Below are 72,089 nucleotides of genomic sequence, written 5' to 3' on the forward strand. Positions count from 1 at the left end.
CACCGGCTCGCTCACGGTCCATCAGCTCTAGCCTTGCCTTTACCTACACATAAACATAGCACTGTGAGTCGACAGACTTAGTAAGAAAAGCATAATAATACTCATACATAAATCCCGGTCATGATCAGACGCCCATACCCCTGATCATAACCCTAACTGCCGTGTCCAACACGATACTGAGTCCCCCTAACTGCCGTGTCCAACACGGTACTGAGTTCTGAACGTTCATAGGGACGGTACTATTGACAAGTAGCAGCCTGATCGGTCGAACCGGTCATACTGCGGCTGCTGGTCATACTCCAGCCTGTACCGACGTGATACGTCAAATAGTACGGAACCACCAACCTAAGTATCGGCCTAATCGGTCGAACCGGTCATACTCCTGCTTCTTGGTCATACTCCGGCTGTACCGACGTGATACAGTGTCAGCCTAATCGGTCGAACCGGTCATACTCATTTCTTGGTCATACTCCAGCCTGTACCGACGTGACACAGTTGGATGGTTCGAAGCCAACATACATATCTAATGTAATCTAACAGGCTTCCTACATGCACGCTAAACACGTAATCTACATATGCATACTGTTATACTAATCTTACCTGGATTCCGAATTCAGGTGTGCCGGTCAACCTGACTGGAACTATCTGCGCGGCGGATTACAGGCTCCTAAACCATAAAAATCACAACACTATAAGTGATACGCTAAATCACTTCCCGGGGACTTAAACTAGGAACTAAAAGTTTCCCTATCGATAAAAAGCATGGCAATACCCCTAATAACATAAAATCGAGGAAAACTAGGGTTCTTGAATTTTCCCCAACCGGTAGACCGGTTGCCCAACCGGAATTCCGGTTCTGGGAAATTTCAGAACCCCATTCGGAATTCCGGATGCACAACCGGAATTCTGGTTCCTCGCCGCGTAACTTCAAAAATTCACACAATGCTCAATTCTAATCCAAACAACCTCAAACCTTCCAGACCTGTTCTAAACACCCTATAGAACAATTCTAAAGCATCAAACTCACCCAGATCTCACAGAATCAAAAATCACCATTAAAGCCCAAGCTTTGAGTTTCAAAACTCAAACTTGGTTAAAATTAACTAACATGCATTCAAATCAGATTAAACCTACTTAATCATGCATAATTAAACCTCTCAAAATGAAAGCAACCAACTACAGCAAGCAATTAACAGATTCATCACATTTCTTTAAAAATTCATGTTCTTGAGCTAAAAACTTCAAAGCTTGAATCCAAGCAACCATCATGCATACACTAACTCTAAGCTACTTAAAATAACAAGATTAAACCTTTGAAAATAACAATAAAACACAGCAGCAAGTATCACAACAATTCACATGCAACAATCATCTTTTAAACATTTTCTTCATAAAATACAAGAGGAAGAGGTTAGGGACCTTACCAAAGCTTGAAGAATACTTAGATTGGAAGGGAAAGGGCTTGAAAATCAAAGGAAAATTCCAGCTTCTTGCACACACACAACCAGCCGAGAGAGAGAGAGAGAGAGAAAAAGAGAGAGTGTTTTCCAAATTTTTTTCTAACTTTGAAATATTGAAATTTTGTAAAATAAAATAAGGATTTTCACTTAATCATTTCAGCCACATATAATACCAAGAAAACATATATTTCCACTATTAAAATCACTAGAAGACAAAATAATAATGGGGCAAAAAGACCATTTTGCCCCTCCACACTAAAACCACATAAATAACACTAAAGGGGTATTTTTGGGAAATTCTAAATTCCCGGCCATTCCCGACATTCCCAATGTCTAATAAACCGTCCCAAACTACTAACATACTAAGTTGTGATTTTACTGAGCCAAACATCGAGTTCCAAAATACCGGGCACCGGAATGCAAAATTATGAAAACTACTACATGACATAAAAATGCATCTCTGAATTCAATAATAACAGTACAATAATTATTTAAATAGCTATAAATAATTTTCCTAAATAAACGTGATTAACTGCTAATTTCCAAATTAAACTAAGCGGTCTTTACAACTATTCTCCCCTTAAAAGGATTTCGTCCCCGAAATCTAACCTGAATAACTCCAGATATTGAGCTCTCATATCTGACTCTAGCTCCCAGGTGGCTTCCTCCACCTTGCTGTTTCTCCAGAGAACCTTGACCAATGCTATGGTCTTATTCCGAAGGACTTTATCCTTTCTATCCAGGATCTGCATTGGCTGTTCTTCGTAAGTCATATCTGGCTGCAGTTCTAGGCTCTCATAACTGAGTATATGAGAGGGATCTGAAACGTATTTTCTCAACATCGAGACATGGAATACGTTGTGAACTGCTGATAAAGCTGGAGGCAACGCTAACCGGTATGCCACTTGACCTATCTTCTCGAGAATCTCGAAAGGTCCTGTAATTCTAGGGCATAACTTGCCTCTTTTCCCGAAACGTTTGATCCCCTTCATCGGAGATACCCGTAAAAACACATGGTCCCCTACTTGGAACTCAACATCTCTGCGTTTCGGATCTGCGTAACTCTTATGTCTACTCTGTGAGGCAAGCATTCTAGCTTTTATCTTCTCTATTGCCTCATTGGTCCGCTGCACTGACTCTGGACCTAGGTATTTCCTCTCCCCTGTCTCATCCCAGTGGATGGGAGACCTACACTTCCTACCGTATAACAGTTCATAGGGAGCCATCCCTATCGTACTCTGATAACTGTTGTTGTAAGAAAATTCTATCAACGGTAGATATTTATTCCAAGAGCCTTCAAAATCCATAACACAGGCTCGCAACATGTCCTCCAATATCTGAATTGTCCTTTCGGACTGACCATCTGTCTGAGGATGGAATGTTGTACTGAATTTCAACTTTGTACCCATTGCTCGTTGCAAACTCTGCCAAAATTTGGAGGTGAACTTCGGATCCCTATCCGAAACTATAGACTTCGGTACCCCGTGAAGTCTTACAATCTCTCTGACATACAATTCTGCCAACTGATCCACTGTAAATGTTGTTCTAACCGGCAGAAAATGAGCAGATTTCGTGAATCGATCCACCACTACCCAGATGGAATCAAACAAACCCGTGGTCCTAGGTAACCCGACCACAAAATCCATCGTGATATCTTCCCACTTCCATTCTGGTAGGGTTAGAGGCTGCAACAACCCTGCTGGTCTCTGATGTTCAGCCTTAATCTGCTGACAAGTGAGGCACCTCGATACGAATTCTACCAAATTCTTCTTCATACCGCTCCACCAGAAGTACGGTTTAAGATCTTGGTACATCTTAGTGGTGCCGGGATGCAGAGAATATGGGGTAGAATGAGCCTCCTCAAATATCTCATTCCTGAGTTCCACACTATTCGGAACACAAACCCTAGCTTTATACAGAAGCATCCCGTTGTCTGACACTGAGAAGTCCCTGGCTTGACCAGCCAAAACCTCATCTCTGATCTTCACTAACTCTGGATCCGTCATCTGAGCGACTTTTATTCTTTCCAACAAATCAGATTGCAGCGTTAAGTTGTGAAGCTGACCTACCACAAACTCAATGCTGGATCTAACCATATCCTCAGCTAGCTGAGGTGAGATCTGAACCATGCTAGTTACTTACCCGGGACCCTTTCTGCTCAGGGCATCGGCCACTACATTTGCCTTCCCAGGGTGATAAAGGATCTCACAGTCGTAATCTTTCACTAATTCCAACCAACATCTCTGTCTCATGTTCAAATCTTTCTGAGTAAAGAAATACTTGAGACTTTTATGGTCGGTATAGATTTCACACCTTTCTCCGTAAAGGTAATACCGTCAAATCTTCAATGCGAAAACCACCGCGGCCAATTCTAGATCATGAGTCGGGTATCGCTGTTCATAATCCTTTAACTGACGGGAAGCATAAGCGATAACCCGATCGGCTTGCATCAACACACACCCCAGACCCTGTCTGGATGCATCACAATAAACAACAAATTTCTCGTTGTCTGAAGGCAAAGCTAGCACTGGAGCGGTAATCAACCTCTGCTTCAGCTCCTGAAAACTAGCTTCGCACTTGTCTGACCAGACAAACCGCTGATTTTTCTTTGTAAGTTCGGTTAGGGGCATTGAAATTTTAGAGAACCCTTCCACGAACCTACGGTAGTACCCAGCTAAACCCAAGAAGCTTCTGATCTCTGTCACTGTCTTCGGTCTCGGCCAATCCCTGACAGATTCGATCTTCCCGGGATCTACCTTGATCCCATCTTTGCTCACAATATGCCCTAAGAAAGATACCTGAGATAGCCAAAATTCGCATTTCTTGAACTTGGCATAAAGCTTGTGTTCCCGAAGCCGTTGTAGTACCATCTGAAGATGTAATTCATGCTCCTCTTCCGATTGAGAGTACACGAGGATGTCATCGATAAACACAATCACACAGATATCGAGGAAATCCTTGAATACTCTATTCATCAAGTCCATGAATGTCGCAGGAGCATTGGTTAGTCCGAACGACATAACCAGGAATTCATAATGTCCATACCTAGTGCAGAAAGCCGTCTTCGGAATGTCCTCCTCTCGGATTCTCAACTGATGATAACCCGAACGGAGATCAATCTTAGAAAAGACCGTCTTCCCCTGAAGCTGATCGAACAAGTCATCGATCCTAGGTAATGGATATTTATTCTTCACTGTCAGCTTGTTCAATTCTCTGTAGTCGATGCACATCCTCATAGTCCCATCTTTCTTCTTGACGAATAAAACCTAGGCTCCCCAAGGTGACACACTGGGCCGAATAAACCCTATGTCAAGCAACCCTTGGAGCTGAATCTTTAACTCCTTAAGTTCAGCTGGAGCCATTCTATATGGGGCTTTAGAAACCGGTTCCACCGCTGGTGCCAAATCTATCACGAAGTCAATCTCCCGCTGAGGTGGTAACCCTGGAAGTTCTTCAGGAAAAACGTCTAAAAATTCCCGAACCGCCTTGATGTCCTCTGGCCGAATGGTATCTGGTCGAGTGGTGTCCACCACCACGGCCAGAAACCCTAAGCATCCACCATGCAATAATTCTCTAGCTGACATGGCCGAAATCACCGGGATCCGAGATCCCTGAACTGAACCAACAAACATGAATGGTTCTTCACTTTCCGGTTGAAAGATCACCATCTTCCTTTTGCAATCAATACTCGCCGAATATTTAGATAGGAAATCCATTCCTAAAATAATATCGAACTCTACTAAACTCATCTCTATCAAGTCAGCACTTAACTCTCTACCATCTATCCTGATCGGCATAGACCTAATCCACCTGTTGGAGATAACCAACTCTCCGCCAGGTAATAGGGTTCCAAACCCTGATTCATAACTATCGTACGGTCTATCCAATTTACTAAAGACTCTGGCTGCCACATAAGAATGTGTAGCCCCAGAATCAAACAGTACTGAGTAAAGCGAGTTATTAACAGAAAGCTGACCTGTTACAACTGATGGGCTGGCATCTGTATCAGCCTGAGTGATGGCGAACACCCTGGCTGGAGTGGGTATCGCCGGAGCTCTCGGGCCTCTGAGCGGAGCTAGGGACAGTCCCTCTTGAAGTGTTCGGGCATGCCACAGTGAAAGCATCCCTGACCCTTGCATTCACCCCGATGGTGCCTTTTGCAGCTAGGGCACTCGGGATAGGAGAATCGGGTCTCATTACCACTGGAACGACTACCTCTATTCTGGTTCCCCCGGAACCTCTTGTTCTGACTCGAGCCACCGGATGCAGTGGGTGCTCTCTTCCTCTAATCCATGGCCGAACCACTACTCCCTCTGCTAAAACGTGATGCAGGAGGGGTAGGAGCCCCGCCACTCGCCGGAGTACTAGCTGACTCCGACATACACCCAACTGCGCCCTCAGCTCGCAGTGCCTTCTCCACCATCTCAGCATAGGTGGTCTTGTCGTTAGTGGTGATCATCAAATCATGTTTAATCTTCGCATTTAACCCGTCTAGATATTTCTCTTTCTTGCTGAAGTCGGTTGGCACAATTCCCGAGGCTAACCTCGCCAACCGGTCGAACTGAGTAGTATACTCGGTCACGCTCATATTCTCACGCTGGGTCAGGTGAGCGAACTCTTTCCTCTTGGCGCTTCTAACTGCCTCATTATAATACTTGGCGTTGAAGAGTTCCTGAAACCTTTCCCAGGTCAAGGTAGTGACGTCGTGAATCTGAGACACCATGTCCCACGAGACCAGAGCGTCCTCCTGGAACTGGAAAGTGGCACACACCACTCTATCATTACCGGTGACACCCATGAAGTTCAGGATTTTGGTGATCACCGTCAGCCACTGCTCGACCTTCATCACGTCTGGACCTCCCAAGAAAACCGGAGGTGCTTGCTTCCGGAACCGTTCAAACAAAGGTTCCAATCTGTTGGCCGCCACAACTAATTCGGCCTGAGCAGCAGGGGCAGGTTCCACTGGAACTACTGGCACAGGAACTGCAGGAGCACCCTGCTGTCTCAACCTCTGAATCTCGAGATCTTGCTCTTCTATTCGGGCTTGCATTTCCGCAAACCTAACCTCCCAATTCTGGGCTCCCTGATCGGCTGGGGGAGCCTGGGCAGCCTGTGGCGGGTTCTCATCACCCCGACCACGAGCCCTGCCCCGGGGACCTCTACCTCGGCCCCTAACTGGCGGGGGAAACTGAGCTCCCTGTCCTTGATTCGACCCCACTGAATTGCCCTGGCTCTTGGTAGTCCGCCTGGCGTCCATCTAGTCAGAACCGCTTACGAAACCAGGAGTTGGCATATCAGGTCGTATTCAAGGAGAGCTTACTAATGCCGCTTAATTTGGAAATTAAAAACGAAACATGCGCCTATTCTACTATCAGGCTACTAACATGCTTCCTATAAGGCTTTTCTTATTCATAAATAAATAAATAAACTACTAAAGCAATAAAGGCTTACTGAACCGTGGAACGAGCTAACTGCTGATGATGATTGTACATGTCGTGACGATCTTCGGAAGACAACCTGGCGGCTCTGATACCAAATTGTAACACCCTAACTAACATAGGCGTATTACGTGATTTTTAAACTTGCTGTGCAGCTCGTTGCTAATCAACGAGGTTTATGGAAAACGTGATTAATTAAAATTTTTGCTTTTTAATTAAACTTGTAAAATATTTATACAAAAGACTTGGGATCCCGATTACAAAACCATTTACAAAAGTTAACTGTTCATACAAAATAATTGTCGCCTAGCGACTAGTTACAAAAATAGTCTCGCTGTCCCGATGATCGTACGCACCAGGCCTAACCGCCCCGACATGTACAATCTTCACCGGCTCGCTCACGGTCCATCAGCTCTAGCCTTGCCTTTACCTACACATAAACATAGCACTGTGAGTCGACAGACTCAGTAAGAAAAGCATAATAATACTCATACATAAATCCCGGTCATGATTAGACGCCCATACCCCTGATCATAACCCTAACTGCCGTGTCCAACACGATACTGAGTCCCCCTAACTGCCGTGTCCAACACGGTACTGAGTTCTGAACGTTCATAGGGACGGTACTATTGACAAGTAACAGCCTGATCGGTCGAACCGGTCATACTCCGGCTGCTGGTCATACTCCAGCCTATACCGACGTGATACGTCAAATAGTACGGAACCACCAACCTAAGTATCAGCCTAATCGGTCGAACCGGTCATACTCCGGCTGCTGGTCATACTCCAGCCTGTACCGACGTGATACAGTGTCAGCCTAATCGGTCGAACCGGTCATACTCATTCTTGGTCATACTCTAGCCTGTACCGACGTGACACAGTTGGATGGTTCGAAGCCAACATACATATCTAATGTAATCTAACAGGCTTCCTACATGCACGCTAAACATGTAATCTACATATGCATACTGTTATACTAATCTTACCTGGATTCCGAATTTAGGTGTGCCGGTCAACCTGACTGGAACTATCTGCGCGGCGGATTACAGGCTCCTAAACCATAAAAATCACAACACTATAAGTGATACGCTAAATCACTTCCCGGGGACTTAAACTAGGAACTAAAAGTTTCCCTATCGATAAAAAGCATGGCAATACCCCTAAAAACATAAAATCGAGGAAAACTAGGGTTCCTCAATTTTCCCCAACCGGTAGACCGGTTGCCCAACCGGAATTCCGGTTCTGGGAAATTTCAGAACCCCATTCGGAATTCCGGATGCACAACCGGAATTCTGGTTCCTCGCTGGCAGAACTTCAAAAATTCACACAATGCTCAATTCTAATCCAAACAACCTCAAACCTTCCAGACCTGTTCTAAACACCCTATAGAACAATTCTAAAGCATCAAACTCACCTAGATCTCACAGAATCAAAAATCACCATTAAAGCCCAAGCTTTGAGTTTCAAAACTCAAACTTGGTTAAAATCAACTAACATGCATTCAAATCAGATTAAACCTACTTAATCATGCATAATTAAACCTCTGAAAATGAAAGCAACCAACTACAGCAAGCAATTAACAGATTCATCACATTTCTTTAAAAATTCATGTTCTTGAGCTAAAAACTTCAAAGCTTGAATCCAAGCAAACATCATGCATACACTAACTCTAAGCTACTTAAAATAACAAGATTAAACCTTTGAAAACAACAATGAAACACAGCAGCAAGTATCACAACAATTCACATGCAACAATCATCTTTTAAACATTTTCTTCATAAAATACAAGAGGAAGAGGTTAGGGACCTTACCAAAGCTTGAAGAATACTTAGATTGGAAGGGAAAGGGCTTGAAAATCAAAGGGAAATTCCAGCTTCTTGCACACACACAACCAGCCGAGAGAGAGAGAGAGAGAAAAAGAGAGAGTGTTTTCCAAATTTTTTTCTAACTTTGAAATATTGAAATTTTGTAAAATAAAATAAGGGTTTTCACTTAATCATTTCAGCCACATATAATACCAAGAAAACATATATTTCCACTATTAAAATCACTAGAAGACAAAATAATAATGGGGCAAAAAGATCATTTTGCCCCTCCACACTAAAACCACATAAATAACACTAAAGGGGTATTTTTGGGAAATTCTAAATTCCTGGCCATTCCCGACATTCCCAATGTCTAATAAACCGTCCCAAACTACTAACATACTAAGTTGTGATTTTACTGAGCCAAACACCGAGTTCCAAAATACCGGGCACCGAAATGCAAAATTATGAAAACTACTACATAACATAAAAATGCATCTTTGAATTCAATAATAACAGTACAATAATTATTTAAATAGCTATAAATAATTTTCATAAATAAACGTGATTAACTGCTAATTTCCAAATTAAACTAAGCGGTCTTTACAATGGTACATTTGAAGGAACAGTATCTGTGAGCATTTCCTCTAATACAATTTCACTTTTCGGTTTGTTGTCTTTCATATAGTTATCTTCAAGGAAAGTAGCATTTGTAGAAACAAATACTTTGTTATCCTTGTGACTATAAAATAGTCCACCCCTAGTCTCTTTAGAATTTTCGACAAACATGCAAACTTTAGTTCGCGATTCCAGTTTGCCTTCTTTCTTTCTCAAGACGTGAGCAGGGCACCCCCAAATCCTATAATGGCGTAAACTAGGTGTACGACCATTCCATAGTTCGACGAGTGTCTTAGGGACTGCTTTAGATGGTACAACATTTAAAATGTTGTTTGCCATTTGAATAGCATATCCCCAGAAGGACGTAGACAGAGTTGAATAACTCAGCATAGACCTAACCATTTCCAAGAGAGTGCGATTTCTTCTTTCTGCAACTCCATTCTGCTGTGGAGTGCTTGGGGCAGTATATTGGGATTCAATTCCAAGTTCAGTTAAATGATCTTTGAACTGCATATCCATATATTCTCCACCACTATCAGTTCGCAAGATCTTTAATGTTTTACCTAATTGGTTTTGAGCCAAAGCATGAAATTCCTGAAACTTTTCAAACGTTTCAGATTTCTTTTGCATTAGGTAAAGAAAACTGTATCTAGAGAAATCGTCAATGAAAGTGACGAAATACTCATAACCTCCTCTAGCTTTTACATTCAGCGGTCCGCAAACATCTGAATGCACTAACCCTAAGGGTTGTTTGGCACGCTCTCCCTTCGCAGAGAAAGAATGTTTGGTCATTTTTCCTTGATCCTATATTATCTAAGAATTATACATTTAGAGATATTGTTGTAAGAGCTATAAGAAAAGGAATCTTTCTCCTTGATCTTAAGTTAATACAAATAACGAGGATTAGGCTATTACCGAACAGCTCGGGGCTGAACCTCTATAAAATTCTTGTGTCTTTACATTGCTTTATCATATATTTATTGCTATAAATCACTTATCGCTTATAAAAATAGACTTGTTGTCGTTGGCTAAAAGCGAGGTCAACAATATTGTATTAGTATTATTTAATACAATATTATGTTTGGTATTGACTTGTATTAATAGATTGTGTAAAGTTAATATATTTTCAATGCACTCGACCCCAACTCCAACTACGGGTGCGGGTCCTAGGTCCTTGGTCTCGGGTCTAGGGTCCAGGTCGCGGGTTTGGGTCCAGGTCTGGATCCGGATCTGGGATCGGGTTCGAGTCCCGAGTCTGAGTTCAGGTCTGGGTCCCGGGTCCCAGGTCTCGCGTTCCAGGTCTCGGGTCCCGGGTGCCGGGTCCGGGTCTGGGTCTGCGCCTGAGTCTGGGTCCAGGTCCGAGTCCCAGGTTCGGGTTCGGGTCAGTGTCCCGAGTTGGGGTTCGGGTCGGAGATTGGTGTTGACGCCGAATCCTTTATAAATATTATAATACAAGCTAATACGGACTATTTGTTATGTATTAAATAATACAATATACATTGTTTTATCCAAACATAGTGTTATTTATTATTTAATATAATACAACCCTTATACAGCGTACGAAACGAACCCTAAATTATTAATTTTAACCAATAGTAACTAACCATGAAAAATCAAATTTCCCTACTTAATCATATGACACATTGACGTTGAGCATCACTTTTTAATCTAACCACTACATGAAGAGTTTTTTATCACTTTAACATTTAGCTATATTCTAAACAGCTCTTTGGAAAGGTTCTCTCACTCGGACACGTAAAGTATTTTAATTAATCACTCTTAAATATTTATATATATATTAATTAATGTAACTTAACTACAATGCATGCACATGTACTCGAAATATTCTCCAAAGTTAGAATATTTCTGCTGCAGTACAATGTTGCAATAATATCAGCAAAATATTAAATATATATCATTTTTTTTTTCTTAATCTCTGATCAATCAAATATATATATAATTATATATATATATTAGGATTTAGGACAGAGTTTTGCTAGATTTTGAATATTTGTCGATTAAACAGGTTTGCAAATTTATAACTGTTTGTTGATCTATCTATCGAATAAACAAACGAAAACTAAAAGTGACAATAATATATTTATCAACAATTCGACAGAGAAAAACCTTAGGCATATTATTATTACATCATGAGATCGATGAGTTGAGAATGAATCAACAGGCTGGATCGAAAAAATCAAGATGAGTGGGTTTTGAAAACAAAATTCTAACTATATATCATATTATTGTTGAATATTTTTGTATTTTTGCCTTTGTAATCTATTGAAAAAAAACAAATGTTTTATTTGAATGTGATCATGTTGAGTCACCAACCATACATATAAATTATAGTAAAATCACTATTTTTATCTTATCATTAGGAGCGTCTCTATTTTCTCCTCTTAAAAATTTTGAAAAATTTACAACATTGAAAATATAGTTAAAAAATTCAGTATTACACGAGTATTTTTTTTTTTTAATATGCATTGTTTTTTGTGTCTTAAATTATTTAATTTTTTAGAAAAAATTAGTGACTATAACTACATTGTTGACCGTTATATTAAGAAATCACATTATATATTTTTCGAATGCAAGAAATTGAAATGCCCCGACCAATAGAGGCTGAAAAAAGTGAAACCTCTCCTATTGTATTTTCTTCCTATAGGGGACGAACTTTTTTTCCCCATAGTTAGGATTGCCTTAGTTGTTTTTTGGGTGTGCATAGATTATAATTCAATTTTTGTTTTACTATTTTTTTTAAAAAATTAAATAAGTTAAAGTACCTTAAGTTTTAAAATAATATATTTCACACAAGTACATAAAATAAATTTTAAAACAACTCATTATATGTTCATATTTTCAAAGCATAGATTATACTGAGGGATACTTTGAGGAAAAAAATTAAAGAGGGAGATTTCACTTGGAAAAGTATGTTTCAATGGATTTTACAATTCTATTTTTGTTTTCACTTGGAAAAGTATGTTTTGAAGATTTGATAAAATTTTGAATAATTTACCCAAAAAAAAAATCATATGATACAAATTATTTGGAAAATTTATTTTATGGAACCTGAAATAAGTTATTTTTAATATCTTAGATTAAATGGATGAAAATTATAAATAATTGCAATATATGTACCATTTATAATGAAAGTGGATTAGAATTCATTCACTGATTCACGTGCTAAAAAATAGGGGTGTTCATAAAAATCGAAAAACCGAAACCGACCATCAAACCGACCAGACCGTAACCGAATTTTCGGTTCCACGTCATCACCGAATTTGGCAGTCGGTTTCGGTTTCGGTTTTTTTGACACGGCGGTCGGTTTCGGTTCTTGAAATAAAAAAATAGTTTAACCAAAAAACCGTCAAAACCGCCAAAAACCGCCAAAAACTGCCCAAAACCGCCAAAAACTGCCTAAAACCGCCAAACCGAAAACCGCCAAAAACCGTACGGTCGGTTTTATACGGTTATAATTTCTAAACGGTCGGTTACGGTTTTCGTAAAATAAAAACCGTAACCGACCGGTCGGTTATAAAATTTTAAAAACCGACCATAACCGACCGATTTTCACCCCTACTAAAAAATAGACATGCCCACTAGTAATGACCAAAGGCATTTCCCGGTAGTGTAAACTCCATGTCGTATAGTGCTAGGAAAACTCTCTTTTGCACTCTTTTTTACACTCTCTTCCTAACTAAGTGGCATGTGTAACTTTCTAAATTATGTTTAAAAATAGTTACAATTATGCTCTCATTTAGTTTTTATTAATGATAATTAAAATGAGTCATCTCATTTACTTTTTTTTACTATTATTTTTTAAAACTAATAATTAATTTATTTATTTTTACTGATAATTAAAATGTCTGATTCTATTTACTTGTTTGTTTATTTTTTAATAATAAAATAACTTAATTAAATTATATTTTTTTTAATTAAAATTTCGTTTTTTTAATAGATAATATGTAATTCTATTAATTTCTTTTATAATAAATATTGGCTATTTACTTTATAAAAAATAGAAAAATATATTTTTTCATAAATTTTGCACCAATTTTTTTTTTTATTATTTTTCTTTCTTTCTTTCTTTTTTTACTTCGTATCATTCTTTTAAAAAAAAATGTGTTTTTATTTTTTTACATTCCTTTAAATTGTTCTCAAATTTTTCTCTAATCAAATATGTATATATATAATATATATTAAATCAATTAGTTTTTTTGCTTATTCATGAAAAGAATTTTTTTTTACTTAAAAAAATAAAACAAAAAGAAATCGATCTAACATATACTATTAAGTATTGACTAGGCATAATTATATTAGTTTATTTTTTTTTTCTTTTATTGTTTCTTTATGTATATAACAAATATGAAATACAATAATTTAAAGAATGATACATTATGAAAAAGAAAAACTGATGTAAATTTTGTTGAAAAAAAAAAAGAGTTAGTGTTTTTTTATTTTTATATAATAACATAAAATATTACATATTTATTTAAAAAGAAATTAAAAGAAAGATGCATAGTAGTACATAGTATTTAGTAAAAAAAATATGAAAAAGTAATAAAATAGTCCAAAAAAAAAAAAATAAACAAGTAAATAAGATAACACATTTTCATTATGAATAAAAAGTAAAAAATGTATAATTGTAACTATTTTTCAACATACTTTAGAAAGTTACATATGTCACTCAATAAGAAAGAGAGTTTAAAAGAGAGTGCAGAAGAGAATTTGCCTAACACTCTTCTTCTTTTAATACAGTATAAATTAATTCAATATAGAGATTAATTAATTAAATATAAAAATATGTATATTTATATTGCTACCGACAGTTCATAGACCCTAGAACTTAATCACTAGATATAATTGAAAATTGGAGACAAAATACACACCTAGCTAAAAATATATATATTTATATAATTATAAGTAGGAGAAATGAAACATCATTAAGACCATTTCTAATAGACCATTTGCTATGGAATATTAAAGTGCTTAACACTTTAACATTATGTTTTATAATTAATAAAATTAAAATAATTATGTTTTATAATTTATAATATTATAAATTAAAATAAATAAAATTAAATATTAAATTACACCATGATAATATTACAACTTATAAAAATACTAAAAAAATATGTACCGGAGAGGAAGACGGGTTATTCACATTTCATTTGATAGTCAAAGGCGAATTGAAAGCTAAGCAGTGGTAATTCTAAGGATTCTCCGGAAGAAAAATAGTATAAATGTCCATTAACAATTTCTCTTTCCAATATGTTGTAGAAAGTAAGTGGGCATCTGAAAATATCATCTTTTGTTTATTGTATATGGCAAAGACTTTAGCCAATGGCCTCTAATTTTTAACTATAGTTGATTATAGTTTATATTCGCTCATATTAAACAAAGATACTAACTTAAATCGATGTATAAAATCGCGTACCAAAATTAATTACTTATAAAATTTAATGATGTATTCAAACCAACTTGGAATTGAACGTTAAAACATTTTTGACCAACTTGGAATTGAACGTTAATTACTTATCTACATATTATATATTAAATAACACATTTTATAGTCTTGTTTTTTTTTTTTTTCCAAGATTATAGTTTTGTAATTATATATATATTGAAGGAAATGAATATATCATTAAGGCAACTGCCCTTAAAACAGAGACAATCAACTTACAAACCCATTAGAATGTCCAGGCCACCACACTTTAGCACTACTAAAGATAAGCCAATTTTTTATTTTCTTTTATTTTTGAAAAAGATAAAGCCAATTTGAGCAAGATCACTTACTTAATAATTTCTTAATGTCTTTCTCTATATATGTCTTACTAACTTGTATCAAGTGTCGGCAATTAAGTTTGTAATAATTAATGACAATCTCTAGAGAAAATTATGTACCAACTAATTTAAATTTTTTATTCATAAAAACAAACTAAAGAAAATAAGAGTGGGTTGGACGTTGAATGCAGATTCTTTTGGTATGGCTCCTATGTAGCCTTTTTTTTTTTTTATTTTATTTTAATATATTTATATAATATAATTGGGTGGTCCCCATTTCTTTTTTTTTTTTTTTTTTTTTTTTGGGGAAAAATTTAATGGAGCATATATATTCATATATGTTGTTACGGTTGTTGCACGTTAGGAATAACGAAACAAAACGTGAATTAAATTTGCAAAATATCTATAAACATGACATTTTATAGCTTAATTTTTTTTTGAAAGGAACATTTTATAGCTTAACTTATACTATTGACTATCTTGTTCATTACTTGTGAGATATTTCTTTCTTTTTGTTCATATTATCTGTAAATGTGGTAACTAATAAAGCCGCTGACACTTTTATTAAAAAAAAAAAAAAAAAAAGAGATGAACTGTTGTCACTTCATGTGCATAAATTGGGAACTGCTTTACTTGTTGCAAGGTTACATTAAATTCAGCCTAATAGTTTTTTTAAAATTAGTAAATTACTGATTTCTTATTTCTGTTTTTGTAATTAAATGGCCTTTAATTAACTTCTCTTAAGATAAGTAGAGTAAAAAGAGAATCTAATCCCCATAAATTTAATATTATCCATCTGCATGTTTAGTGATATAATTTTTTAGCGAAAGAATTAATTCGTATTATAAAATACCATATATAAAATAAATAGATTAGTTTTTTCATTGTAAATTAGTATTGAGATGGAACTCCGTGCAACTTTATCCCAAATTCTAACAGTGTGTTGTGCTAACCCATCATATATTTATTCGTGTTTTTCAAAATACAGATATCTTGCCATGCCACAAAAAAATACAAGTTGTGTCGTGTTAATACTTTTAAAGGCTACGCCTAGCACAACACATGCCCAGTATTTTCGTACCGTGTTCGGATTCGTGTCGTGATTTACTTGTGTCAGCTCGTATTTCTTAAACACGTAAGTCCATTTTCAAATCTGGGTTCGAATTAGTGCTTTACTTTTTCAAATTTTTTTTACATTACTAAACTATATATATATATATATATATATATATTTTATAGCTTTAGTTATAGTTATATATAACTTCTCAACAATATTTTACAAATAATCATATGCAAAAAATATTAGTGTTTACTGAGATTTTCAGAAACAAGATTAAGTAAGAGCTTAAAAAATTTAAGCAATTGATTAAATGATTGAGATTGAGATTTTTGCGTGGTTCGGACGTTAAAGAACCCTACTCCACAAGTCGATATATTGACATTTAGAGCTTGAAGAACCCTAGTTTTTGCTATAGTATTTTCCCTTCTAAGTTTTTCTTAGTGAAGCAGAAAGCTTAAAGAATATTTCTCATAAGTGTTTTTTCTTGTTCTCTTTACATGAAGGGTTAAAGGGGTATAAATAGGCTTATACTTGGGTCCAAGTATACCTGTGACCTGCTAGGGTTTTTGTGCAAAAATGAGCTCACTATTGGGATAAATACATTAAATACATGACATTAAGGCCCACGGAAAGATGCTATATCTTTTGGGCAGAGGCGTCCATACAGTTGGGGACCCATATGATTTGGACAAGTGTCACGCACGGGTGCTACAGTAGACAAGAATATCAGAGAGTCACCGTTGGACAAAAAGAAGTGTACATCCCCTTGCGGTACATGCATTACCATGTTCTGGTAGAGCAGACAACATCTAACGGGGTGGGCCTAGGCATTAGAAAATAGCCACGTCACCGTATGGCGGCCTTTGGATGCACCTTAGGCTTCCCCGTCCGGATGCACCTCCTTAACTCTTCGGAGGGCTCTGTTCGCTCCATCTCCTAGAAAGGTTGAAAGGGTTTCTGAGAGCGGGAAGATCTTATCTCAAAGGGCGAGGCTCCTGGAAGTGTGAAGGGCTGGGGTCTGCCTCTGGTTTGGACTGGGCCTTCGCATGCTGGAAGGCTCGGGCCACTGATCACGCAGATCGATTACATCTGTAACATGTCACGTGTCACTCAACCGGAAACATGGATAACAATTAGCATTATTAGAATTTTTTAATATTTACTTATAAATACTAAATTTTTTATATCACACTCTATAAATAAATTAATATATAATTTTAATTTTACATGTTTTAATAGTTTAAATTATGGAATCATAATATATTCAATATTATATTTAAGTTTTTTTTTATTATTTGAACATTGATAAATATATATTTATTATTATTATTAATAATAAATTTTAGGGTTTTTTAATATGTCGTGTCATGGCTTGTCGCATGTAGTGTCTTTCGAGCTAGTCTATTCATGCTTATGTGGCGTGCTTTTTATGCTTCTTGTGTTGTGTCGTGCTTAAGCATATATTTTTTGTGTTATATCGTATGCCAATTTGTAGCATCATGTCGTGTACCCAAACTCATTTTTTTTTTGTGCCTAGTCATACTCGTGATTTTCAAATTCTTACAATTTTATGTGGTGTCAAAAAACTCAAACCCTATTTACTAGCATTGGTGAAATGTAAAGACAGAAACAAATAAATTAACAAACTAATTAAAACAAAACAAAACTAATGTAGCATACTGATCATTTTATTTGTTTTATGTACTTATTCTTATTTTGGGTCAGATTAATGCTAATTACTACTAATATATACACATAAAATTACTCAGTTTTATTACAAATAGATTATTAATACCCAATAATGTAATAGAAAAGGGACCCTCAAAGACATGCCCACATCATCTCCACCCAAATCCAAGCTGTCATAAACCAAAAGCAATTCCCATTATTAGGACTACAAATAAGACCACGACCCGCTCTTATGATCTTCACCATTAACATTTATATACCCACTAAAAACTACTAAGCACCCAGTACTGTTCGTCAAAATGCCTCATCATCACCAAAAATTTCTCCTCCTCTTCTTCTTCTTCCTCGTGGCAACCACATCCCACGCCCACAACATCACGAAAATCCTAGCCAAGCACCCCGAATTGTCGACCTTCAACCAGTACCTGAGCCGAACTCGGCTGGCGGCCGACATCAACCGCCGGCTGACCATCACAGTCCTGGCGGTGGACAATGCAGGAATGTCATCTCTCATCTCAAAGGGCTATTCTCTATACACCATTCGCAACATCCTCTCACTCCACGTCCTTGTTGACTATTTTGGTGCGAAGAAGCTCCACCAGATCAGCAAGGGCTCCACCTTGACTTCCAGTGTCTTCCAAGCTAGTGGTGCCGCCCCAGGCACCTCCGGCTTCGTCAACATCACTGACCTCAAGGGCGGTAAGGTCGGATTTGGTGTTGAGGACAATGATGGTCATCTCACTTCTCACTTTGTCAAGTCCATTAAGGAGATTCCATACAATATCTCCGTCATTGAAATCAGTCAGGTAAATATTATATATTTGCATATATTTTGTTAATGTGATATGCATACATACATAAATTATATACATGAGATTCTGTCATTTCAATTTGCTAAAGTAACAATACAAACTACAAAACTAAGGATAATAGTCAAAGTCTTTAGAGTTTGGAGGACAGACTGTAAAGGCTTGTAATAATTGAGAAATAATTAAGGTATAATATTATATAGAACAAAATTGATTTAGTTTGTCTTTTTTCAACAACTACAAAAAGAGATAAAAAAAAAAAATTAATTTGTATTATATTATAATATTTTCTGACCATAATTATAATTAAAATTCCTCAAATATAGCTGTTCTGATCATCTGATGCCGTGACCATGTGCTTTTTAAGATTTTACTTTTGCTATTATTAATTACTGTCCAACATGTTATTACTATGGTAAGTATAAATATGATGAGATTTAAGAGCTAAATGCATCGATCCTTTTAGCAAGTTCATAACATATAATTAATATCATAATAATTAAACATTTACCATTTGATTGATCAAATTAATTAATTAAATTCAGGTGTTGAGTTCGGCCGAAGCCGAAGCGCCGACTTCAGGACCAAGCGAGTTGAACGTAACGACTATATTGTCAAAGCAAGGCTGCAAATCTTTCGCCGACTTGTTAATAGCCACTGGAGCCGACGCCACTTACCAGTCCAACACTGAGTCTGGCTTAACGGTGTTTTGTCCAACAGACGGTGTTGTCAAAGGTTTCATGCCAAAGTACAAAAACTTAACGACTGCCAAAAAAGTATCGTTACTGTTATATCACGGCATCCCCGTTTACCAATCCATCCAGATGCTTAAGCAAAATAACGGAGTCGTTAACACGCTGGCTACCGACCGTGCCAATAAATATGATTTCACGGTGCAAACTGACGGCGAAGACTTGACGTTAGAGACTACGGTGGTAACGTCGAAGGTTACTGGGACGTTGATTGACAAGGAGCCGTTAGCTATTTATAAGCTGAATAAGGTTTTGTTGCCTAAGGAGCTGTATAAGCCGACTGAAGCCACTTCGCCCAAATCCAGTAGCGATGACTCCGACGACGAAGAAGCCGATGCCCCAGAGGGTGATTCTGATGATCAGACGGCTGACGATAATGGTGCCGTTGGGATAAACGGTGGGAGAATGGCTGTGGTCTTTTTGAGCTTGTGCGTGGGATTTTTGCTTATGTGATTAATGTCTGTACGTTAGTTTTTAACGACAACAATGTTCATAAACACACGAGCTCTTCTTGGGTGGGGCTTTGAATTCTTTTTTTTTTTTTTTTTTTTCTAATATCTTTTTGTGGAGAATAAATATTGGTGGCTCGTTCCATGTATTGAGAGAATCTTTTGCTTATATATAAATTAAAAATGTATAGACCACATTTTCTTTGGATAATAATGATATTGTTTTCTTTTTTAAAATTTTAATGAGGTGTAGGTAATAATTTTGTTTTCAACTTTCATTTACTAAAATATCACTTATATATACTCCACGCGTCTCACTTCAAATTGCATTACCTTTTCTCTCCTTTTTTTTTTTTCTTATTATTTTTAGTTTCTAATTTAATATTTTTTTCTTCTTATCATCTTCAATTTTTCATTCAAAAACTCTATTTTTTTAACACCATCAAAACCCACTTCGACCAATATATTGGGATTTTATGCTCTATATAAAATCTATTTTAATATAATCTTATTTGCTATCAATAGTAGATTAGAAACTATCTAAGTTTTACATGTTATTTTTATGATTATGATTTTAATATACAATTTTTGTTAAATCCAAAACATATTGTTATTCACAATTACAGTTATAGTATTGATTAACAATAATATTATTTGGTCAGTGATACTTTCGAGTATAGATTGATGCTAACAAAACCAAAAACAAACTACAACGCAATTGTTATGAAACTAGGAGTTTAACGAATTCTTACATTTTTTGTCAATGAGTCCACAAAGTTATCGACTAACTTCTTCTCAGTAGTAGGTGTCAAAATTATTGTGATTTTTTTGCACTTTTTTCCTGTTTGTGTATTCTATTGTTGTATCAAAGCTCTCAATGACTCCATTAATTAGTGTAGTTATTGGTAGTTCTCTAGCTGCTACTTTTACTCTTGTATTGGGAATCACTATAAGTGTACTGGTAATTGTATGGTTAGAAAAATATCGGCAGAGATACAACAACGTATTGTTGTTATCAGTCCGTATTTAAACTCTATTCTGAGTTCAATGAGGGTAAGTCTGCTTCGTGGGACTTGAAGAAGTTTTTCCAGAGGTATGTCGAGTTCAAGAAGGATGAGGATCTTGTAGACACTTCTTCTGACTCGGACGGGGCGAGTGATGATAACGACGGTGTCGGTGACGCCTAAGGATTGCTTTTTATCTCCCCCTCCTATTTTTTTTTTTTATTTTCTTATATTTTTTTTTTATTTCAGTAAAGGGTGTACTATTTAAGACAATTATTTTTATGTGGTTTGTAATGATTCTCACTTAGGCTGATGCCTTGGTTATTACTATATTTATATGTTAATGTTACTATTATTATCATTTTTTCTTACTCAATTAACTCTCAAGGTGACTCAACACTTGTTCTCTCGTGGGAGTGGGGTTTATTAACGACATTTAAAGCCTCGGTGACTGGTGGCTTCACCTTCCCACCTTCCCTTCTTTTTTGAACTTACTTAAGTGCATTTTCTCATAACTTGTATTAAAAAATTTCTCCTTCCAAATTCCTTGCTTAATATTTCTATCCTTTTTATATGAGATGTTAAACTGTCAAGGCTCCCCTCTTCCCCAATCCTCGAGTGGAGATGAATTTCATTCTGATGTTGGGAATCGCTCCCCTACTTGTCCTGAAACCTTCTCATACAGCAACTGGCCTAGTGGTGAGGCCATTGTTGGGAGGATGATGCGGGCCTATCAAGCTAGGCCTAATGACACGTCCTCATCCTCTGATGAAGAATGGCTCCAGAACTTCTTTGAGAACGAAGGGCAAAATGTTCCTTCTACTGCCAATGTTCTGGCTGAATTCCATGCTCTTCGTCTGCGTGCCGAACGTCGATGCGATCTCTGTCAATTGCGAGCTAGGAATCATCATGAATGGCACAAAGATTTGGAACGCAAGCATCTAGCAAATAAAAGATGGATGGAGCAATGCTTAAGGGATGGGGTCCCCTTCTATCCTCCTAGTATTCATATTGGTTGTTGTCAGTGTAAGAAAAGGCTGGTGAGGGGTTCCATCGTGATCCCAAGCTCTCTATGCATTTTGTGCTGGCATCACCCTTACCGTGAGCATTTTTAGTTCTTGATGTACCAGCTTTAGTTTTTCCTTAGTTCATTTTTTTTTTTTACTTTTTTTCACCCTTTTGCTTGTTATGGTTTGTTACGTCGGTCATACTGTATCTTACTTTTAATTTAATTAGTTTGTTTTACCTAGTTTCTTCTCTTTCTTTTTTTTTTTTAAAAAAAAAGGAGTCTTACCTTAGCTGGGGCTCTTATATTGTGTATATTTTGTTTTTGCTGAATTTTGGTGTAATTTATTATGATTATCGCGTGCCTATCACCACATATTACCTGTTTTCTTTTGCCTACTGAGACCTTCGCTCTTCCCTTATAAATGACATTCAGTGTGTTATTTATATTTATCATTCATTATATTACTTTTATTTTTTTTTTATTGAAAACTTGAAAGATACCTTAAAAACTGGAAAGACATATATGCTTTTAGAGTTTCTCGAGATTTGAGGAGTGTATAATTAGTTGACACGTGTCACTGTCTTAATTGATCTAGGGCTTTTTGTGTACAAAATCGTGGCACCTTTCCTTAGTGCATGTTGGTTAACGTTCTTGGCTATAAATAAGTAGTGAAGCCAAGAACCTTGCCACTCTTAAAAGTGCTTTGAGAATTTTTGTTTCAGGGGCTCTTATTGTTCTTAAGGAACTTTCTTCTGCAGACATAGCCTTCTTGCTAAAAGACTAAACACGTCAACCCCCAAGGGATAATCCTTCTTCTTCTAATATTTTTTCAGACTTGCAGCCTCAGGATCCTGCTTTCTTGTCTTTAAATCCTTTTTTGAGCTTCCGAGACTTTGAGCCTGTCCCCATTCCCCCATTGCCCTTTTCAGAGGTCTGCAGTTGTCCCTGGTTTGAGCATGTTTTCCTTGGCTTGGGGACTCATGCTTCCTCTCGTATTGAACCAGTGCCACCTTTGGCACTTATCCTTTCCTCAAGAATCACCTCGAGTTGTTTTCGAGATTATACGTCCTCCTACATCCCTCAACCAACGAGGATGGACTGCCATGCGTAAAGCCTTCCATCAATTGGAGCATTTTTCTATGTAGGTGGTTTTTAAAGTGATAACTTGGGTGCCGGTTTTTGTAATTATTTTATATATATGGTATTTTTTTAGGCATGACACTGCCATGCCACTGCTCCCCCAGTTTTCGAATATAATTTGTATTTATTCAAAAAGCTGGATATATTTGTGGGTGGAGAGTGGTATTAGTGAGTGTAATTGGCTCCTGAATTTAATATAATTTATGCCTTCTTTTCTTTGTGTGCTTGCTTTGCTATGCATTATTATGTAAATTATAACTAATCAAGTAATCATAACTAATGACAAACAATAATCATATAAAAAAAAAAGGTAAAACAAATGGTACATGAGTCTCTACCTCGTTCATACGAGCATTTTTTACATGTTTCACTGCTTTTTTTTTTGCTTGGTTTCTGAGAACAGCTGGGTCTTGGGGGCATCCACACAAACCTCAATCGGGATCTGCACACCATCATAAGTGATGATCCTCACATACTCCTCCTCATCTGGGCAAGGAAATAGCCCCTTCATCACTTCAAGTTTCTATTTAAGATATAAAAAAGATAAGAGAAAAATAATTTATAATTTATTAGAAGAATTTCTCTTGAGTAATTACTCTAAACATAAAAGATAATCATACCTGTCTCAAAAATAATGGACTGAGATCCTTCTTTCCTATCTCACCCTATCCCGTCCAGCTAAGTATCTTTAGAAATTAAATTTCATGATTCGTGCCATACCTCTTCCCAACCTCTAAAATAGCCTCATAGGCCCAATATTGTACTGCAGGTGCAAAGCCATAAAGCTGTGTATCTGTACTCATGCTGAACTTCCAAATTTAGCTTCTTCTCGTAGTTTGCCTTCTGTTATAACATGTCTTTTTGAAAGGATTGCATAAGTCTAGTGAATGTGTACTTCTCCCAAGAAATCTAGAAGAAAAACTTGAGATCTTTAACATATCTAAATATGTCGAGCGTAATTTAAGTGTTAGCCTCATGACCCATTAGCACTACCTCAATAAACATGCATAAGCCAAGCATGTACACGTCTTCCGGGTTCTAACAATTTGAAAACATCTCTTGGAGTGTTTCTATCTTCATACTATCAGACCAGTTGAAATATTTATTGATCAATTGGTCTGACTCCGAGCAGGCAACCTGCGTAGTCTTCTCCTCTTTTGTTGGCCCTGAGGTGAAGTTTAGGCTTGTAATAAGTACAAACTCAACCACTCCAAATCTGAGCTCCTTCTGGGCAATGTAAAATTGCATCTCTTTTGCCTTCTCAACATCAACCTTTATCTTGTGCAACATTACTTGATGAAATAACACCAAAGAAAATGTGAGGGGTATGACATTCCAAAAATGACCGAAACTGCTTGCTTTTATTGTCTCATTCAAATTGTACTCCTCATACTGCATCTTAATTTTTACAAAAATACCAAAGCCTCTATATGTCACGTGGCCAATGAAATGATCAGATGCTAGAACTATGAGTCATGAAACCATTTGAAAAAATATATAACAAAAGCATACGTTAAGCACACCATCAAAAAATAATGGGCAAAATATAGATAAACCATTGCCAAATAAAAATTCTTTAATAAATCAAAGATGCCCTCTCATAGAAAATTGTCAACAAAATATCGACATCGTATCAACATTCTGTCAATATTATCTCAATTAAAAAATAACAAAATACAATAATTTTTTTTTTAAAAAAAAATCAACAACATGTTGAAAAATTGTCAATTTTATAAATCAAATAATGCATAAAAGTTGTCGACAAATGGTCGACATTCGATCGACATACATAATATATTCTAAAAGAATATATATTAACAAAAATTATCGATAAACCATTGATAATCTATCGATATTATATTGATATACATTTAAAAAAATTTAAAAACTCAGTTATGCTCAAATAACAATCAATTACTATCAATAAATTATCGATATTTCATCGATAACATATCAACATATTCAATAAATTCTGAAAAATATATACTAATCAAAATTATCGGTAAATCATAGATAACATGTCGATATTCTATTGATATATAGTAAAAAATAAAAAATAGTTATGCTCAAACAATTAACTATCCATTGTCATTTTTGGTCGATAAACTATCGACATTTCATCAATAAAACTGTAACCAGTTTACTCAAACAATCAACTCCCTTTTTGACTTTTGGTCAATATTCTTTTGATATCCTATGGATATTCCATCGATAACACTATAAGACACACACACGCTACTCAAATATATCTAAAACATCAATTTATCATCAGCAAGAGCACAAAATCCACACAAATTCAATTAATCTTAAGAATATACAAAAATTAGCATCTAAATCTATAAAAATCTAATTTTTATTTAAAAAAAAACTTACCTTTTGACTGAGCTTGGTGGTGGTGGTGGCGACGACTGTTTGAATCGTGGTGGTGGAGGACAAAATTGGGTCTTTGCGCTTGAGGTAATCTCTACGCCGAAAGAGATCGAATTTGGGTTAGGTGCGCATGAGGTGGTCTTTGCACTGGAGGAGGTCGAATTTGGATCGGGTTTGGTTTGGGTCAAATTTGGGTTGGCTTTGGGTCGAATTTGAGAGCAAGAGAGAGAGATAGAGATAGAGAGAGGATCTGGCGGAGTCTTTAGGGTTGGGGAGGTTATCGGTCCTGTGTGGGAAATCTTTTGGCATGCGAGGAAGAGGGAGAGACAGAGAGAGAGGGAAAATTAAATGTGAGGGATATTTTAGGTATAATTTGAGAATATTAGCATTATTTTGTATAAATTAATAAAAGGGTCTAAAATTTGATATGGGGGTATTTTTTATGTACTCAAAATGAAGGTTTCCTTGTACATTAATAGCAATATATGGAGAAACAACTCTTAGACATCTGTAAACAAACTTAAATATCAACCAATTGAATATATTCATATAACTAACAATGTTATAAAAGTTTCTTTAAATGCACTAACAATATTAAACACCTGCAAATTTGATAAATACTATCATTACGTTATCAGTTTGTAATCATTAATATGTTAAGTTTAACAGCGTTAGCAAAACTTGTATTTAATGCAGCTATAATGCAAGATAAAAAACTAGAACCATATTTCGATGTACGGGGCTCTAGATTCATACGAATTTACCATACTTTTTTGTGATTTGATATTAACAAATTTACTATTGAAATTTGCAAAACAACATCAATGCAACGAGATAAACATTAGCTATAGTATTGTTGTATTTTTTTTCTTTTTTTTTTTTGGATTATTATTGATTTTAATTGATTAGAAGCTCCAGATTTATTTGTTAGAGGTCTGCATTTTATGAATTTGAAAATTGATATTAGGAGGATTAGTTCTTTGCAAATTAAATCAGAATTCAAGATTGAATTTTAGTTTTAAACTACTTTTTCTGCTCTTTCTTTCATCAATACAAAGTAATATTTGTTTGGATTGATTTCGGTCTTCTTCTCAGGTTAAGTCGCCAGAATTAATTGTAGTTTTCCATCTAGCTGAATTTCGTTTCGATTGTCTTGCTGGGTTGATCAATCGAAACTTGCATTAGTGAGATTTTTGCTTCATGTGATTGAACGTTTAGAAGATGTATAATTATAATGTTTAGTTTGTAGGCATTATAAATAAATATTCAAAGGGTCAACCTACTATATTTGGTAATATAATTTTTTTTGTATATACAAAAAAAAATAAATTTTTTTAGGGTGCGTTTGGAAAGCCACAATGTAATTAGATTTGTGTGTAATTGGAAGTAATTACACAATTTGGCATGTTTGTCTGACCATGTAATTACACTGTAACTGTGTAATTGGAAGTAATTGAGAGGTTCCAATTACACTCTCTAATTCTCATGACCCCCCATGAGAATTGGATGTAATTACACTATGTAATTACTAAAAACTTTCCATATTAAACATTAGCTATTAAAAAATATTATTTTCCCATGTAATTACTAATTATTTTGCCAAACAAGATATTAGGAATTCATATGTAATTACCACCTCATATCCAAACACACCTTGCATTTTAAAATATAGTGTAATTACTAAACTGTGTAATTACTACCCTAGTAATTAAACAGTTACTTCCAAACACACCCTTACTAAAATTTAAATTCTAAACATAGAGTTAATGTACTGTGTAATCGTATTATTTACCTATATTGATTTGGTTAAATAAAAGAATTATTAATAAATAATTTAGTTATTTTATTTAAGTAGCTAATTTCTTTTAATGTCACATGTTACTTGAATGAACATAATTGTGCTTGATACAAAACATTTCTGTAAAAATATAAACCATTTTATTTGAAATACTAATAATAAAATATTAGAATCCTACCCAATTGTGCCCTATTTTATTCTTACAATTGTAGATATAAATTACATGTTTGACGTAATGTAAATTGTTATTTAAATATTATTGTTATAATATTTAAATGTGGAAATACAACCAGTTTTCTATATTCAATTAAACTCAACTTATATTTAACAAAAAAAAAATAAACTCAACTTATAAGTTATAACTACACTTTGGAACGTTAAAAAAAAAAAAAAACCTCAAGAAGTAATTCTTCAAAAGTTGTTGAAGTATTAGATAATTGGCCTATAATAAATAAATAAACTTTAGGCCGCACAAAAAAGAAATCCTAAATGCCAAAAAATAAATCCTAAATAAGAAAAAGAGAAAAAGAAACAAATCCCAAAATCAGATCTATCACTACTCAACTCCCACACCCACGAAATCCCACCCAGACGAAATTACACCAGTCAACGCTGGCGTAAACTCCCCGGAGGGAAAGTTGGAGGAAACCCGGTGGTTCCAATGGAAGTCCCGAGTCAGATCTGCCCAGTCTATTCGACTTGGTCCTTTATGGTATGTTGTTGATTTTTTTTTTTTTTTTTTTGTTTCTTCCAACTTTGTTTTGTTATGGGTCATCCAAGCATTTCTGTTAAAAGGGTTTTGAACTATGTTTGATTTTGGGATGGGGAGTTTGAATATTCTGTATTTATCTATATATTTTAACACATATTGATTATTAAATTTGACTGGTATATTTAGATATCAGTAACTCCTATCCATTTCAATTATATTATTATTTTATGTATAATCATTTAAGTGAACTAGCTCTATGTGCCCGATAACCGAATTTAAACTCTGGGTTTGATGATCGTCAGCTGCATTTTTGTGTTAATTTAGCTGTTCTTTATTTTAATTTAGTTACTAGTTATGATCATGTGTGTGAAATTTGATTCATTTTCTCATTGTCCAGATTGTAGATATGAATCATGAGTGAATCAACTAGGTATTACTAGTTTTGATATTATCATTCCTAGTTATTATGGCTACAAAAAGGTTAAAAGAGCAGCATACGACAGAGGGAGACTTAGAACCAAAGTCCATGGCTGAGGATAGAATATCTGACTTACCTGACTCTATCATCATTCACATTCTATCTTTTCTTCCAACCATAGTTGCCATTCGGATGAGCCTCCTTTCCAAGCGATGGAGACGCATGTGGAATTTGATTAAAGTGTTAAACTTCTCTGTTTCAAGGGATGTTGAGTTTTTTAGAAGACCCAATAATCAGAAAAATAATGAGAGGAAGAAGTTCTTTAACTTTGTGGATCGGTGTTTGAATCGCCCTTATGCTGATACAAGCATTGAAAAGTTTACCCTCGAAGTGGAATACTATGGAGGTCGTCATCGAATGGATCGCTGGATGAGATTTCCCTTAAAAAAGAATGTTAGGGAGTTAGTCCTACATATCAAGCGAGCTAGGGCTTTGTATTGCTTACCAAGTGCTCTACTTAGTTTAAGATCATTAACCCTTCTCAAGTTGAATGGTTTAGAGTTAACCACTGGTTCTGGTTCTCCTATCGTAAACCTTCCATGTTTGAAAGAGTTATGTCTCTTCAATGTTGTAATGAACGATCAAGTATTGAACAATCTACTGTTGGGTTGCCCTTGTCTTGAGAAGCTTCATGTACATTATTGTTGTGGTCTGCTAAATCCACAAGTTTTGAGTTTGAGCCTGGAATCCTTGGAATACTATGAATGTAATAGATATTTTATTCAGACATTAACTGTTGAAGCTAGAAATCTTCAATCTTTTGAATACAAGGGAGTCAGTGTGAGAAAGGACAGCTGTAATGTCAACCTTTTTCATTGTGTGGGGATTAAACATCTCTCATTTTCTGATGTTTGTATGACTGGTCGATGGTTTGAAGATCTAATTCCCCGGCTTAACTCCCTTGAGAGTTTAAAAATAGATTCTTGCTATGGGGTGAAACATATCAATGTTAGGAATCAACATTTAAAAGAACTTGATTTCGATTGCCGCCTTAATCGAACGGAGTTGACAACAGAGATTATAATCGACACACCATGTTTGGAATCCCTCACTTATTCTGGTTGTTTAACATTTAGAATTTCTGTTAGCGCATCAAATTTGTTGTATGCTGATATCAATGTTTGTGGACAACTTGATAAGACTGCTTATGATATGGAGTGGTATACTAGTCTAATAAAATTTCTTTCCGAGTTCAATGGCACCAAGAATATTAGAATATTTTGTGGCTCCGAAAAGGTATGTCTGCACTTGCAATCAATTTCTATCATTTTCATATGCTGTCTTTGGTTTAATTAACGAGTATTGCAAATATGATTTTCAATTCTTTTTTTGTTTTAAGTTTTTGTTCATCTCTATATTTCTTGTGGTTAATGTGTATAGGCTCTCATCATTCCAAATGAACTAAGAGATATCCACCCTTCTCCTTTATCTGATGTCAAGTATTTGAAGGTAAAGACAGCTCTTCCATTGTTTAGAAAGGAAATGTTCAGGAAGTCTATGCATTGGATTTCACCTTCTTTGGAGACATTAACAATTGAATAGTTGTATCAGATTTGGCCTTCTCTGCAGAGTGCAGACATTAGCAATAGAGTTATTTGTATCTTTCATTTCTTGAGTTGCGGATGTGAGCTCACTTTAATTATGTAAACTAAACTTATGACTTCTTAAAGAGTTCCTCATCTCATGACTCGTGATGATATCTATACTAAATTCATTCTTTAAGCAAACCATATTAACTTGTTTGATTCGAAATCATATTATAGACAATTGAAAAATTTAGCTAAGATCCCATGAATTTGTCACTTTAAAAAAAAATAATTAGTATTTTTTTTTTTCCGTGAACTTTGGACACTTTCTTATCTTTTAAAATATACACCTTATATAATTATGCTATTTCTATTAGGTTTTTTTTTCTTTTACCTGTTAAAAATTACTATTTTTACTCTCTGAACTTTAACCAATACAAAAATTTGCCTTTTATTAAAAAAACAATTTTAAAAATTATAATATTCTATTAGTTTTTAAAAAAATAATAAAAATTGATAAAAATATTAAATTAATTAAAAAATTAAGTTTACTTAAAAAAAACATAAATTATCCTTCAAAAAATATTTTCAAACTTTATTTTATTTATAAATACTTATCATAAAAATTAAATTAAAATGATTGAAAATTCAAAAAACAATTTAAGCGAAATAAGATATTTTGAATAAAAAGTCAAACTTATTTATATTTATAAACTCATATCTTAAAAAAAAAAATAATTAAGGTCATGTTCGGTAACAATTTGAAAATTAATTTTCTGTTTTTAAAATTAAAATTTTAGAAATAAGCTTTGAAAACATGTTCGGTAACAACATTTTGTTTTTTGTTTTTTTTTTTTAATTTAAAATCAAAATTAAATAAATTTTTAAAAACAGAGTAATGTTGGTTTTAAAAATTTTTAAAAACACATTTGCTCTTTTGCTTCTCTCTTTCTTGCTCATTAATACATATATTAATAGTTTTGTATCCTTATCTCGCCTAAGACTATAGAGTCAGCGAGTTATGAATATACTCTATTAATTCTATATTTAATGAGTTATTACTTTTTGCATTAAATGATATAACGTTATTATATTAAGTGGTTCATATTCCACTAATTGACAAGTGTCACCTTCTGAAGTGTAGCCGAATTTCAGGTATAACAATAAGTATGAAAAGGTAAAATAATGTGTACACAATAATTCTTAACTAAATTACTTGTAATAGCAACGAAATTTCAGCAACGAGTAAAAAAAAAGTTCACTTTAGAAATTTATAATATAAATATCTGTTTATTGAGATTTTGAAAACCAATTAAGAAATAGATTGAGCTTAAAAAAAACGTTTTACAACAAAAGAAGATAATTTTTTTTTTACGTGTTTAGGACATTAATGAGCTTAATTGCCATTAGATAGAAATATTGATTTTATTTTGCTAAGTTTCTAAGCACTTTTGTTGGGATAATGTATTACTATTATAAACAATTTTAATAGTTTTAAGATTTATGTTTGGACTTTGGACCATGGTAATGACTGCTGAAACTTTGAGAATGGGGGCATTTTTAAACCTCTATAAAGATCTATTTTTTGTTCAAAATATTTTAAATTTATGCAACTAGAAGGACGGCGTGTGAAAGGGAAGCATGGTGACGACGTTGCGATCTTGGGGTAGTCTAACTCGAACGGAATTGAGAGAAGTGGAGCTTAAAGGTTGGTCGAAGCTTTTGGCCATGGTGGCTATGGAGGTTCATGCGGAAAAAGAAGAAAACGAAAGAGAGAGAAGAAAAAGGGTCGGGGCTGAGAATAAAAAAAGAAAAGAGAAAAACTTAAATTTTAAAATAATTTATTTGTTTTCTTAAAAGAATAATTATTTTAAATTAAAATTATGACTTGGACAAATAATTTGTCAACACGTGGTATTTTTTTTTAAATGAATACGCGGATCATTTAACTAGAGACTAACAAATTAATCTACATCAACTTTTAAATTTTTGAGAACTTTTGCTGCAAATATTCCTAAAATATAATTTAAATGGGTTAAAATTTTTTCTGACCGATCTAATTGGGTTAGCTCGTTAAAATACCGTGAACCACCAAACTTAACCCATGCACAACTCTAAGATGTGCTTTGGATAAAGTGGATCAATAGCATCTACTTAAAGGGTCAATATATTTTGTTTTTCATGAGCTGAAATCTGATGTGATCGTTGGTATTGGAAGAAGTTTATGTGAGCATTTTTTGGCAAATAATGCTAAGGTAGATTAATACAAGGTCATATGGTGCAGGTTGGGGGCTCCTAAGCATAGATTCATTTTATGGCATGCTTCCCATTCGCATCTCCTCACACGAGATCAGTTGGCTAAGAGAAATTTGACATTAGAGACCCTTAAGTTCCCAGTTTGTGAGTTGGCTGATGAGAGCCATCATCATCATCTGTTTTTTGAATGTATGTTTTGGATAAAATCTTGGAGAGGGTTAGTGGTTGGCTAGGAGAAGCATGTTGGCCAAGTGATTTTGATGCTTGGACTCGTTGGGCAACGGCTCATCAATCTAGGAACATCAAGACTGAACTGACTAGGTTAGTTTATACCATTTGGGTGAATAGAGTGTTTAGATTAATGAATATCACTTCTTGATAAAAAAAGTGTACATAAAAATATTAAAATAATTGTGTGCAATGTATACATTTTTGACAGAAGGAAATTCTAATTTTTCTTTTTTTTTGTGAGATTGGAGAATTTTTCAAATTAAAAAATATTCTAACTAAATTTTGAGAGAAACCGACGAGTCCTCCTAATTTTACTGATCTTTCCATTTCGTGGGTACGTGTTACATACACACACTTACTCAAAAATCCAACACATGTTACAGGATAGAATAAAGCTGTTATTTAATAAAGAAGAGAAAAGAAAAAAAAAAAAAAAAACCTCTGTTTTCTTCTCTCTTGTTTTGGTAACTGTTTTCTTCTCTTTCTCATTGCCACATTTCATTTGGCATATAAGTGAGTACAACAAAATAAACGAGCCTACACATTAATTTATGGTTTGCTAATATCCAGTGGTGCAAGATCTAATCAATCATTGTATTTCTTCTCTTTTTTGTTTTGTTTTGTATTTCACTAATTTTGTTAATGTTGTTGACAGAGTTTAATGATCGAGTCTTAGTTTTATCATCATGGATATGAAAAGAGTCAAAGAGAATGATGGAACAAAGCAATGGAAGTCCATCATGTCCACTGATCGAATATCTGAGTTACCTGATGCTGTTGCTCTTCACATATTATCATTTCTTCCCACCATTTTCGTGGTTAGGATGAGTATGGTTTCCAAGCGATGGAGACACATGTGGACTTTAATTCACGTGCTAGACTTTTACGACAGAAGAGATCTTGAATATCTTAGAAAACCCAACAATAACAGGGACCGGAACAAGTTCTTTAAGCTTGTAACCAATTGTTTGAAAAACCCTTTTCAAGGTACAACCATTACTAAATTCAAGCTTCACGTAGATTTCTATGGAGGCCATAATCGAATCGATCGTTGGTTAAGATTTCCCTTACAAAAAGGAGTTAAGGAACTTGACATTAGTGTCAGCCCAACAACATCAATATACAGCACCTTATCACATGATTTACTCTGCCTAACAACATTAACTGCTCTCAAATTGGGTGGCTTACATTTGAAGATAGACTCTCCTCCTACATTTTTAGTAAGCCTTCCATCTTTGTTAGTGTTGGAATTTGTAAATGTAGTAACGTATGATCAAACTTTGAACAACCTACTTCTAGGATGTCCTTGTCTCGAGAAGCTTAAGTTAAACTGTTTTGGTTTGCAACAACCTCAAGTTGTAAGTTCGAGTCTGAAATCCCTGGAATTCTTTCAATTAGGGGCTGTTCAAACAGTCAAAGTTGAAGCTAAGAATCTTCATTCTTTCGTTTACTACGGATACAGTGGCAGTTGCAATATCAATCTGACTGGCTGTGCTTTGATTAGAAACCTCAAGTTCACTAAAGCTTGGTTATTGACTGATCATTGGTTTGAGCAATTGGTACCTCAACTTTCTCACCTAGAGAGTTTGACTTTACATGATTGCTATGGGGTTTATGTCAAAATCACCAACCAACAGTTGAAAGAGATTTATATCAAGGACTCTGGTTGGCGTTTTGATTTGCTGGAAGCTATAATTAATACCCCAAATTTAGTATCCTTTCGCTACAATGGTGGTAGTTCATTGCATAAAATCTCCATCAATGCCCCGGGTTTAGCTTCCTTCCGCTACGCTAGCAAATCAATAAGTCTAATTTCCATGAATGCAACAAATCTTTTGAATGTTGATATTGTACTTCGTGGAGGCCTTGAGAAGAAGACTTTTGATAATAAGTGGTACAACAGTTTAATAGTTTTTCTTTCAGAACTCAATGGTACAAAGAAAATGACCATATTTTCTGGCTATGAAAAGGTAAATATATATATTTACATATGCAATTTAATTTGATTCACTCCTTGCATTTGTTTTCATATTTTGCTTTGCTAAATATGTGCAGGCTATCATAATTCCAAACGAGTTAAGAGCGACCTGTCCTCCTCCTTTGCCTGATGTGAAGCATTTGATGGTAACGACTGTTCGGTTGTTTAGAAAGTTGATGATTAGGAAATCCATGTTATGGGCTGCACCATCTTTAGAGACATTATCAATAGTGTAATTTTTTTTTTCCTTTTTTATGTAGTCATAAGTTTCCTTATGTAATCAAAAAATATTTTTTGTTACGGCTATGAGAACTACATTATGTTTATACTTTCCCTTTGTTAGTCTTTTTTTTTTGGAATGTTATATATACTTCTACTTGCAACTAGTTTATACTTCCCCTGGTTTGTTCTTTTTCCTATAATATAACCATTGTTATACTTGATTAACTTTACCTTGAAATTATAATTAGCATGCTCCTAATTTAACTTGCAAAACTAGTATTCATGCGCGCACTATTGAACCCTGAAAAAATTGTAAAGTCTCCTTTTTTATTGGTCTATTTTGTTATTAAACAATTGAGCATGTGCTTATTGGTGTTGCCTAGTACATATATGGAGAATTTGAACAGCTTGAACCAAAAAAACATTATTTTGGGGCATCATTGATTTGTAGCACCACAACTAATACGACAATGGGACTTACTCTGAGATTTACTAAGGTTACTTGAAGTCTTCAATTTTATATGCCTTAGCGTTTTAAGTCTACAAAATTTCATAATTAATAGGAGCCACCAAATCGTGCAAATTATATGTCATGTATAGTTGTGTGTTTAGTGGAAAGCAAAATTAATATAGCATTAATTTTCTTTTATTGAGGAAGGGAAAAGAAAAATAGCAAATGCAAAAATAGAGTACTGACGAACACTTTCAACAGGTGAAGTCCCAAAATGAAAGTTTACGGTCCTTTTGTTTTCCTCTAGAAAAGAAATCACATTCTTGAGCTTCAATTTTGGGGCATTGGCTTGGAAATGATGGCTTATAAATATTGTAACTATTGTTTGACACCTGTACATTGTATTACTTACGGAAGAACAAGAGCTAGAGAGAGAATTCTCTGTATTATTGATGACTAATATATATTTTTATTAAATCAATATATCAATATCAATCAATCATCAATCTATATATATAAAGAAATGTTCAACAAAGGCTATATGGCATCTTAAATTTTTTTAGCCTAACTTATCTATTTTATGGGAATTTCACATTTTCTTAAAAAAAAAAACACACATATATCTATATTATCAATCAAATTTCATAAATACAATTAATAATATCTTTTCATTTTTCTAACTTTCACATATATAATACTCAATAATAAATAAATAAAAATTAATAATGTCTTTTCATTTTTATAACTCTTAAACATGTAATACTCATTATTATTATTAATATTATTCTTATTTAAATAATGTTATCTTTTCATTTTCATAACTTATACAATATAAATTATTCAAAAAAAATTACACTATATAAATTAGATTTGATGTTACTATTGAAAGTATAAAATGATTGTTTATGAATCCCTTACATTTTATCTTTTCTTTTCTAATCTCTTCTTGTGCTTGAAAAATACAGAATTGAGATTGAATATGTTGAAGGTCATGAGAAATTTGAAGAGGATGATAGTATCAAGATTTTGATGATGGTAAAGTTAATTCCATCTATATATTATTTTTATTCTACATTTGTTCTTTGTTCAACGGTTATATACCTCCTATATACTATGTATATTTGCATAGGATGTAATGTATCTCAATTTCCTCTTTATTATATATGCTTACGATTATCATGAAGAATTGTTCAAATTTATCTATAAGATGTACTCATATAAAGCTAAATGATACACTAACTGGAAGAAGATAATGAATATGCATAGAACCACAGAGTTTGTTGTGGCTACATTTTTAAGTATTATTGTTTTTCTTTATTAAATTCAAATATTTTTTGAAATTTTCTTATATAATTTTATTTTTATTTAATTACTATTTTATATTAACTTTTCATAATTTATATCTTTTGTATTTTTATATTTACATAATTTATGTAAATATATTTTATATTATGTTTACTCCCTTCTTTCAATTCTTCTATATTATTCCTACATTTTATATTTGCAAAAAAAAAAAAAAAAAAAAAAAAAAAAACTATACCAAAAATAATAGATCCGAAAAATACAATAATATAGTTATAATAATATATATTAACATGTGCCATATTGTATAGATGAATAATCAATTATAATTATATATAATGATCTTAATAGTTTTGTTATAATAGTTTTTGTAATAATAATCTTAATAGTTAACTATCAAATATAATATTTAAGTTAATTCTAATATGATAATTAAATATTTGATAATTTTCTCAAATATTTAATTAAATAAGAAAATTATATTTGTGTTGAAAATTAATTTTTAATTAATTTTGGATCAACATAAATTAGAATAATTTTTCAAGAATTTATTTTATTTTATTTTATGCAATTTCGAAAATATATTTTATTTTAAATACATTATTTTTTCGAATTTTGCATTATATATTTATAGAAAATTAAATTTGAGTTGAAAATTTTTAATTAATTTTGGATCAACTTAAATTGAATAATTTTCGTAATATTTATTGGAAAATTAATACTAAGGATGGAAAATAATTTATTTTTATTTTTCCAGATCTTCCTTAAGTATAATTCGAGTTCTATGAGTAGATGCAATGAGGAATTAATAAGTTGGTGGATTTACTTGGTAAATTCTAGATCAGCTTATTGGAAGTTCGGTTATATAGGCCCATGGTCCCCATACTAGTTGAGACCATACTGCTTGTAAGACTCAGTTAATTGATTTTAGTTAATCAATTATAATTCTATAATTAGACTATGTCTAGTTTATGAATTTTCACTAAACAAGGGCTTAAATGTGAAGAAAAGAGATCCTAGGTCTTATTTATTAATTAAGAGACTTTATTAAGTCTAATTAATAAATATATTAAATGACAATATTATTTAATAATTAATTTTTAGTTATTAAATAATTAGAATTGACATTTAAGTGGTTAAATTGGAAAATTAGCGCTTTTGAGAAAATAAGATGGGAAAATGACAAAATGGCAAAATTGCAAAATGGGGCCCATTATCCAACCCATGGTCGGCCACTATGCATGGATTTTACCATTTATTTTTCTAATATTTTAATGCTAATTAAATCTAACCTAAACCTAGGTGGTTACCTATAAATAGATAGTGATGGCTCACACTTAATGATTGATGAAATTTCACTTTCAAAAAACTTTCCTGAGCCTTCTTTTTATTAGGGTGAAACCACATTCTCTTCTTTTCTTCTTCATAATTTCAAACCTTGAGTGATAGAGTGAGTGCCCACACACATCAAGTGGTATCTCAATCATAGTGTGTAAGACTGTGAAGAGTCCAATCAACAAGAAGGAGAATCGGGCTCAAGGAAGGAGAGAAAGAGATCCAGATTTAGATCTTGATAATGCTCTGCTACAGAAAGGAATCAAGGGCTAGAGATCTGAACGGAATGAGTCATTTAATTCCGCTGCACCCACTGTAAGGTTTCTTAAACTGTATATGTGTTTATTTCATTGTTTTAGAGAATTCATATTAGGATGTTAATGAAACATACTTGTTAGTAAATCTAGATCCTGGTAAAATAATTCCAACAGTCCACCCATCTAACAGGAGCAAGGCTCGTAATCCTGGCAAGTCAACAGATTTCCTTATATCTGCAATCGACATAAAACATATCTTGTTGATCTCGGATATAAGAATGGTTCCAGCTTGTCGTTGGGGTCACTACAATCAAGTTTCTGCCGAGACATCTCCAGAATCAACAATTAATGACGTGTTTAATACACGATATTTCTGACCTAGTAAAAGCGGGAAAAACACAGCTGTATAACTTTCAAAATCATGCACCGCGTTTACATTTTGTAATATGTAATCAAATCCCACGATTTAAGGGATGATAACTGTAATTACATTTGGGTCAGCTTTGTAATAACTGTCACTATGCAATTATAAATAGTGGCAGACAATCTCAAGAAAAGGGGAGAAAAAGGACTCTTATGCGAGAGGCCCTGAAAATTTTTTACTCAGAAATCTGAATAAGATTGACTCGTGGACTATGCAGAATTTTAACTGCAAAACCACGTAAAAATCCGATGTTCATATTTTTATAGTTTTTCTGTGTTGAATCATATTCGTGAAGCTCAAATTTGGTTAACGAAAATTTGTGTTAACAATATGCTTTTCTTACTGAGTCTATCGACTCACAGTTCTGCTTCCATGTGTAGGTAAAGGAAAGGCGAAAGCTGAACAAAAATGAGCCTGGCAGAGATGAGGTTGTACATGTCGTGGCAGTGCAACCTGGAGTGTTCGGTCTCGGACATCTAGGGTTATTATTTTGTAGTCTCTGTGCGACATGGTTATGTATTTTGTATAAAAGATTAAAAACGGGATCCCAATATTTGTAAATAATTTTGTAAGTTATAAAGTTTAATATTTAATATAAAAGTTATAATTTGACACGTTTTTTGAGAGAATTCTTTGATTAGCAAAGATAGCACTATAATTGAAAAAGCATTGTAGCGTGCCTTAGCATTAGGGCGTTACATGATTGGTGCCAAACAACATTTGATACGAGAAAACAGTGGGCAGAAACTTATTTAAGGGGTTCATTCGTTGCAGGAATGAGAACTACACAACGTTGCGAATCGATCAACTCCGCTCCAAAATTTTTTTAGAGAAGAATTATTGCTTGTGTGAATTTGTAACTGTTGGAATTTATTTTACCAGGATCTTAGATCTACTCACAAGTATGTTTATTAACATCCTAAATAAGAACTTTCTAAAACGATAAATTAAACACATATAAAGTTTAAGAAACCTTACATTGGGTGCAGCGGAATTAAATGACTCCTTCCGTTCAGATCTCTAACCCTTGTATCCTTTCTGTAGCAGAGTATTATCAAGATCTGAACCTGGATCTCTTTCTCTGAATCCTTGATGCTGAAACTCCTTTGCTGATGATCTTTCTTCACGATCTTCCTCACTATGATTGAGGTATTGCTTGCTGTGTGTGGGCACTACTCTAATCACTAGGGTAAGTTCGAAATATGAAGGAAGAAGAGAGAGAGAGAGAGTGGCGGCCAAGGAAGAGAGAGAAGGCTCAGGTTTTTCTGATTCAGAAGTGTAATTTTCCTGAAGCCTTCACTATCTATTTATAGCATTCCACTAGGGTTAGGTTTGAATTATTTGGCATTAAAATAATGAAAATATCAGTTTAAAATACCTACAAAAGTAGTCGGCCATGGCTTGGTGGATTTGGGCCTTGCTTTTTGCAATTTCGCAATTTTAACACTTTTGTATCTGATTTTCTCAAAAATGCCACTTTTCTAATTCAACCATTTAAATGTCAATTCTAACTATTTAATAAATATAAATAATTATTAAATAATATTGTCATTTATCATATTTATTAATTGAACCATACAAAGTATCATAATTAACAAATATGCCCCTATTAACTCTTTCTTTACAATTTCGCCCTTACTTAGTGAAAATTTCACAAATAGACAATCTAATTTGTGAATTATAATTGATTAAATAAAACCAATTACATGAGTCTTACAAACAACATCATCTCAACTAGTTCGGGGACCATGGGTCTATATAACCGAGCTTCCAATAAGTAGATCAAGAATTTAGCACTAAAATTCACTAACTTATTAATTCTTCGTTGAATCCACGCATAGAACTTAGAATTGCACTCTCAGTACATAGAATGCTCTATATGTTTCACCATATAGACGCATCATTAGTTATCCATTGTTATAATCCTAATGTGATCAATGATCCTCTATATGAATGATCTACACTGTAAACTGATTCGATTACCGTAACACCCTACTATGTATTTTATCATTAAAACACTTGACCCCGTATAAATGATATTTCAGCTTATGTGAAATGAGTACTCCACCATTTATGTTCGTTTGGTCAAGCTCGAAGGAGATCATCCTTTGCTTACTATTCGCCAGATAGAAGCTATAAATTCCATGTTTATGCTAGCGCTCCCACTCAATTACACTACCGTGTTCTCAAAATGTACGTATCACCCTGACCTAAAAGTAGGCTTAACTAACAAATCAAAGAACACGAATAGCCTTTCAAGATTGAGCCTAATCATAACAGGATTAAGAACATTTGATCTAGGATCAACTTGGTGATATTGACTTGAATAGATTTTACGGTAAGTTTGTTCAATATCGGTCCCTTCTGATGCATACTCCATGCATCCAACCTGAGATTTACTTTAACCAATGTTCTGGAAAGAACATAGCATTTCTCCAAATGCAAGTAAACTCTTGTTGTAGATTATCATATCAGTAAAACCCTGTGTCTGATAAATCTAGGAAACTTTATTCACATAGTCATGTTTACTTTCCAATGTGATGACAGCACAATAAACATGATCAAGTATGTGAAAAGGGTTTAAGATGAATTTATAAATCAAATAGACAAGCAATTGATAAAGTGAACCAAAACATACACAAATGAATGAAAAATACTTCTGTTTCTTTATTGATGTTGAATAAAATAGATTACATTGAAATGGAGTTTTATTTAGGGCATAAAACCTAACAAACTCCCACTTGCACTAATATAAATCTAATTAGTACATATCAATTAATCCTAAATTTTGACGGTGCTTTTCAAAGGCTGTCACTGGCCAGGACTTTGGTAAATGGATCAGCTAGGTTGTCCTCTGTGTCAACTTTCTCAACTAGTACATCCCCTCTTGCCACGTATTCTCTGATAATGTGATACTTCCTTTCAATGTGTTTGCTTCTCTTGTGGCTTCGAGGTTCTTTACTGTTTGCTATTGCTCCATTGTTATCACAAAGTAAGACCAGAGGCTTTTCCATTCCAGGAACAACACCTATACTGGTGAAGAACTTTCTTAGCCAGACAAGTTCTTTAGCAGCTTCGGCTGCAGCTATGTATTCAGCTTCCATAGTTGAGTCTGATATAGCAGTTTGTTTAGCACTTCTCCAAACCACTGCTCCACCCCCAAGAGTAAACACCATCCCAGATGTAGATTTCCTGTCTTCAAGACTTGCTTGGAAATCTGAATCAGTGTAGCCTATGGGATTTAAAGCACCACCCTTGTAGACTAACACAAGATTCCTTGTACTCTTCAAGTATTTCAGAATATACTTAACTGCATTCCAATGTTCATGTCCTGGATTAGACTGATACCTTCTCACGATTCCAACAACATAACAGATGTCAGGTCTAGTGCATAACATTGCATACATTAGACTTCCAACTGCAGAGGCATAGGGAATTTTCGCCATGTCCTCTATCTCTTGAGGATCATTCGGAGACTGTTCCTTAGATAGATGAATACCATATCTAGAAGGCATGTTTGCCCCATTGGTGTTTTTCATGGAGAATCTCTCTAAGACTTTGTCTATATAGGTTGTTTGAGAGAGAGCAAGAGATCTGTTCTTCCGGTTTCTAATAATCTGAATACCAAGAACATAGGCTGCTTCACCCAAATCTTTCATATCGAATTGAGTGTTGAGCCATTCCTTGATGTGAGTCATTTTCTTGACATTGTTTCCAATAATCAAAATGTCATCAACATAAAGGACCAGGAATACTACTATTTGGTCTTCCTTGAGTTGGTAAACACAAGGTTCATCTTCATTCTGAAGAAAGCCGTAGGTCTTGATGATTTCATCAAACCTTTTGTTCCATGAGCGAGAAGCTTGCTTAAGTCCATAGATAGACCTGTTTAATTTGCAAACCTTCTTTTCCTGCCCAAGAAGAACATAACCTTCTGGTTGCTCCATATAGATGGTTTCTTCAAGTACCCCATTAAGGAAGGCAGTCTTGACATCCATTTTCCAGATTTCATAATCGAAAGCAGCAGCTATGGAGAGAAGAATTCGGATGGATTTGAGCATGGCAACAGGACTAAAAGTTTCCTCATAGTCCACGCCTTCTCTTTGGGTATAACCCTTGGCTACAAGTCTAGCTTTAAAAGTTTCGACTTCGCCTCCAGCTCCTCTTTTCTTCTTGTAAACCCACTTGCATCCTATCGGATGATAGTCGTCAGGTGCGTCTACATATTCCCAGACTTTGTTCTTTTTCATGGAATCCATTTCTTAATCCATCCCGGCCGACCATCGTTTCCGTTGCGGACTAGCCATTTCCTGTTTATAGGTTAATGGATCGTCTTCAATACCGTCACCCACGACCATATTGATTTCACCATCCAAGCCATAACGAGCAGGTTTTGTTGAAACCCTCCCACTACGACGAGGTGCGGTGATCTTCTGAACAGAAACTTCAGTAGTAGATTTCTCAGTTGGTTCAACTGAGGGAGTGGGATTGTCCTCTTCACGTATGGAAGAAAACGGAACATTGGAAGGACTTATATCTGAAAGCATTTCCTCCAACACTACTTTACTTTGTGATTTGAAATTCTTAATATAGTCATCTTCAAGAAAAGTTTCGTTTGTAGAAACAAACACTTTATCATCCTTGCGACTATAAAATAGTCCACTCCTAGTCTCTTTAGAATTACCGACAAACATGCAAACTTCAGTTCATGACTCAAGTTTGCCGTCTTTCTTTCTTAAGACATGAGCAGCGCACCCCCAGATTCTGTAATGACGTAAACTAGGTGTACGACCAATCCATAGTTCTAAGGGTGTCTTTGGGATTGATTTAGATGGAACAACATTTAAAATGTCGGTTGCCATCTAAATTGCATATCCCCAGAAGGACGTGGGTAGAGTTGAGAAACTAAGCATGGACCTAACCATTTCCGAAAGCATGCGATTCCGTCTTTCTGCAACTCCATTTTGATGTGGAGTGCTAGGGGCGGTTAATTGGGATTCAATTCCAAGTTCAATTAAATGATCTTTGAACTGCATATCCATATATTCTCCACCCCTATCAGTTCGCAAGATCTTTAATGTTTTACCTAATTGGTTTTGAGCCAATACATGAAATTCCTGAAACTTTGCAAATGTTTCAGATTTCTTATGCATAAGGTAAATATGTCCATATCTAGAGTAATCATCAATGAAAGTGACAAAGTACTCATAACCACCTCGGGCTTTGACATTCAAAGGTCCGCAGACATCGGAATGCACTAACCCTAAGGGTTGTTTGGCACACTCTCCCTTTGCAGAGAAAGAACGTTTGGTCATCTTTCCTTCTAAGCAAGATTCGCAAACAGGTAGTTCACCTAAGACGACATTTTTCAATGGACCGTCTTTGGTTAGCCTGTTTAGTCTGTCATAGCCAATGTGACCCAAACGTAAATGCCATAGATATGTTTCATTATCATCAACGATCTTTTGCTTTTTGTGGTTTCTAGGTTTAGCTACTTTAAAAAGTTCGTTATGTAAGGCAAATGGTGTTTCTGGTCTAAGAACATAAAGCCCCTGTTCCATGGATGCAACACAAATCTGAATGTCATTTCGAGAAATGGTAGAACCAGAACTCGAAAAATCTAATTTGTATTGTTGCAATTGTAAGCATGAAACAGAAACCAAATTTCTACTGAAATTTGGAATGTATAAGACATTGTCTAATTCCAAAATTCTGTTTTGAAACTTGAGTTTGGCTTTTCCTCTAGCTCTAACCGAAACCATTTCGCCATTACCAACTTTAAGTTTCAACTCTCCGGATTTCAAATAATTCCAATTCTCAAGCAATTGCAATGAACAACTTACATGGTTTCTAGACCCAGAATCAAGAATCCAAATGGATTTATCATTCTCTAACACACATGATTCGAAGACTAAAGCATTACTGCTTATTCGTTTGTTAATTGTTGTTCTTGCTGGTTCATTTTATTGTGAAGTATAACTTGAGGAAGTGGAATCACTTTCTCTTATCTTCTCAACTAAGCTTGAAGTAGTAGGATTTATAAAGTTATGAACTTTTTGCTCTTCAGAGTGAACAATTCCCAGCTTACCTGCTTTCTGGAATTTAAAGTCCATCATGAGCAGATGTGAAGTATTACTCTGACAAGGAGTTTATAACTTCAAGTTCAATTGCTAAGATATTAACTAGGAGTAGAATGGGAAGAGGATTGTAGACACTACAACACATCAATAAAACAGAAGTAAGGTTTTGGTTCAAAATTCATACACAAGTTCAGAAAATAACAAATAATTACATATGTTATAAAAAAATACTAAATCTAACGTAGTTTATTTTCCAAGGTTTCCAACATAATGAAATACAGTGTCCCGGTAGGCGAGAGTCAAAGATAACATTAGTTGAATAGAGTTGCCAGCTCATCTAAAATAAAACTATTTTAGCAACCTTTTATTCGATCAAAATGAGAATCCAACGTTGTCCCGGTAGGCGAGAGTCAAGGTTATTCTCATTTTATGAGCTTCCACCATTGTTTCATGTTTTATAAGTTTATCTCTAAGTAGTCACCGTAGGGGAGATTCTAAATAGAGACGAAAACTCACAAAACACTTATCAAATGAAATCTTACGGTGTTAAAAGTGTTCAACGAATAACCATCCATAGGGGGACGAAGTCTAGCGTCGTGAGGTTATATTGAAAAAGTTTAACTATTGTAAGACTAACAATGGAGATCGAATATCTTTTGATTAAAAGCTCATTATTTTAAAAAAAAATTATATATGTATTTTGTATAATCATAATATTCGATATTATAATAATGAAAAATTACAAATTAAAGTTGGTTTAAATAAAAAATCAACTTTAATTAATTTTCAATTATTATTTAATTTGAAAAATAAATTCAAATAAATATCGAACAAGTTCCATAATATAATAATGAAAAATTACAAATTAAAGTTGGTTTAAATAAAAAATCAACTTTAATTAATTTTCAATTATTAATTAAATTCGAAAAATAAATTCGAATATTTAAATGGAACAAATTTGAAAATATCTTCTTTAAGTTGTTTTAGAAGAATCTAAAAAATCAACTTACATATCTTTCAAATCAGATTTAATTAAATTTAAAATTAAGTTGTAACCACTTAATTTGAAGATATTCCATTTTAAGTTAATATTCGAAAAGATATTAACCTAAAAAATATCTAAAATATTCCATTTTAAGTTAATATTCGAAAAGATATTAACTTAAAAAATATCTAAAGAATCTTAATAACCAATGCCTAAAATTCCTCAACTTAATTTTGAAATTTTAAATCCAAAAGATATTCAAATTTAAGTTGGTTAGTTGTAGATAACTAAATATCAACTTAAATAGGAATATTTAATGAAAAATTTAAATTAAGTTCCAGAAAGAATCTAGATGGCTATAATTCTATATTTAATTAAATACAAAAAAATACATATAGTTTAGCTTAGAATATAAAATTCTTTAAACTATGATTTTCTTAAATTAATTTCAAAATAAATGAAATTAATTATGTTGCTAATTAATTTTATTAGGTTAAACTAGTGTAATTAACCTAGTACAGTTATTCAAATCAGGCAAATAGGCCTTCACAATTGGGGTGGTTCATGTGAGGGGGTGCTGGGTTCAGTATGTCGTACCCACTACTATGGCTCCCAACTCTCACACAAGGCCCAAAAGAGAGGAATTTAACCTTAAAATGAACAACTGTTATTAATTGAAGAAGCCCAATAACTAAATGGGCCTAAATAAATTCTATCAAGAACTATGATAATTTATTTTAGCAACAACAACCTATATGCATCTATAATAAAATTAAACACATAGGCTCACACAGGCACACTTTGGGTGGGTCCTATCATGTTGCTAGGTCATACACAGATGAAAGAAGATTGTAAATTTACCTGTTACAAATTATTATCTTGACCAAGGGAGCCATCAGATCATTAGATCTGGCAAAAAGTAACCATGGCTATTTGCAATCAAGTAATAATAGGTTTTGAAAACTTACACACAAGCTAAAACACATACTCCTGGAACAAGGTTAGCTGGATAGTTGGATGTAGGATTTATTTAATTTTAAATTAAATAATTAATTTCGAAAATAATTAATTAAATAAAAAAAAATTCGAAAATTAAAAAAAAAATTGAAAAAATTCGAAATTTTAAAAAAAAAATTTAATTTAAAATTTAACCTACAATCTTGAAAAATTAGGTTTCAACCAACCTAAATGTCATTTCAAAATTTGCTAACTACTCTTAAAATTTAAATGTTATTTTATAAATAAAAATTAAATAAAAAATTAGAAAAGATAAATGAATATCTTTTTCAGATTTTAAATGTAATTTAAATAAATAAAATAACAAAATTTAAAAGTTAGCAAAATATCTTACATCTTTTTAAAATTACATGATTATAGTTATCTTATTTTAAATTTAAATAAGGTCAAATTATTTAAAAAAAAAATTAATTTAAAATATTTAAAATCTGACCTTAAATTTAAAAATAAGATAAGATATAATCAAATTTAAAAATAATATAGAATATTAAGCAAATAAGATAGATACTAACTATTTTTAAATTCAAATTACACTAATTCATAATGATAATTAGAATTGAATTAGGAATAGTAATAGTATAAATACATAACTACACAAAAAATCGGAAGTTAATTCCATGAAAAAGCATGAAAAAACGAAGAAAAATGAAAAAAATTGCGAGCTGTACGGACAGTATGCATTGCATACTATCTGCGCGCGCAGGGTGGGGAGCATGGCCGAGGGAGCTCGGCGCAGGAGGCTGCTGGCAGCCTCTCAGCGCGCGGAGCCCAGTGATTCAGACAGAAATGTTGTCTGCGCGCGTGCTGTCCGAGGCACAAGCCTCATGCGCGAGCGTGACCCTGTTGCTCAACCCGATATTTTTCGAAACTTCAAAAAATCATAACTAATTCAAATTAAATCGAAATTGAGTTCTGTAAAAAAGTAAATTACTTAAATTTTTCCATACTACCCAATAAAAATAATTCCAGAAACAGATATTCAATTATTTTCACGAAAATTCACAAACACCAATCAATCATCAAATAACACTCAATACAACATGATACCATCCAAAAACAAACAAACAATAGTTTTAAAGTCCAAATTTCTTGCAAGTAAATCAGTTACCATGGCTCTGAGGCCAGTTGTTGGAATTTATTTTACCAGAATCTTAGATCTACTCACAAGTATGTTTATTAACATCCTAAATAAGAACTTTCTAAAACGATAAATTAAACACATATAAAGTTTAAGAAACCTTACATTGGGTGCAGCAGAATTAAATGACTCCTTCCGTTCAGATCTCTAACCCTTGTATCCTTTCTGTAGCAAAGTATTATCAAGATCTGAACCTGGATCTCTTTCTCTGAATCCTTGATGCTGAAACTCCTTTGCTGATGATCTTTCTTCACGATCTTCCTCACTATGATTGAGGTATTGCTTGTTGTGTGTGGGCACTACTCTAATCACTAGGGTAAGTTCGAAATATGAAGGAAGAAGAGAGAGAGAGAGAGTGGCGGCCAAGGAAGAGAGAGAAGGCTCAGGTTTTTCTGATTCAGAAGTGTAATTTTCCTGAAGCCTTCACTATCTATTTATAGCATTCCACTAGGGTTTTGTTTGAATTATTTGGCATTAAAATAATGAAAATATCAGTTTAAAATACCTACAAAAGTGGCCGGCCATGGCTTGGTGGATTTGGGCCTTGCTTTTTACAATTTTGCAATTTTAACACTTTTGTATCTGATTTTCTCAAAAATGCCACTTTTCTAATTCAACCATTTAAATGCCAATTCTAACTATTTAATAAATATAAATAATTATTAAATAATATTGTCATTTATCATATTTATTAATTGAACCATACAAAGTATCATAATTAACAAATATGCCCCTATTAACTCTTTCTTTACAATTTCGCCCTTACTTAGTGAAAATTTCACAAATAGACATAGTCTAATTTGTGAATTATAATTGATTAATCAAAACCAATTACATGAGTCTTACAAACAATATTATCTCAACTAGTGCGGGGACCATGGGTCTATATAACCGAGCTTCCAATAAGTAGATCAAGAATTTAGCACTAAAATTCACTAACTTATTAATTCTTCGTTGAATCCACGCATAGAACTTAGAATTGCACTCTCAGTATATAGAATGCTCTATGTGTTCCACCATATAGACGCATCATTAGTTATCCATTGTTATAATCCTAATGTGATCAATGATCCTCTATATGAATGATCTACACTGTAAAGGGATTCGATTACCGTAACACCCTACTATGTATTTTATCCTTAAAACACTTGACCCCGTATAAATGATATTTCAGCTTATGTGAAATGAGTACTCCACCATTTATGTTCGTTTGGTCAAGCTCGAAGGAGATCATCCTTTGCTTACTATTCGCCAGATAGAAGCTATAGATTCCATGTTTATGCTAGCGCTCCCACTCAATTGCACTACCGTGTTCCCAAAATGTACGTATCACCCTGACCTAAAAGTAGGCTTAACTAAAAAATCAAAGAACACGAATAGCCTTTCAAGATTGAGCCTAATCATAACAGGATTAAGAACATTTGATCTAGGATCAACTTGGGGATATTGACTTTGTAACGCCCTAATCTATAGGGACGCCACGTGTGTGATTTTATAAACTAGTTTAATACTAATAGAATAATTAATTATTAAAAAACCGTGATAATATTAAAAACTTGACTAAAATAAAACACTAAAAATGGACATTATAACGGCATAAAAAGTGTGTTCCGGGAATCCCTGTTGTAAAAAGTTTTGCTAAAGAAATATATACGACAACCATTTAAACATAAAATCAAAATACACAGCAGATACAAACAAATTAAAACACCTCTCAAGAACTCAAAGACGTTGTGCCGGCGAGGTCAATATGTACATTGCTGGAGAAGACTGCCACCTCATGGTTGATCTAGCTTTTCTTTGCCTTTACCTGCACCACATAGCACCCGTGAGTCACAAGGACTCATCAAGAAAAGTAATAATAAAAATCATATAGCTTATTATTCGAATATTGTCATTTATACACAATAAGAATCAAACCATCACACTTTGTTCATAAGATGAAATCCAAATCACTACTGGCATCTGCCACGAATAAACATTAGTATACAGAGATTTGGTAATACAAAACCATTATACCAATAATGGAATTCATATTCATTTAATCATATAAATAATATATATGTTACCTCATAAAGCAACCATCTTAATGACATCATGTTGCCTAATTAGGCAAGTCGATGCTTTAATCTGATGATCTTGTATTGTATCGCCTAATCAGGCAAGCCCGTGCCATAGCCTGACACCCATATGTCGCATAACTGCATCACCTAATCAGGTGAGCCTATGCCCAAAAACCTGCACCCATATATCATATAATTGCATCACCTAATCAGGTGAGCCCGTGCCATAATCTGGCACCAATATATCGCATCGTCTAATTAGACGAGCTCCTACCTACGCCCGGTACTTATCATGTCACTGACGCTCGTACTTACGCCCAGTACGTCGCCAGGAAAATCGCATCACCTAATCAGGTGAGCTCGTACCAACACTCGGTACTCATCATATATCACTGACGCCCGTACTTACGCCCAGTACGTTACCGTGAAAAATTGCATCACCTAATCAGGTGAGCCCACATATCACATGCATAATATTATCACATTATCAATACTCAACCAATCAATCTTTTCAATCTATAACAATATTAACTATATCTCAATATTAATCAATTCATAACAATACTAATTGTATTACATACAACGTACTATGCAGTACAATATACTTTTCAATATATAACAATATTAACTATATCTCAATATTGATCAATTCATAACAATACTAACTGTATTACATACAACGTACTATGCAGTACAATATACTTTTCAATATATAATAATATTAACTATATCTCAATATTGATCAATTCATAACAATACTAATGGTATTACATACAAAGTACTATGCAGTACAATATACTTTTCTTATATATAACAATATTAACTATATCTCAATATTGATCAATTCATAACAATACTAACTGTATTACATACAGCGTACTATGCAGTACAATATACTTTTCTTACCTTTAATCCAGATTCATATATTTCAGCCAACCCAAGTGGAGAACTATCCCCGATGATCTCGGCCCTTAAGCTTTCCCTTTTCAAGGATTTGCTATCCTGCTACTACCGGAGCTTAGATCGCTAAGTTTTGGATTGAAAATTGAAGAAAATAGATATAGGAGGAGAAAGTTTTATCGAAAGAGGGAGAATGAGGGTTTCGTTCGTCGTTCCTTCTCTTCTGATTCACTTATAACTTAATATATATATGTATAAAGTTAACTTCGTTAACTTATATATATATAAATAATATTATAATAATATATTAATAATAATAATATAATAATATATAATAATAATAATAATATAATATAATAATATTAATAAAAACTTTATTATTAATAGTTATCTTATTATTTCTTAACTACTAAGAAATCTCTATTTCTAGGGTATTTGGTCAACTTCGAGTACCTTAAAATACCCTGATATTTTTAAAATCAACTTATCCCAATAATCTCATCAATATTTCTAACTAAAACTGTTGTGACATTTTTGGCCTCCAATCGGGTCTCCAGGGTCGCCAAACTTGAAAATATTTTTATTTCACAAATAACTCATATTATATCCACGTATTTCAAATAAATCCCTGTAATTAACAAATTACGCTTATGTATCCACTTATTAAGTGTCCAGGGTCGCCCAACCTGAAAATATTTTTATTCCACATATAGCTCATATTACATTCACACATGCTATATAAATCTCCGTAATTAACAAATTACGATTATTTACTTACTTATAGCAAAATTTAAATTTTATACTGAAATAGATTAGTAAGATCATAATCCCACTAATTACCTGATTAACTCATAGTATAATATAAACTCTAATTATTTACCATTAGGCTTATCGGGATATTACAACCATCCCCTCCTTATAAAAATTTCGTCCTCGAAATTTATTTAAACAATTCGGGATATTACCCCCATATTTATGATTCTAATTCTCAAATTGCTGCTTCTATCTTGCTGTTTTTTTTATAGCACTTTCTTAACTAGTAGAATTGTCTCATTTCATCTTTGTAGTCCAAAACCTGGACAAGATATTTTTCTCATATAATAAATTTGTTTGAAGTTTAACATTGTCACAACTCAGAACATGGGTCGAGTCTGATTCATATTTTCTCAACATGGAGACATGAAACACATTATATACTCCGGACAACGCAGGAGTTAAGGCTAGCTAATAGGCTACCTAGCCTATTTAATCCAGTGAACATGTATATAATATTTCTCTTGTACCACACTTATTAAGGTACCTAACCAGTGGTACATTTAATTATCACTTTTTAAATAAACACCTCATAAGGGAAGATATTATTCTAAGATATTCTAACCTTTATCAAATATGCTCACAGTATACTTCTAATATTCTATTAATCTTCGCAGGTTACCCACCTTTCAAGAATAAAGCATTATACTATTTTCGCTTTAACTTCCATGGTTCTCAATAACCTTCTTTAATTCTTAACATCATAGCCCAAAAATATCAACCTTGGAATTTTACAAGATTAGACTATTCATTCGTATGAATTATGTATTCTCATTTATAGTATAAATTGTCTACACTGATAGACAACATATTAACTCTGTATGTCCAATCGTTACTACTCGGTCAAAATCATAAGATCCTATAGTACATAATTCGTAATTATGTCTTTCTATTCTTTCTATGAGATCTCCTAAGCTGATCTACTGACTTAACTTAGTAACAAGTTAAGTATTCATTTCTGATAGATTTTCAATTAGAGCACTTCTTATTTCCATCCACTACTATATACTCCTCTCAATACCTTGTCAATCTCTACTTATTAACACATCACTTCCTCTTGATAATCTCTGGAACGACTATCTATTCTGCATCCTAATATGAATCATTCTAGCGTACTTTGTCCTCACTCATACGCTTTCCGGGATGACTCCCCGAAAGATTTCCCATCTTGAGATTACCCATGTTAAGTATGCTTAACTCCAAGGTAAGCTCATGGTGGGTTATCAGCAAGTAGATGCCCCCTTTTTTTGTCGTTCTTAATTGTATTTCTTGCTTTCATTCTTTCATTAATAAAATTCAATTGCCATCACTCCCTTCATAAACCTCTTGTAATTCCTCATCGGTTTTTGTTCACTTAAACTTGAGGAATTCCCATCTTATTGTCAACTTAAATCTTGTTCATCTCCACTTATTTTAACTTGTATCAATTTCCCTTGAATTGACACAACTTTTAATTAATTAATTTTTTTTTCCAATCATTTACGATTAACCACCATTATAAAGTAATTTGATTAAACTTATACAGTAGAGGCAACACTGCTCATACCAGGTACCCACAACTAAATTGGAAATACCCATTTCTCGAATTCTCAACTAATAACAATTAATTAAAGATCATTCCTTGATCCTGAAGTTTCTTTTCATCATCACCACTAAGGTTTCACTCCCTGGTTCATATGATACCATTGCTTCCCTGCAATCATCACTATCTTCATACTTCGTTAACCACTTTAAAACTTATTCTACACTCAATTATATAACTCGTTGTTTAATAAACAACCTACTTTGTGATCCAACATCCACCAATCACTCAATTACGTGTCTATTAAATTGCATCTCAATTCATAAGCTTTTCTCCATTCTGGGTGAGTATGCCTTTCCATAATTTCACAATAAAGTAATCTTTTCCCAGAATGTCAATGGTCTCCTTATATACCATATTGACTATCTAGTCAATTATAAAGTACTCTCCATCATTACCGTATCACCTTAAGTAATTTAGGTAATTTTCTTTACCTTAGTGATACCACTACTCTTCCTGATGTTCCTTTATACGTTACCTCAGTAACGTCACTGCTTCAAGCCTCCATTGGGCCCTTATTCCCACGAATTAATAGCTTTTATACATGACTGCATCACTCTAGCTGTTTCCTGGACTGGCGACTGGACCCACCTTTGGTAACGCTAGATCACTTCTAAACAAAATATTTTGTTATTTGAATCAATTAAATCGATGCCTCCATTAACTACTCATTTTCTATATTCCACTAGGGAATATTAACAAGTTAACTCATATTGTCATCCTTCTAATCTGTCTACCATGTTAAATGGGTTACCACTAAATAACATACATGCATAGTTCATTCAGATTTCTTGATGTCTCTAACTAAATGTATAATGTTTAATATCAATAACAATTATAATATTGCCCATAAATTCTAACTTGAGTCGGCCGAAGGACCGATATCCCTGTCCCCTTGAGTCATAACCAGCACTTGGGCAAGACCCGTACACTTTTCTCCTTTAACATAAGTCTTTCTTAACTACGTGTAGGTTCTTTTCAGATGACCCACTACCCCATAAAAAACAAGATATGGCTCTACATTGGCTCAAATGGCGCCTTTTTACATCTTGAACACTCAGGATAAGGTCGCCATTTCTTATACTCACTTTGACCGCTATCATGGTCACCCTAGAACCTTTCGTTCTATCCCATAATTTTTGGGTCATTTAGTTTTTGCTTCTTGATCTACTAGTAAGTTGGCTTCATATATTCCACCACATCCAGTGGTACAACAGGAAGTGTCAGTAGTATAAGAACAGACACAAGATGAGCCTGCTATCTTTTCAAATCTTAGATTTTTTTTTCCTTGTCGTCTAATCATGTCCTGTATAACAGAATTTACATGTTCCCAGCATTATGGCAATAAATAATTCTCTTCCATATTGTTTGCCCTGAGCCCAAATAGCTCGCTAATCAGACTATTTGATTGCCCTTACTGTATAACTTATCACATATTTAGTCCACATCTTCCGACTATTTAAAACTCAAACGGATATTAATATCAATATGCATATACCATACACATATTCTTATAAAAATTATCAGTATGCTACTTTCCAACATACTTTATAGTAGCCTAGGCAGGTAATCCAATAGCGATTAATACAAACACTTACTATACCATGAGTTGACCTGTCCTCGCAGCAAATGTACATATTCGACCAGTCTTCAGGACCTTTAAAACCATGGCTGCTCTGATACCAAGTTGTAACGCCCTAATCTATAGGGACGCCACGTGTGTGATTTTATAAACTAGTTTAATACTAATAGAATAATTAATTATTAAAAAACCGTGATAATATTAAAAACTTGACTAAAATAAAACACTAAAAATGGACATTATAACGGCATAAAAAGTGTGTTCCGGGAATCCCTGTTGTAAAAAGTTTTGCTAAAGAAATATATACGACAACCATTTAAACATAAAATCAAAATACACAGCAGATACAGCCAATCTAAAACACCTCCTGGCAACTCGGCACGCAGGCCGGCGAGGTCAATATGTACATTGCTGGAGAAGACTGCCACCTCATGGTTGATCTAGCTTTTCTTTGCCTTTACCTGCACCACATAGCACCCGTGAGTCACAAGGACTCATCAAGAAAAGTAATAATAAAAATCATATAGCTTATTATTCGAATATGGTCATTTATACACAATAAGAATCAAACCATCACACTTTGTTCATAAGATGAAATCCAAATCACTACTGGCATCTGCCACGAATAAACATTAGTATACAGAGATTTGGTAATACAAAACCATTATACCAATAATGGAATTCATATTCATTTAATCATATAAATAATATATATGTTACCTCATAAAGCAACCATCTTAATGACATCATGTTGCCTAATTAGGCAAGTCGATGCTTTAATCTGATGATCTTGTATTGTATCGCCTAATCAGGCAAGCCCGTGCCATAGCCTGACACCCATATGTCGCATAACTGCATCACCTAATCAGGTGAGCCTATGCCCAAAAACCTGCACCCATATATCATATAATTGCATCACCTAATCAGGTGAGCCCGTGCCATAATCTGGCACCAATATATCGCATCGTCTAATTAGACGAGCTCCTACCTACGCCCGGTACTTATCATGTCACTGACGCTCGTACTTACGCCCAGTACGTCGCCAGGAAAATCGCATCACCTAATCAGGTGAGCTCGTACCAACACTCGGTACTCATCATATATCACTGACGCCCGTACTTACGCCCAGTACGTTACCAGGAAAATTGCATCACCTAATCAGGTGAGCCCACATATCACATGCATAATATTATCACATTATCAATACTCAACCAATCAATCTTTTCAATCTATAACAATATTAACTATATCTCAATATTAATCAATTCATAACAATACTAATTGTATTACATACAACGTACTATGCAGTACAATATACTTTTCAATATATAACAATATTAACTATATCTCAATATTGATCAATTCATAACAATACTAACTGTATTACATACAACGTACTATGCAGTACAATATACTTTTCTATATATAATAATATTAACTATATCTCAATATTGATCAATTCATAACAATACTAATGGTATTACATACAAAGTACTATGCAGTACAATATACTTTTCTTATATATAACAATATTAACTATATCTCAATATTGATCAATTCATAACAATACTAACTGTATTACATACAGCGTACTATGCAGTACAATATACTTTTCTTACCTTTAATCCAGATTCATATATTTCAGCCAACCCAAGTGGAGAACTATCCCCGATGATCTCGGCCCTTAAGCTTTCCCTTTTCAAGGATTTGCTATCCTGCTACTACCGGAGCTTAGATCGCTAAGTTTTGGATTGAAAATTGAAGAAAATAGATATAGAAGGAGAAAGTTTTATCGAAAGAGGGAGAATGAGAGTTTCGTTCGTCGTTCCTTCTCTTCTGATTCACTTATAACTTAATATATATATGTATAAAGTTAACTTCGTTAACTTATATATATATAAATAATATTATAATAATATATTAATAATAATAATATAATAATATATAATAATAATAATAATATAATATAATAATATTAATAAAAACTTTATTATTAATAGTTATCTTATTATTTCTTAACTACTAAGAAATCTCTATTTCTAGGGTATTTGGTCAACTTCGAGTACCTTAAAATACCCTGATATTTTTAAAATCAACTTATCCCAATAATCTCATCAATATTTCTAACTAAAACTGTTGTGAAATTTTTGGCCTCCAATCGGGTCTCCAGGGTCGCCAAACTTGAAAATATTTTTATTTCACAAATAACTCATATTATATCCACGTATTTCAAATAAATCCCTGTAATTAACAAATTACGCTTATGTATCCACTTATTAAGTGTCCAGGGTCGCCCAACCTGAAAATATTTTTATTCCACATATAGCTCATATTACATTCACACATGCTATATAAATCTCCGTAATTAACAAATTACGATTATTTACTTACTTATAGCAAAATTTAAATTTTATACTGAAATAGATTAGTAAGATCATAATCCCACTAATTACCTGATTAACTCATAGTATAATATAAACTCTAATTATTTACCATTAGGCTTATCGGGATATTACAGACTTGAATAGATTTTACGGTTAGTTTAATTAAATCTAAGTCAAAGTTCAATATCGGTCCCTTCCGATGCATACTCCATGCATCCAACCTGAGCTTTACTTTAACCAATGTTCTGGAAAGAACATAGCATTTCTCCAAATGCAAGTAAACTCTTGTTGTAGATTATCATATCAGTAAAACCCTGTGTCTGATAAATCTAGGAAATTTTATTCACATAGTCATGTTTACTTTCCAATGTGATGACAGCACAATAAACATGATCAAGTATGTGAAAAGGGTTTAAGATGAATTTATAAATCAAATAGACAAGCAATTGATAAAGTGAACCAAAACATACACAAATGAATGAAAAATACTTCTGTTTCTTTATTGATGTTGAATAAAATAGATTACATTGAAATGGAGTTTTATTTAGGGCATAAAACCTAACAGTAACAACCATAGATATGACAGTCTCAAAGCTCAGACACGATGAGACTGCAAATGACTTCAAAAGAAAATGCACTCGACCTCACCCACCTAATCCTACATGCTTGACCACGTACTATAACCAATGTGCTGAATTCTACACAAGAAATATGTACCACAATGTTGCTGAGCAGCTTGATTTAGAGAATAATTATTTTGTCCTTTGTTAGGAGGACAAAGGAGAGTGGCAGATATTCACCAATTGAAAGTTTCAGCATCCAGAATTCCAATACCAAGTTAATTATTATGAAGGCCAACGAGCACTACAATGTAGCTGCATGCTTTATGAAAGTCAGGGGGTACCCTTGTAGACATTTATGGGCTACAATGAAAAGATTAAACATGAGAAGAATACCTAATACTCTTCTCATGAAGCGATGGAGCAAAATCGTGAAGATAAATTTCCACCTACATTTTAACCACCCAGCACAATAACAATAGCACATTTATGAGATGGCTAGGTTTGGATCCCTCAGTTCACTAACTTATAACGTGAATTTCTATGCATTAAAATCAGAGGATTTGTATAACCGTGCAAAGGAATAGATTGAACGACTAACACTAATGTTCAAGGAAAAATTTGAGTTGAGTTCTAATTCGAAAGGAGAGACGCCACAACCTGGAAGATATCGTAACAACCCCAATATTATTAAAGACCCCGAAGCTGTGAGAACCAAGGGTACAAGAAATCCAAGAGAAGGACCAAACGGGGAGTAGATCCCAAGAAATTCAAGACATTGTCGCATTTGTCGCTCATCAAACCATGATTATCGTTGGTGCCCAAACCGTCAACAGAATAATGGATCTCAGGGGCAACAATCTGCAAACAATCGAGCAAGATGTGACTCATTCGATGACCACTCCAACGCGTATTTCCCGAACTCGCCTGCCTCCACACAAGAGTCATACTATAGTGATTCATATTACTAGCTATTTTTCCAATTGATGTTTTAACTTTTATGACACTAATCATTGCTTCAAAAATCCTAATTTTATTTACTTCATGTTATGCTTGGGTGTTTAAGGTAATTATCTCATCTTCAACAAATCTCTAAATTATTATTGATGAACAACTAAATTATTTTAGGTAAGAAAATCAATCTTATAAGGTGAAAAAAAAATATTTTTATGGTAATTTTTAATATAAAAAATAATTAAAATAAAATAAATACACCAATGTAAAAATTAATATATAACAACACATAATTTCATGAGTTATAAGAAATTTTTCTTACCAATGTACTACAAAACATAAATGAACGTACTCAGTACGTGATATTTTGTACACAAGTTTTACTCAACATCATGTAGAAACAATAAATGTACACGGTACATGATATAATATACTCAACTACCATCGCACAAACATGCAGAAGATATGAAGGAATGAAAAGATGAAAATAACCTCACTCCAACAACATTGACCCACTATCTGCAATACGTTTGTACTATTAACTACTCCAAACAGTAACTTCGTTGTACTTTTTCGTACCTTACCTACCACAAATAGTAAATTGATTGTCCCTTTTTATTTTTTAATTAAAAAATTAAATTGACAACCGACAAACAAAACTACAACAACCGGTTGTCAAATAAATAAATAAATTCAAACACATTTTTAGATACCGTGAGACCCACCTACCGTACAACGGATTACATTTCGTGTTTTCTAATTTTGGGTACAAAATTTGCCGCCTATATATAGGTGCACTCTTAATGGGTATTACCCATGAATGGGTAATATTAGAAAAATTTGAGTTTTTATGATTAATTTTTTATTTAATTAGAAAATTTTCTCATTTTTACATTATATGAGTTGGGATTGTTTCATCAACTGAAAAATAATAATAAAAAAAAAAGTTTTTCGGCAAAAAAATGATAAAACAAAGTGGAGGTTGACTTAAATATTTTTCATATAAATATATTTTTGATATAGTGTAAAAAGTGGTATTTTTTGATATCTTCTTTAATTAAGTAGCTAAATTAAGCATAAATTTTCAAATTTCTCTTTTGTTATTCGCTATCGGACTAAACTTTAATGGTTTAATATTTTTAAAATTAATATTTATAGTTAAATTTTTTTATTACCCACTAATAAGTAATACCCATTAAGAAATGTGTCATATATATATATATATATATATTGTATAAGTGTGATATGTTGATAATATTTTATCATCTTTTGCTTTTTTTTTTTTTTTTTTTTTTTGTCTTTTCTTAATTTTCTTAATCAATTAATTTTAATTTTTTATATATATTTTATTATTATTTTTTTAAGTTTGAACACATAAAATACTATCTTTTTATATAGAGCATTGATATTTGGTACTTTAATTAAGGTGACTAACACTCTATCGATGTGGCACCTAATAATTAGTTAGCGTTAAGAATGATTAGTTATATTCTATAAAAAATATTATAGTATATTATGTGAGACCTAATACTTAATTATACCAATAACAATACTTCTTTGATGGTATTAGATACCACTAATATTTTTAAGTATTTCTCTAATATCATCGCGAGCACGATACTTAATTGTATCAGTAGCAATATAACTCCTTGGATGGTACTAGAAACCACTAATATTTTTTAATATTTCTCTAATATCATCGTAAATTTGATATTTAGTTGTAATAATAGCAATATAACACCTTAAGTGGTGTGGTAGTTGAAACTACTAATACTTCTTAGTATTTCTCTAATTTTATTGCAAGTAAACTGATGTATATATATTCATATTATAATATTTATTTTTTAGTTAAATTCAATAATTTTAATATTTTTTGAACAAATAATGAAATTTTATTAATGCAATAAACAATAATAATAATTCACAACTCAATTGGGACATCATCCTGCTGGAGACACGATAAGAATTAGAATTAGAAAAACGAGCCAAATAATCAACCGCCTAATTCTCAAATTGTTTGATAAAAAAATTTAAATAAAATCAAATAAAAAATATTGCAACATCACAATTAACCTTTGAACACAGTTATTCAATTTCATCCACTACTCAGAAGACAGAACAGAAGAAACTATTGCAACAGGTTCATTCAATCTCGTAGCTTATTGAGCATTTAACTATTGTGTAAGTTACGTAACTGCACTACTAACAACCTCTTCAGTCACAAAGAACTTTTTATCCCCGACCACTAACAACGATTTGATGGCGAGTCATTGAAGAACAAAGAAGAACCAATAACAAAACAAAACAGCAGAAAACCATGACACACAGAAAAGACTATGTTGGAAGCTGTTTTACTAAGATCTAGATTTACTAACATGTATATTTTATTATAAAAATATAATCTAACATCCTAAATATGAATTTCCTAAAATAATGAAATAAACACATAAGAGATTATAGAAAATCTTGCATTGGTTGCAGCAGAATTTAATGACTCCTTCCGTTCAGATCTCTAATCTTTGATCCTTTTTATCACAGAGTATGATCAAGATCTGAACCTGAATACTCCTTCAGCTGATAGAATTCTACACAATCTTCTACACTATGTTGAGTATTAACTTGAATTATGTGTGCAACTCCTCAATCACTATAGGACATGAAAATTTGAGGAAGGGAAGAAGAGAATTTCGAAATAGATGGTGACTCTTTTTCTCTTTTCTATTTTGTCTTGCAAGAGAGCCAAATAGGTTATCAAGAAATAGGTTAGAAAATAAGAGTCGTCTTATTCTATTTATAGGATAGCTTCTATGGTTAGGTTTAATATTAAAATAGTATTAAAAATGTATATAAATAGCTTTAATTGAACCCTTATGGCCAAACCCTAGTGGGCCCTATAGAATTTCAATTTTGTTATTTTATTTAAAACTTATCTTTTTTTCTTTTCACAAATATCTTTTAATTATAACTCTATAAATATCAAATCTATCTATTTAATAATTATAATTAATTATCAAATAAAATTACCATTTAACTTATTTATTACGCCTTACAAAGTCTCTTAATTAATAAACAAACCATAAATTCTCTTTTCTTCTCAAATAAGCCCTTGTTTAGTGAAAATTCACAAACAAGACATAGTCTTCTTTAGAATTCTAATTGATTAACTAAAATAATTTAATTGAGCCTACAAGATAATATTATCTCAACTAGTGTGGACCATGTGCCTATGTAATTAAGCTCCCAATAAGTAGTTCTAGAATTTATTGAGTAAATTGTCTATCTTATTAATTCCTCATTACTCCACTATAGATTCAGAATCTCTTGATTACATAGAACGCTCTATTCACCAAGAATAGATACGCTATAAATTATTCATTGTTTCAATCTAAATAATTAAAGATCCTTTATAGATGATTTACATCGAGTAAGGATAAATTTATCGTTCTACCCTTCAATGTGTTTTCTCTTTAAAACACTTAGCCTTCTATAAATGATATTTCAGTAAACTAACATAATTACTGAAATAAGAGCTCTTCTATTTATGTATGTTAAGCCAAGCTTATAGGAAATTATCGTTTCACTTCTATATAGTTATAGAAGCTATAGATTCCATATCTATGATTATCGCTCCTACTCAATTGCACTACCATAGTTCCAAGATATAAGCATTAGGTTGATCCAAATGGTCAGCTTTAACGAACAAGTCAAAGAATACAAATAATACAGTTAAGTGAAACCTAACTATCTTAGGATTAAGATCTATTGATCTAAGATCAACTAAGTGATCTTGACTTAGAAAATATATAACGGTAATGATATCTTTTTCACTGTCAATATCGGTCCAATGTATACCCAATATATCTGATACTATTATACTTTGCTAATACCCTAGAATGAACATTCTACTTAAATAAGTGTAAGTGAACTTTATCGTTGATTATCACGTCAGTATAAATTCAGTGCACTAATAAATCATCGGACTAAGTACTTTAAAACATATAATCACAATTACTTTCTACTGTGATGACATCACTGTAATTGTGAATAACTACATATTCTGGATTTAACAGAAATTTTATATTAATATGGATTGGTTTACCATCGTGTTCTTTCACATTACATTTTTTCATTATATTGTGTGGTAATAGAGTTTTATTTTTTATTATTTTTTAGGTTGCTTTGTGGAGGGTCTACACTTATAGAGAATTTATCGATAAGTTTAATTTTAAATATAATCTGTTTGATATTGATTTTCAACAGTTTTAAATTAGGGTGCTAGCACATTGTTACTAGCCAAAGGGTAATACCTTTAGTTAGTTATACTTAGAAATTATGTTGGGTTTTTAGCTTTTTAGTAATGTTGAGCTAGCTAGTGATATGGGTTGTGTATTAAATTTTAAGTTTATATTTTTATTTTTATTTTGAAGATTGTCATTCTAATATAACTGTATTTTTTAGTTTGGTGTTGCGATGTTTTTTCAGTTTTGCTAGCTCTGGCTACAACTATTAATAATAAAAAGGTATTTTTTTCAATGTCATGGGGTACTGTTTGAAAACGTTATAGATTTATTATCTAAATTTCTGGGGACAGATTTTTCCCATGTGGCCCGCGATAAGAATTTTGCAGCTCATGGTTTGGCAAAACATGCTCTTCGGTTAGACGATGAGCTATCTTGGTTCGAGGAGATTCCACTATTGATTGTGGTTTGCTGCATTATTAATCATATGTGACTCTGTTCACTACGTTAAGAAAAAAATAATTAATATGGATAATAGAAACATTATGGAAGAATATATGCGAGGACATATATTAAAAAATTTTGACATGTGGAATAACACATCATAATGTATTGTATTGTCTATTAGTAATACTTAAATACTTTAAAAAATTGGGTCATTATCAAAATTTTGAAAATTTTAAGTAATTATTTTAATAAATTAATTTTGATTCTCATTATTTATTCTTTATTCTTTATTTTTTTAAAAAACAATTCCTACTATAATAGGTCTTCTTAATTCTTATTTTTATTTTATTCTTAATAAAATAATTGTTCTTTTTCTTAAATATACTTTACATATGGGTAGTGATTTAAAAAAAATCACTATTGAACAATTTTTCTATAACAAAAAGTGTTATTTTCGTTTTTAAAATATTTTTAAATTTAAACTCACTACATATCTCTCTTATTTTTTTTTTGTATTAAATAGCACTATATAACATTCAGTGTATTTTTAACATTACAATTTAAATTAAACCCATTGCACGTATCAAAAAATATATTTCTATAATCATTTTTTAATCCAATTAACGTGTCTAAACAAATATCTTTCTATTATTGTTTTCTTTTAAAATAATAAAAGGGTGACTATTCAATGGTTACATTTTTATTGTAACCATATAGTTACATTTTTTTGACCTGTAATAACAGGTTACCAAGAAGTAAAAAAAATTATTTTTAGAATTTAAATATTTAAGAAGACTTTTTTTAGCCATCAAAATTTATAAATAATTTTTTTTATTTATATATAAATCACTTAGCTTAATTATTTTAACAATTAAGCTATTTAATTATAAAATTTTAATTATGAAATTATATGTGTATGATTTTAAATTATTAAGAGTTTTGTTATAAAAATTAAAATAATTTAAGTGTAAAAAAATAAATTGCTAAAAGATCTTTATTTAATAATAAATTGCAAAAAATTAATTAATAATAATATTTAATTTAATTTTAAGAGATCCTTATTTAATAATAAATTGCAAAAAGTTAATTAATAATTATATTTAATTTAATTTTAAAATATAATTAATCTTAATTTAAGTTTTAAAAGGAAATAAATTAATAGATTAATATCAGGTTACAAGTCATTTTTTATTTTATTTTTATTTAATTTCTAAATTAATCACAACCATTTAATAGTGATCCAATAGTTAAAAAAAAAATGTAACCATGATGGTTACAATAAAAATGTAACCATTGGAACCTCCTCCAATAATAAAATATAGAAAGTGTTTATGTTTCTTAAAGAATTACTATTGTGATATAGTTTCCTATTGCAACTACCAAACAAATATCTTTTTATTATTATTTTTTAAAAAATAATAAAATAATAAAAAAATGTATGATGAGTATGAACGTTCCATACTATGGTATAGCCACTATACCACATACACTACGTACCTCACTGTACGAGTGTTGGTAGGGTTTGTTTCATACTCTGAGTACCACTGAGTGATATACCACACACACTCAGTACTTTCTCGTACTTGTGCTGGTATCACTGTAATGTACTCTCAAATAACATTCACTATACCAATGCACTATATACCTTAACTGTACAAGTGTTGGTAGTGCAACTAACACTTTAAGCATGCATGTACACATAACATATACATACTCTCAGATATTGATATCACACATTATATACGGTTCTTACCTTCTTTCCGACTTCAAGTGTGCTGGCCGACCTGAACGAAAAGTCTCGAGCTAGATGGATGCCCTAATCACATTATGAAACTGGGTATGTTACATGATCAAAACCCTAATCCCGGGAAACCCGAACCCATAACCCTAGGTTCTGTTATGCTCCCTAAAGATTACACAAACTCTGAAAATAGGGAAACACCCAACCACGACACTGAAATGGACGAAAATCAAGAAAGTGAAGCGTTTGGGGACCCTGCCAAAACCGGCTAGTCGGTTTTAGAGGTACTGGTAAAACCGACTAGCCGGTTTGCACTAGTTCACCCCAAACTTTTCACTTCTTGCTCAATTTTCCACCAAATGCCACCAAACCTTCCAGAGTACCTAAACAATGCGTAGATAATATTTTCCAACCAGTATTTCACAAAAAAACTCAATGAATCAAATTATGCCATTAGAGATCACAGCTTTGAACTCAAAGCTCAAACCTACACAAAACCTAATCCGAACACCAAAACCAGCTGCTAGGAACTAAATTCAACTCAAAAGAACCTAAAAATTCAAACCCTAAACATACATAATCCTAACAGCCCCCAACTAGCAAAATCCCATACTCAACTAACCATAAAAATTCAAAAACTAAAGAAGGATGCTACTAGGGCTTACCTTAGCTTGATTCTCTTAAGATTTCCTTGGTGAAACCACCACAAATCAACAGGAATCCCCCTTGTTTTTGCTGGTTTCAAAGAGAGAGAGAAGAAAAGAGAGTGTTTCTCTTGATTTTGGTATTTTCTTTGATTTTCCTTAGGTTTTTCTCTAAAATGAATAAAAGATTAATTGAGTTAATCTTGGCTGAAATGTAGTTGCTAGGTGTCACTCCTATAGGCAGCCACCCAATACCCCACTTAACCAAATGACTAAAATACCCTTTGACTTAAAATTAGGGTATTTCTAAAGCTAGGGGTAAAATGGTCAAGTTCCATAATCCCGCTTAATCTCGATATTTTATTTTCTCTAAAATATTATCCACTAAGACATAAGGTTCTAAACTTACCCATGTGATCAAACTAGCCATTCATCGCATTTTCCGTTGCCGCCGAGCAAAAATTACAAAAATAACATATTTCATATATAATTTATAAAATACCCCTAGAGTTTAATAAAATCTCCAGAATTGAGAAATTATAACTCTAATGCTCATTTTTAATAATGGGGTCCACAAATAATTAATTTCATAAATAATTATAAAAATATCAAAAATTAATGCTAATTACCTTTACTAATCCAAATTACTTAAGCGGTCATTACAGTGTTGCACATAGGCGTGTTCATAAAATATATCTAATCGAATCTGCACGATTCAATCTAATTAAATCTACACTTGTGCAGATTGGATATTGATATGTAAAAGTAACTAATTTCATCCAATCTACACATATATTTATATATTTAAAAGGAAAATAATATATACCATTAATTTTTTTTTTTGAATAAAAATCATAAGATCTATTAATTAATAAATTCGTTCAAAACAATAGAACGCACTTCAGAGGAACAGTCCTCCAACTGAAGCACACAACCTGTAGAGAAACAAGTCTCTTGCCAAGCAATGAGCCAACTTATTTGCATATCGTTTTACAAAACACAAATTGTGAAGGCATAAAATACCGCTCTGAATCGCTTGGACACACACCAAGCTATCTGTTTCCAACATGACTCTATCCCACGAATGAGTTGCAATCCAACTCAATGCTTCTTTAATGCCTATTATATCAGCAATTTCGGGTTGAACACATCCAATCTTCCCCTTCTTGAATGCTTCTACCATAACACCATGATGATGATTCTGAGCTACAAAACCAATGCCAAAAGACAAGACTCGAACCAGAAAAAACTAAAAGGAAAAAACTAAAAAAACCATGTAAAAAGACAAGACTAAAGAACCATGTCAAAAGACAAGACTAATAGAAAAACTAAATTAGTTTAAACACATAAACACGATCACAACATTAAAATTAAATAAGGAATGAACTCCTTATAATTCTAACCCCATAAAAAGCATTAATTGGAATTAAACTAATAATAGTAAATTAATAAATGAAAACAAAAATCTGAAACGAATGACGTCGTTGGGCTGAACCAAACCACTCTCAGACGACTGCTCTTGAACCTCTCACTAAAGAAGACGTTGATGTGGGAATGAGAAAAGTTTTGGCTTTAATCAAGAAGATCAATACAATAGTCTTCTCCTTCGGTAATATCTTATCCTCAAGTTTATTGTTAGAATAAAAAACACTTCGAAGCCGCGATCTTCGTCTCTCTCTCTCTCTCTCTCTCTCTCTCTCTCTCTCTCTCTCTCTCTCTCTCTCTCTCTCTCTCTCTCTCTCTCTCTCTCTCTCTCTCTCTCTCTCTCTCTCTCTCTCTCTCTCTCTCTCTCTCTCTCTCTCTCTCTCTCTCTCTCTCTCTCTCTCTCTCTCTCTCTCTCTCTCTCTCTCTCTCTCTCTCTCTCTCTCTCTCTCTCTCTCTCTCTCTCTCTCTCTCTCTCTCTCTCTCTCTCTCTCTCTCTCTCTCTCTCTCTCTCTCTCTCTCTCTCTCTCTAATTTGTAGCTTTAGAGTTATACCATTAATATTTTAATTTAGAAATATAGTAATTTAAGCTACTAATACATATGTTAAAAATATATTTCAAAATTTAAGAGATCAAATGTGTTTCATTTTTATATATATAAGAAAAACATAATTTAAAACAAAATTAATTATTTCTTTCTACATATAATTTCTCTCTTCTTTTAAATTTGTTAATTGTTATTTTATTTTTTAAATTTATTTTTGGAGACATAAAAAAACAATAATTTATTTTATTTTGTTGTTTGTAATGTAAAAAATTTTTTTTTGATGAATATTAAATATTTAATATTAAAAAGTAACTAATTTAAAATAATTGATCCAATCTGACTCTTGTAGATTAAATTAGATTCAAAATTTAAAATCCAAACTAAATAGATTGAATACATTAAATTGAACATCACTCTACACATAATATTAACATAATAATATATATATACACGTAGACGCCAGACGGTATCTCTTGTTTAATAGCAAAACAACCATCATCTTATTAAAGTACACATAATAATTCAGCACAAAACTAAAATAAAAAAGTGTAAACACTATTAACACAGTAGCTTGCCTCTTATCACAGTCTAAAACCTTTTACAAAGTGGCAATTCTGAAATTTAAACACACTCACATTTAATTTAATTATATATAAATAAAGTTCTAAGGAGTGAAGAAGAAAATATCATCAAGCCTATCATTACTAGGAGAATTCCCACCGTACACCAAAAGGCCCTCTTTACCATTTAAAAGCCCAGTAGCATAGGCACACCACCCACGAGGTCCAGGATGATTTTCCTGGCCCGGCCCATCTTCCAGCCTCTTCCATTCCAACGTGTCCGTGTCCAACGCGTACACCTCTTGAGCAAATTTTCCTGCACCCATGTGGCCCATATCGCTTGGGTCTACTTCTCCACCGTATATAAATACGTATTTCCCAATCCCAGCCGTAGAAAATACACTTCGAGCTGTAGGCTTTTCACCTTTTGTCTCAACTTCGGCCCACTTGCTTTCAGCTGGATCATAGTAATGAACATCATCTACTTCACATCCAGCAAAGCCATACACAACCCATATCTTTCCTTGGGCCACAACGAGCCCAGGCCCACCTCTTCCCTTACAGTTGTCCCCAGGCGATGGGTACTTAATCCACTTCTGATCAACCACATCATAAGCCCAAAGATCATTAAGTCGTCCGGCGTTGCCACATCCACCGAAGACATAAATGTAACGATCGTCCGCCGTCATTGAGTGGTAGCTGCGATGAGGAGGTCCCACATCGCCAGTAGATAGAAGAGTCCACTTGTTTGAACACGTGTCAAAAGAGTATAATTCGTTTAGCTCTTTGTGTTCGCTATCTCTACCGCCGAAAACATAGATGGTTGATCCAACGGCTTCCATTGTGACACCTACACGTGGTGGAGGAACCTCGCCTGTTGCATTGACCACGGACCACGTGGTGTCTTGAAGATCGAACACGTGGATGTGATTGTCTACAGGGACACGTGGCGAGAACTCACCACCAAATACATAAGCTTTTTGTGCTACTATGGTAACCGCATGTGAACTTCTTGGTCCAGGGCAAGTTCCTCTTTGATCAAGCTGCAAAGGAACAAACATCATTAATGTCTAATATTAATATGACTCCACTGTAACAAATCGAGTGTCATTTTTTTTTTTTTTTGGAAATGGAAATCGAGTGTCATTTCAAAAAACATTTTTCTCACTAAATTTCTCTTTATTCCCACTAGACTCATTTAAATATTTGAATAAAAATAGAATTGGCAAATGACGAGATAAGAAGTAAAAAAGAAAAAAAAAATGTAGTATTGACATCTGACTCAGATACCACCACAATTTCTGACCTGTATTATATAAGCATAACAAAAACAAAACAATAAATAGGCCTTTGTTTGTGATGATCTCTTTGTAATTTATTAATCTTTTTTGTCTAATAGTAATACACAAGAAATTATATGAATGACCACCTCTGAATAAGCATTTCTTTTTCCTGCCTATGATCACTCTGTGGCAAGTCATTTATGGAAACAGTACGCAAAAGCTAAGCAAAAAATAAAAAATAAATTAAAAAAAAAACAGTAGATCAGGATGATTAAGCTAAAATCAGAGATGAAGAACACACGAAAGCTAGCGTGGGAAAATTAAATGAAACAAATCAACGAATTGAAATAGAAGCTATTTTAACAAAACAATTTTTCCATTTAAAAAAAAATAATGACTGTAAATTCTGTAACTGTTATCATTTCCCCTTATATATTTATAGAAGATATGGAGGAGGTGTGAACTAGTAGATTTTGGAAGAATTTATCAAACATATGGTACCAAAAAAGTATAATAAGTGGATAAAAAGAATCTTGATAGAGTATAAATTCATCAAAAGATATTCTGATCCATTTGCCTAATTAAATAGGTTAGAGAGTAAGTTGAAAATTACCTTAACCCATTTCCCTTGAACTGAAGCCATTTCTGCTTTACTAAATCTAAACTCAACAAAATAAATCTACTAATTTTCACTATAAGGAGCTGACTCCACTACTATCTCTATAGCCTCTATTATATAGACTTTTTGTTTTTGGTTTTTAATAAAAATATACAATTGCCAAAATCAAGCCAAACATTATGATGTAATATATCTGAGTAGTGCTTTTTAAAATATGGTGAAAAGAAAGGCATGAGGAGTGCCTTCACGTCCACTGAAACTACAAAGTACGAAGGGAATAAAGTTATCAAATAGTTAGGTTAAAATTGGTTTTTAGTATATCAAACATTACTCAACCAGTCTATACCTCCCTCAGTTTCATACTTTATCTCCAAAGTAAATCAATTTAATATGTTTTTCTGTTTTGGAAGTTGATTTGAGGCTTTCTACTTGTCATATAAATTTCTGTATTTTGCAAAAATTATTAATTTGACTTCTATTTTATTAAATAATAAAATAGTTAATGTATTTTCTAAAATTGTACAAATAGGACCCTGAACTAATTTTTTGTCAAAATAAAACTTAACAAAATAATCCGATCTAGAGATGTTATGACAAAACTGATTATATTTTATGTATTTGTTCGTGTTAAAAATTATCTTAAAGTTGGTTATATTAAAAAAATACAATTATTGAAAATTGAGCTCAAGGTCCTATTTTTAACATTTTGAAAAATATAAGGTCTATGTTATCATTTAACAAAATAGATGGTCCAATTTGTAATATTTACAAAACACAGGATCCAAAATAATATTTACCTAGAAAAATATACGGGAGATTATATTTACACCCCCAAAAACTATAACTACACCCCATTACTAAATTTACCCCATTAAATATTATTTTTTATAACTACTCCATCTTATTTACTAAAAGAGTATTATTCAATACACTCCAAAACAAAAAATTTTTAGTTATTAAAAAAATCCTCAAAGAACAAGAACACTTAGCTAATTTACGAAAAAAATGATCTCAAATGACAAAGAGAAATTTGATATTATATGCTTAAAAACAGTGTATGGTGTTTTAATATACCACATTAAAAAATATAGGAAAATAATACTCCAAAAAATATTAAACTCAAAAATACCCTCCCCATTTGAAAAGTCTCTCTCTTTCTAATTTCCCTTTCTCTCACCTAACTCTCTCTCTCTCTCTCTCTCTCTCTCTCTCTCTCTCTCTCTCTCTCTCTCTCTCTCTCTCTCTCTCTCTCTCTCTCTCTCTCTCTCTCTCTCTCTCTCTCTCTCTCTCTCTCTCTCTCTCTCTCTCGCTAAATCTCACAAACCCACCCACGACCACCGGCTCCACCACCCCCACCCCATTAGACGTAACCCAGTTGAAACCTAGCCACACCGACGAGACACACAACGTCCGACGAGACCCATGGCCAGAGATCACCAAGTCGCACAACTAAATCGCAAAACTTAACAAAATTGAGAAACAACTAAACTTCTACTTGATTTTAAATGGGTTTTTGTTACGAAAATTATGATCACTACGCAAGTATACGCAGTCAAGTAGTAGCTCACGCAAGTGAGGTCGAACCACAGGGAATTGGACTAAGTACTACTAAACTATACTTATAATTCTATCTGGTAAAACAATACTTTTTGCGAATTAAATAAAATAATTCGAAAAATTAAAATAATAAATAAAGATTAATCAAAATGAGAGATTAGGGAGGTGAATCTTGCTGTTAAGTTACCAATGTTAACTCCTAATTGCTATCCTTTTCTCAACGTGAATGACAGATTATGAATTAACCTAACTCTTTTCAGATCTTTTAGGTTCTAAATCTCATGTTCTCTAATTAACTTCTTAATTAAACCAACATGAAATCAGCATTAAGCAATAATCTTTTTGTCACTAAGGCTATGAAAATACTTTCGTTTCACATCAAAACCTAGACTATCCAATTTTAGCATTCTCAATTCTCACTTTTCAGATTTCGAATTGAGATCATTAAACATGTAAAAGGTGATCAATCTTGCACATGGAATTAAACACAAATATAGATAGTATTCACAATCAAGATGGAGGAATGGCAATTATTTATTAACTAGGCATAAACTTAAACAACATTCATCATCCTCCCTTAATGGGAAATTTAGCTCATAAAAACAATAAGAACAT

The 72,089-nt window shown here is 33.1% G+C and overlaps 4 protein-coding genes across 5 annotated transcripts; 3 read left to right on the top strand and 1 right to left on the bottom strand.

The window, feature by feature from the left end:
* Positions 1-17,998: 17,998 nt before the first annotated feature.
* Positions 17,999-20,070, top strand: LOC115700491 (fasciclin-like arabinogalactan protein 2). Its single transcript, XM_030628034.2, has 2 exons — positions 17,999-18,660; positions 19,209-20,070. The coding sequence occupies exons 1-2, from the start codon at positions 18,154-18,156 to the stop codon at positions 19,866-19,868; spliced, it is 1,167 nt and encodes a 388-aa protein (XP_030483894.1). The 5' UTR covers positions 17,999-18,153; the 3' UTR covers positions 19,869-20,070.
* A 7,559-nt stretch (positions 20,071-27,629) lies between these two features.
* LOC115700709 (F-box/FBD/LRR-repeat protein At5g53840) lies at positions 27,630-30,105 on the top strand. The gene is made up of 3 exons (XM_030628337.2): positions 27,630-27,897; positions 28,295-29,611; positions 29,756-30,105. Exons 2-3 carry the CDS (start codon positions 28,364-28,366, stop codon positions 29,915-29,917), a joined length of 1,410 nt encoding a protein of 469 aa, XP_030484197.2. The 5' UTR covers positions 27,630-27,897; positions 28,295-28,363; the 3' UTR covers positions 29,918-30,105.
* A 2,309-nt stretch (positions 30,106-32,414) lies between these two features.
* Positions 32,415-35,621, top strand: LOC115700134 (F-box/FBD/LRR-repeat protein At1g13570-like). 2 transcript variants are annotated; one of them, XM_061102809.1, is made up of 3 exons: positions 32,415-32,901; positions 33,044-34,358; positions 34,444-35,621. In XM_061102809.1, the coding sequence occupies exons 2-3, from the start codon at positions 33,075-33,077 to the stop codon at positions 34,600-34,602; spliced, it is 1,443 nt and encodes a 480-aa protein (XP_060958792.1). In that variant the 5' UTR covers positions 32,415-32,901; positions 33,044-33,074; the 3' UTR covers positions 34,603-35,621. The 2 variants fall into 2 exon arrangements, with proteins under 2 accessions (XP_060958792.1, XP_030483556.2); XM_030627696.2 differs by lacking the exon at positions 32,415-32,901 and having other exon boundaries at positions 32,929-34,358.
* A 32,310-nt stretch (positions 35,622-67,931) lies between these two features.
* On the bottom strand, positions 67,932-70,182 carry LOC115700928 (thiohydroximate-O-sulfate sulfur/sulfate-lyase (nitrile-forming) NSP5). The gene is made up of 2 exons (XM_030628606.2): positions 69,912-70,182; positions 67,932-69,058 (listed from the first exon to the last, which is right to left on the bottom strand). The coding sequence occupies exons 1-2, from the start codon at positions 69,939-69,941 to the stop codon at positions 68,120-68,122; spliced, it is 969 nt and encodes a 322-aa protein (XP_030484466.2). The 5' UTR covers positions 69,942-70,182; the 3' UTR covers positions 67,932-68,119.
* Between the last annotated feature and the right edge of the window lie 1,907 nt (positions 70,183-72,089).

Source organism: Cannabis sativa, chromosome 8 (assembly GCF_029168945.1).
Source record: "Cannabis sativa cultivar Pink pepper isolate KNU-18-1 chromosome 8, ASM2916894v1, whole genome shotgun sequence".
Taxonomy (NCBI): domain Eukaryota; kingdom Viridiplantae; phylum Streptophyta; class Magnoliopsida; order Rosales; family Cannabaceae; genus Cannabis; species Cannabis sativa.

Coding starts and splice junctions, on each gene's coding strand:
- LOC115700709 (XM_030628337.2), top strand. CDS start 28,364: ATGGCTACAAAAAGGTTAAAAGAGCAGCATACGACAGAGGGAGACTTA. Junction 29,612..29,755: donor TATTTTGTGGCTCCGAAAAG/GTATGTCTGCAC, acceptor TAATGTGTATAG/GCTCTCATCATTCCAAATGA.
- LOC115700491 (XM_030628034.2), top strand. CDS start 18,154: ATGCCTCATCATCACCAAAAATTTCTCCTCCTCTTCTTCTTCTTCCTC. Junction 18,661..19,208: donor CCGTCATTGAAATCAGTCAG/GTAAATATTATA, acceptor AATTAAATTCAG/GTGTTGAGTTCGGCCGAAGC.
- LOC115700134 (XM_061102809.1), top strand. CDS start 33,075: ATGGATATGAAAAGAGTCAAAGAGAATGATGGAACAAAGCAATGGAAG. Junction 34,359..34,443: donor TATTTTCTGGCTATGAAAAG/GTAAATATATAT, acceptor AAATATGTGCAG/GCTATCATAATTCCAAACGA.
- LOC115700928 (XM_030628606.2), bottom strand. CDS start 69,941: ATGGCTTCAGTTCAAGGGAAATGGGTTAAG. Junction 69,059..69,911: donor TTCAAGGGAAATGGGTTAAG/GTAATTTTCAAC, acceptor GTTCCTTTGCAG/CTTGATCAAAGAGGAACTTG.